We start from the raw sequence: 60,948 nt of genomic DNA, 5'->3' as shown, positions 1-60,948 counted from the left end.
TATGTAGTGTTGTAGTACCTGTTACTATACCCCTCAGCTGGAGTTCTTGCTCCTGCTTCACTAACATCTGCTTACACCCGTTAGGAGACAGCTTTTCCTCTCCTCAGTCATGTATCTAATCACCCATCTTCTACACTTCGCTTTCCTCCTTCAGCATTTTTCAGGTCATTAAGCACAAAGGAGACAAATTTAATTATTAACATTTTACAGCCTAGAAACCAGAGTTCAGTGCATTTTGGTACAGACGGATTACATATCGCTATTGTCTCCTTGACTTAAGGAGTGAGACTCCCAGTCCCCTTAACCTTTCACAGTCAAACTTTCAAGGTATTATGATATTTTTCACCTGCACTTCAAAAGTGATTAAGTAGAAAGGAGATCAAAATTGTTAATTCTGAAAATTGTATTGCTTGCACATTTAGCAAGAACAATACTGGTAACGATTGTGCAAGCTCCACAGTGGTGTCTCACCAACACGTTAAAACTCTGACCTTTCCGGACTATTTCCCAGAGGACACCTGCACTTTTCTTCCTGCAATCATCATATTTACCTTCTGGAATCACCGAGTATATGGCCAACGTGGGTCCCATTTTGTGCTTGCTGTGATCCCAGCTTCTTTGCTCATATTGGATATTTACTCATTTCACATGAGCTGCCCATTGATAAAGTCTCTACCAAGCTGGACTGTAATCAAAAGAGAAACAGAGGCAGAGTTCCCAATAACTGATCACCACTCTCAAAGCTTACAAACTGATTATTTCTAGAAATTACATGTGAACATATTTCATCATTTCATTCTAATAGCCAAAACCTCATTAATTTCTTGTAAGTATCAATGTCACATCAGTATTTTCTAACAGTTGTGCCATCAACCAGCTACTCTCTCCAAACCAGACTAGCTTTACTATTAACTCCTGTATAGTGCAGATTATGTGTTCCCAAGCATACAGCCTCTTTAGACATCTTTGAGATGTGCTCCCATATAATGGAAAAGTGCATATTCCATATAACTGACAAATTCTTGCAAAGATTAGATTGTGCACAATCAGCAAAGCAGGGAAAGTCATTGTGAGCACAACCCTCCTCCCCCCCCCCCCCATTTTTTTTTGATCACCTATAGGACCATAGCTAGAAGAGCTTACATTTCCCATAGAGTCCACCATAGTAAGGCTCTTAATCACATGCTTCCAGATATTCCCAGAACTGAAAAGGTTAAAATAATGTATACAATAGCAATTTGTCTAGCTGAGCATCACTCTCATGGTATCTCTGCCATGAAAAGAGGTATTTCTTTAACTGGGAACCAGGCCTTCAGTGCTGAAAAAAGGGCATCCACAGCTACTTCAAAAAATAGCAAGAAAATCACAGAACATATAATCAGTAAGATTTTACAAGGTACAAATCAGGTCCAAGGTCAATGAAGGAAAACCACACAGCAGGGAGCAGGGTTGGAGATAGGCACAGCTCAAGTCGGGCCTGGATGACCAAGGCTGAGTGGCAATGGGGCTCCAGGGCAATGGGCAGGGAGGTGGGGGTACCATGTGGGACCAGCCAGAGCAATTAAGACTTATTAGTGCCTTCCTGGTCTTACCACCCACATCCATATGCATTTTTAGTCCTACAAATACAGAAATGAAGCATGCAGTGAACAATAACACGAGTGGCTAATTGAAACAGAAGCCAAAATAGCTAAATCCTTTACATTAACTGCGCAGGGCTTTTAAAAGGACAAGCACAATCAATTTTGTTGCTACAAAAGGTCTATTTCTGAAAAGTTCAACACATTTCTCTTATACAAGCGCTCCTGATCAAACACAGAAACCCTCTCCCTCCAACAAGACCAGCAGGGATCCATACCGTTCCTTGTAGGGTAACTAGCTAGGAACAGGGCGATTCAGTGCCTAGACACTGCCAGCACAAGAGAAAACAAGCCCACACTCTCTGCAACAAAGATGACTTATTACAGCTTATGGTCTGAAATGATCCCTGGAGTCATCCTCTGTTTGCACTACAATCCTTCCCTTATTTCTCCATCACTCTGCTTCCAATGCATCCCTGATCCTCCTCCCCCCCTCCACATACACTCACATATTCTTTTATATCTGAAGGTCAGTTCAAGAACACTGAATTCAGAATGTGGTATCAACCTGCACCCGACCACTGCAGTCAGCTCCCATCAGACAAAAAGAAACTTGACACAAAGTTCGGGAAATTTGTATTTTGAAAAGAGCATATATTCATTCAGAAGTCATGGATTCTGTTCAATTTAATTTTAATAGTGCCAAGAGAAAAATAATAGACGATGGTTGTTTTGCTGCTGCTGGTGATAGTGGGTTTTTTTTTTTTCATTTTATATAGCAAAGTTGGCTCCTGATACATGCAATTATTTCCACCTCCAGCATGCCTGGCATAAGGTGATACAGCAAAACACTAAATGGGAGGTCATGATTACTTGCAGATGGTTTCCAAACTAAGCTATGTGGCTAAACTAAGCAAATTCACTAATGTAAATTACTAAAACTATTTGGAGCCCCCTCAGAATGCTGGAGGTTATGACACAGAGCTTTGTAAAAAGGACAAATGCCTCTAAGGAGCTGAGAGCCTCCTCTAAGATGCTGACATCTGATGGATGCTGACTGTCCTGTAAGATGCCAGGAGCCAGAAGAGAGGTTCAGTGTCTCACAGACCTTATAAACATACATGCTATAACTGTGGCCAAGTATTGATTTTTCACCAGGTTGTGTCAGAAATAGCCACATAAGGACATGAAAAGTCTTACATAGAACTTCAACATACACTATAAAAGGGTTTAGAGAAGAATACTCTGTTTGTTGAGGTTCATTTGAAAACACACACACAAACACAGCTGTTGCTTGGATGCTATTAGTCAAGATTCAATGTTCACATTGGGGTTTTCTTCTTGCCAGTATATCAGCTGTTATTTCCAGCAATAAGTCCCTGAAGATTGTTTAAAGGTATTTAGGTATTAGAAGATGGGTGTTGAAGGCATCTCCAAAGCCTGGGGTGTGTGTGCATGTGTGTAATCCAGTCTTTTCTGGTAATAACAGGCCCTTGTGCAGCTGAGAGCTGATCTGGAACCAACCAGCTCTTCAGTTTGGTGATGTAGATAACCCCAACAGACAGCAGAAACTGAATTTAACTACTATGCAAAGTTTGGAAGGGCATCTTTAGACAATAAGGAGCTTTTCTCTAAATTCTTACCTGAGCAGGTTCCTTCAGTCGCAGCCTTTCAATTGAAGAACAACAACCTCAACCTCTGTAGGATCACCTATGGCACGAGGCATCTGTCTGCTAGCAACAGGACAAAAACAAAGCACTGCAAAATCCTGTTGTAGCCATCTCTTAGTGATCCATCTTCCCATCTGTGATAGGGGAGTTTTAGCTATTCTCTGTCTCGTCAGAGCGTTGCAGGGTTATATGCCTTGATTGCAAGAAGCACAGACATTATGGGGCCTAGGAGACCCCAAGGAAGTCTGAATTCATACAATTACAATGCAAATGCACCCAAGCAATTTCCACATCTTCACTGTTGCTATGAACAACATATGGTCCATATATGCTTTTAGGCGAATGTAAATTGTTATTAAATCTAAAAATATTAAGTATAATATTACCTTGGTAATTTTTCCCTTACCTAAATCCCCCATTGTATGTTTTACTGACAATGTTAATTATAATGAGTTTCTTAAAAAGTTTGGTCCTGAGCTACAAACTATTGCTGCTAAAAAGAATAGCCTTGGAATCCAAGGCTGAGCTTTTTAACATTCTCTATAACAACAAATTATAACAAAAAGATTAGTGGACAAGATGTAGTGAAATCTGATATCTTTTCTGTTCCCCTGTATTCTTAAGATCTGACAAAATTCTCTTAAGGTTTGGCAATATTAAAATGCTAGCACATTTCATTACTAAAAAAATAAAAAAGAATGATTTTGTCATTGCTGTTCCTCCCAGGAGGCACATACTTCCTGTTCCTTCAGGGGATACTAGCATACTTCAGTTTTATTCTGCTCATGCAACTAATAGCAAGAGCTGGTAAAGACTATTCCCACACAGCATGCCAAAGGAAAAAGCAGAAGTTGCAGAGAAAAGAAAGACTGACTTTTTAACAACCCAGCATGCACAGGAAATGACTTTGAATTAAGGAGAGAGTTTTGGGGATAGAACCATTATGTCACTCCTTTCTGTCAGAATAATCAGGAGCTAACTAATGAATACTGCTGAAAATTACATTTTTATTGTTAGGTTTCTGAAGAAATACACCACTGAGATGAATGGCAACACTATGCATCCCTGGAGATATTTTCACAGGGTTATGCAGATCTAGGCAGAGAATTTTATCAGCTACATTGTGTTCATAGAGGAAAGCTCTTGTTTACAAATCTAAGAACTAAAATTCTATTCAGCTGCATTTTTTCAAATGATGAAAGATTGGTTTGTGGAATACAATAATACAGCAACAATTGAATTCTGCACCTTATTTCATGTGCCCAGAACATCAGGGTACTGCTTAATTGTTTGCTGAAATGGAAAAAATCAGTATACTTCTAAAACCCAAAGAAAATGAGCCTTCAGTATTGGGGCCCCAGAGGCACCCCCACATTGCCCAGCCCAAGCCCTTCTTTCAGCTGTCCCTGGCCATCAGTCCCTGTCCCACGACGCTGCAGCAGTGGCAGGCTCCAGCCCTGACCAGCCACAGGACCCCCGGTCCCCACCCTGGCTCTATTGATAGACGTTGATACCTCTCGATCTCAGAAGCCATCTGTAGCTTTTCCTCTCTGACCATCGATAACTCTTGATCTCCACTGGCATCTGCAGCTTTCGTTCTTGCACTGATTCTGCTCTTGGGATGCACCGATGACTATCAAACTTGGCAGTTCACAATACTGAGAGGCCACACTGAGTATCAATTACCAGATGTATCACCAGAGAACAACATCTATAGATATCCAGCCCTATCGATACACATTAATACCTCTCAAAACTCCACAGGTGCCCAAGATTTTGCTCTCAGACCAAGTTGGCTCTCAGTAGACATCAACAACTATTGACCTCAATACCTCTCGATATCCATCCCTATCAATCTCCATACCTATTAATAGGGTACCTTTCAATCTCCACAGCCAACTATAGCTTTCTCACCAGGACCGAATTTCCTCTCAATAGGCATTGACAACTGTCAACATCAATACCTCTTGAAATCAATCCCTATCTGTGCATATTGATTTCCATACCTATCTATAAGGAACAAAATTGATCAGTACCGATACCATTCAATATCGATCCCTATCAATATAGGGATAACTATCAATACCTCTTGGTCTCCACAGGCATCTATAACTCTTGGTCTTGGACCAAGTTTGATCTTGGTAGGCATCGACCACTATCAACATCAATACCCCTCAATATCGACCCCTAATGATGACTTTTGATTTCCATACCTATCGATAGGGATTGATATTGTTGGTATCAATACCTCTTGATATAGATCTCTATCGGTAGGCATCAATAGCTCTCGATCTCCACAGCCATCTCTAGCTTTTCCACTCAGACCATCAATAACTTTTCATTTCAATTGGCATCTATAGCATTTGTCCTCACATTGTCCATCTCTCGAGTCTGTTGAGGTCCCTCTGAATGGCAGCACAGCCCTCTGGTCTATTGGCCACTCCTTCCAGTCTTGTATCATCAGCAAACTTGCTGAGGGTGCACTCTGTCCCTTCATCCCGGTCATTGATAAATAAATTGAATGACACTGGACCCAGTACTGACCCCTGGGGGACACCACTGGCCTCCAACTAGACTTTTTGCCACTGATCACAACCCTCTGAGCTCTGCTGTTCAGCCAACTTTCAGTCCACCTCACTGTCTGCTTCTCTAGCCCATAGTTCATCAGCTTGCCTATAAGGATATTATGGGAGACAGTGTCAGAAGCCTTACTGAAGTGCAGGTAGGCCACATCCACTGCTGTCCCCTCATCTACCTAGCCAGTCATCCCATCTGAGAAGGCTATCAGGTTGGTTAAGCATGATTTCCTCTTTGTGAATCCATGCTGACTGTTGTTGATCACCCTCTTATTCTTCACATGCTTGGAAATGGTGTCCAGGATGAGCTGCTTCATGACCTTTCCAGGGATGGAGGTGAGGCTGACTGGTCTGTAGTTGCCTGGGTCCTCCTTCTTGCCCTTTTTGAAGACTGGAGTGACATGTGCTTTCTTCCAGTCCTCAGGCACCTCTCCTGCTCTCCATGACCCTTCAAAGATGATTGAGAGTGGCCTTGCAGTGACATCAGCCAGCTCCCTCAACACTCATGGGTGTATCACATCAGGGCTCATGGACTTGCGGATGTCCAGTTTGCCTAAAAAATCTCTAATCCAATCCTCCTCCATCAAGGAAAAGTCTTCCTTTCTCCAGACATTCACCCAGATCTCCAGGATCTGGGATTCCTCAGGGCCAGTCTTACTGGTAAAGACTGAAGGAAAGAAGGCATTCAGTATCTCTCCTTCACTGTATTCTTTGCCATCAGAGCCTCTGCCCCATTCAGCAGTGGGCCCACATTTTTCCTAGCCTTTCTTTTGTTACTAATGTATTTAAAGAAGACTGTCTTTCTGTCCTTGACATTCCTCACCACATTCAACATCAAATGGGCTGCGGCCTTCCTAGCCCCATCGCTACCTACTCTATATTCCTTCCAGAACCGGGGCTCGTAGGTTCGGGTCCATCTCATGCCTGTAGTTAGGGTTAACATTAGGGTTAAGGTTACGTTTCGGAGAGTGATGAAACGTAGAGCCCCCTGTGGAGTGGGGCTGCAAAGGGCATGCCAAAGGACATGTACGGCTCCACCAAGTGTGCTCCCATGGCAAATTTTGTGTCTGGGCCTTCACTGGGGTTGGTAGGTTGAGGTGCAGGTCCTGCCCCTGCTGAGGATTAGGGTTAAGGTTAGGGTTAGGGTTTGGAGAGTGATGAAGCGTAGAGCCCTCCCCATGGAGTAGGGCTGCAAAGGGCATGCCAAAGGATATGTACCGCTACACCAAGGGTGCTACCATGGCAAGCTTTGTCTCTGGGCCCTCACCGGGGTTGGTAGGTTGAGGAGCAGGTCGTGCCCCTGCTGAGTTTTAAGGTTAGGGTTAGGGTTAGGATTAGGGTTTGGAAAGTGATAAAGTGTAGCGCCCCCTTGCAGTGGGGCTGCAAAGGGCATGCCAAAGGATATGTACTGCTACACCAAGTGTGTTCCCATGGCAACTCCTGCCTCTGCGCCTTGACTGGGGTTGGTAGGTTGAGGTGCAAGTCCTGCCCCTGCTGAGGGTTAGGGTTAGGGTTAGGGTTAGGGTTAGTGTTTGGAGAGTGAAAAAGCGTCAAGCCCCCCCAAGGAGTATGGCTGCAAGGGGCATGGCAAAGGACATGTACCGCTCCACCAAGTGTGCTCCCACGGCAGCTTCTGTGTCTGGGCCCTCACCAGGTTTGGTAGGTTGAGGTGCAGGTCCTGCACCTGATGAGTTTTAGGGTTAGGGTTAAGGTTAGGGTTAGGGTTAGGAGAGTGATGAAGCATAGAGCCCCCCGTGGAGGAGGCTGCAAAGGGCATGCGAAAGGACATGTACCGCTACACCAAGTGTGCTCCCACGGCAACTTTTGTGTCTGGGTCCTCACCGGGGCTGGTAGGTTGAGGTGCAGGTCCCGCTTCTGCTAAGGGTTACGGTTAGGGTTAGGGTTAGGGTTTGGAGAGTGATGAAGCATAGAGCCCCCTGTGGAGTGGGGCTGCAAAGGGCATGCCAAAGGACATGTACTGCTCCACCAAGTGTGCTCCCATGGCAACATTTGTGTCTGGGCCTTCACTGGGGTTGGTAGGTTGAGGTGCAGGTCCCACCCCTGCTGAGGGTTCAAGTTAGGGTTAGGGTTAGGGTTAGGGTTTGGAGAGTGATAAAGTGTAGAGCCCCCCCGTGGAGTGGGGGTGCAAAGGGCATGCCAAAGGACATGTACTGCTCCACCAAGGGTGCTCCCATGACAACTTTTGTCTCTGAGCCTTCAACAAGCTTTCTTGCACTCCTCTTCCTTCTAGGACCCTATCCCATGGGATTCTTCCAAGAAGGTCCCTGAAGAGGCCAGCGTTTGCTCTCCTGAAGTCCAGGGTTGTGATTCTACTTTTTGCCCTGCTTCCTCCTCACAGGATCCTGAACTCCACCATCTCATGCTCACTGCAGCCAAGGCTGCCCCCAACCTTCACGTCTCCAGACAGCCCTTCCTTGTTTGTTAGTACAAGGTCCAGCAGCACACCTCTCCTTGTTGGCTTCTCTATCTCCTGTGTCATAAAGTCCTCTATCTCCTGTGTCACAGTCATCATCAATCCTTTCCAAGAACCTCCTGGATTGTTTGTGCCTAGCTGTGTTGCCTTTCCAGCAGACATCAGGGTGGTTAAAGTTCCCAATGAGAACTAGGGCCTGTGACCATGAGGCTACTTCCAGCTGTCTGTAGAATGCCTCATCTACTTCTTCCTGATCAGATGGCAAATGCCCACAGTGTCACCATGCTATTCTGCCCCTTAAGCCTTACTAACGAGCTCTCAGCCAGCCCATCATCTGCCCCTAGGCAGACCTCCATACATTTCAGCTGCTTTCTCACATAAAAGGCAACTCCCCCTCCTCACCTTCCTAGCCTGTCCTTCCTAAAGAGCCTGTAGCCATCTGTTGCAACATTCCTGTCATGCAAGCTATCCCACCACGTCACAATAATACCAGCAAAATCATAGCCCTGCAACCGCGCACAGACGTCTAACTCTTCCTGTTTCTTCCCCATGCTGGGTGCATTTCTGTACAGGCATTTCAGAGAGGCATCCAAATGTGCTGTTTTCCCAGAAGGGGTGCAAGAGGCTTCTCCATAGTCTTGTCTTGTAGGCATTTCCTTACCTGCATGCAAATGCTTGAGGTATCCCCAGTTGAGCCCTGTTTTGTTGACGCCATGGTCTCTATAACTCTTCCCTTCTCCCATCTTTCCTGGTTTAAAACCCTCCTTACCAGGTTGGCCAGCCTCTTGGCAAAGATATGTGTGCCCCATTTAGTGAGGTGGATCCCATCTCTCCCAAGCAGATATCGATCTTCAAACAGGTCACAGAAACCAAAACCCTGTTGCCAACACCAGCTGTGCAGCCAGTAGTTAACTCACAGAATCTGTCTACTCCTCCTCCCATCCTTCTCCCTCACTGGCAGGATCGAGAAGAAAACCACCTGGACCCCCATGCCCTGACCACTACCTCCAGAGCTCCGTAGTCACATTTGATATATTCCAAGTTCCCCTTGGCAGTATCATTGGTGCCTACATGGAAGAGCAGCAAGAGGTAGTAGTCAGGGGTGTGAGTGAGCTTTGGCAGTCTCTCTATGACATCTTGGATCCAAGCCCCCAGCAAGCAGCAAGTCTCTCTAGACAGGAGCTCAGGTCAGGAGAAGGGTGCCTCTGTCCCCAGCAGCAGGAAGTCGCCCACTACAATCACTTACTGCTTCCTCTGGGTGCTCTTGTGTGGCGCAGGATCTGTCAGCCCAGATGCTCCACATGAAACCATGCCCAGCTCCTCCTCAGCTTGAAGGGTAGTGAACCTGTTCATCAGCTGCAAGCCTTCAGGAGGAGCAGGAGCCTTCCTCCTCATACAAGAAGTGAAGTTTCCAGCCTTCACCTTCTTCAGAGTTGGCACTTACTGTCCCACAAGGCACAGACCCTGACTGTGTCTCTGCTGCAGTTGGGGGTTGAGACTCTTGAAGCTGTAGGGTCTCTGACAATATCCTATCCATCTCTAACTCATCCTCTTGGATGCTACGCAACCTGCTGACTTCCTCCCCTAACTCCTTGATCTCGTGGCACAACTCACCAAAAACAGTACATCTTACACGGAAAAGCTGATTGTCAGCCCCAGCCTCAAGGAAAGGTCCCAGGCACTCCCTGCAGCTTGAGACTTGCAGAGCTGCATGCTCCATCAGAAGGTCTGTCTGGGTGGAAGCCTCTGACACAGCAAGTCCTACAGCTACTGGAAAATGCACTCTGTGGTGTGTCACAGCCATAGCAGAGGAAGCGTATCCTACTCTAAGGAGACAAGGAACCCTTCTGCACCAACTCCTGAATCTGTTGGCTGCCTCTGGGAGCTATACTCTAGGCCTGGCTCTTATATAGGCCTCTCCCTAGCACTGGCTAACAGGGTGCTTGACGCTCCCTAATCAAGGGTCAGCTGGAACAAGGGCCCCAACTCCCTCTGATCAGAGGCAACCAACAGAGCTTCCCAGGGTTGCTTGCAAGATGCCCACTTACCTATGTCCTAGGAGAAGAGGCAGCTCTGTCTTCTTGACTATCTTTGGTATCATTCATCCTAAGAGTGTTGCTGTGTAACAGTACTAAATCGTTTCAATCACAGTTTGACAACTCAACGCTGAGATCTTCTCACAGGGAGGAAAGAACCATAGGATAAGTTGGAAGGGCTTGGAGAGTGCAGGAAAGTCAGCTTTTCCTCTTTGTGGAGTTCTGGTGGTGTTTTCCTGCTAGACAATCTACTTCTTCCACTACTTGTTTGGCCTTTGATTAGTAGTGCATTGTAAAGTGAACCAAGAAGCTGCTATATCAGCCATTTAGGAAAGGATTCATCTCTGGATTCAGTCACTCAAAAGTAGGTGTCTGCATTGTAGGTGACATGTGAGCTGAGTGTCTGAGATCCCATTATAATCACTAGCGATTATGGTCAACATGGACATCTTACCTTAAAATAGACACCCACAATTTTTTTTAGCCAAATAGCTTTCTAGACTCCTTTGAGTAAACTGACTCAATTTCAATTGGCTGCAATGGGAACTAATGTAATGGCATTCCCCTATGTAGGTATCTTAATCTGAAAGTGAATACCACCCTTATGTCTAGTCAGCTAGATTGAGTACTAAGTATCTAATGCTATCTGAGATGCCCTAGTGCATCTGAAACATTTGTGTGGGGCTGGCAGATACGTCACAGAATCTACAGGAGGGTAATATCCTTCCATCCTTTTGGAGCAGCAACAGGAGGCCAAGAGGGACACTTGAGGGTTTACCAAATGGCACTAGATGACTGTTTCTAGGTATTTGTACTTCACTCTTAGTGTCTAACTTACGGCAATCATCAAGGTTGTATCTATTCTCAGAAATTAAATGGGCCCAGGAACATTTGTGATCATTGAGGTCAAGCAGCAAAATCTATCTGGGTCTACAATAATGAATTCTCTAAGCTTCCAAAAAAGGGTGGGTGCACCCAAAGTAGTTATTGAGAGTGGGCAGTTCTAACTCCTGAAATGTCTGTAGGTATTGAGAGCATGCTAGCTGATATGTATGAAAACTGGACCAGGAACCATCCTAAGTTTGCTGATATGGTCAACCAAGTTCAGGAGTCCTTCTGGGCATTGTCTAATTTAACAGTCATACCCTAAATGTCTACGAATCCAGCCTTGTGGGAACACATTCATGCACAATCTCTCAGGACAACCTTTTCGTATCAACCAGAGAGAGGGCTGGAGGGCTCAGGTTGAGGTCTCACCTGAGATCATGGTCCAGGTTAGGGTTGGGGCTGGAGAGAGAGAAAACATAGAGCCCCACATGGAGTGGGGCTGCAAAGGGCATGCCAAAGGAAATGTGGGGCTGCACCAATATTGGTCCCAGCACAACTTTTTCATTTCAGCCAGGAAGGGGGCTGGAGGGCTCCAGTTGAGGCCCCGCCTGAGATCACAGCCTGGGTTAGGGTTAGGTGGGATGGAGCATATAGCCCAGTTGACCATTCACCACATCAGGAGGTGCCCCCCGCCCCCCAAGTATCAATTACCAGGCATATCACTAGGGAATAACATGAATAGATTCCCAGCACTATCAATAAGCATCAATACCTCTTGATCTGCATATGCAACTCTAGCTTTCGTTCTCAGACGACTTTGCTCTTGGTAAGCATCAACAACTATTGACATCAATACCTCTTGACATCCATCTCTATCAATAGAAAGGGATACTTCTCAATCTCCATATCCATCTATAGCTTTTCCCATTGGACCATCGATAACTCTCCATCTCCACTGGCATCTGCAGCCTTCATTCATGCAACAATTCTGCTCTCAAGATGCACTGACAACTATCAAAATTGACGATTCACCATATCAAGAGGCCTTGCTGAGTATCGATTACCAGACGTGTAGCAAGGAAACAACATCTACAGATATCTAGCCCTGTCAAAACGCATCAATACCTCTCGAGCTCCAAAGCCATATATAGCTCTTGCTCTTAGACCGACTTTGCGCTCAGTAGGCGTCAACGACTATCGACATCAACACCTCTCAATATCCATCCCTAGGAATGCCTATCCTTATCAATAGGCATTGACATTGATCCTTATCAATAAGCACAGATACTTCTCCACAGATGGAGAGATGTCTCCATCTCCACAGCCATCCATAGTTTTTCTGCTTGGACCATTGATAACTCTCCATCTCAACTGGCATCTATAGCCTGCATTTTCACACTGATTCTGCTCTCAGTATGCCCTGATGACCAAAGTTGACCGTTCACAATATCAAGAGGCCTTGGCAAGTGTCCATTACCAGACGTGTTGCTAGGGAATGACATCTATCAATACCCAGTCCTACCAATAGGCATCAATATCTCTCCATCTGCACAAGTGCCACAGTTTTCGCTCTTGGACAAAGTTTGCTCTTGGTAGGCATCAACAGCTGCCTCTGGTGCCCTGCTCCCTCACAGGGCCTCCCTGTCAAGCCCTGGCAGTGAGGCCCAGCCCTGCCCCACCAGGAGCCCCTAATTCCTCACTGCTCCTGTCATTCAGTTTGAGAAACTTGAAAAGGAAATGCAGAAAGGAAAGGAAGAAAACCCAACATGTTCAAATAATCAGAGAGGAAAACAGTTCCCATAGCGTACGTTAAGCACTCAAGCAAACACCGCAAGTAATGTTTCTACAGATTGATTTATAAATTTTTTTCCCAGCAGTTGCAATTAGCCTTTTAAAACAGATCTCAACATGAGGTCTTACTTCAGGCACCAAACCTGGCATGAACTCAGGCTCTGCATTCCTTTTCCTACTTTCAGGGCACCATGACAGAGGAGAAGCCCACTCACAAAGCAGCCATAACTGGAACTACAGTTCCAGTGAGTGGAGTGGAAGTCCTACACATTTAGCATGTTTGTTGTGAAGTTTCACTCCACTTATTGTGAAAGTTACTGCACAATACTAGGATTATACTTCACTGGTTCCTTTTGCCCGTGTGTTTATTGCCCGTGTCTCCCTCAGGAGACCAAGGTGTTTTTTTTTTTAATATTCAGTCATAAATTGGCATAAAAAAATAAGTGAACATTAACAACTCACCACCATTGCTACAGTAGGACAAAAGAAACTACATCTTATTCTTTTTTTGGGAGGAACGGTCAATGGGAATTACCACTCCCCCACCAGCTACAGTGAAAACAAGGGAAGGAAAAGGCTGCCTATGCTTCAGGATTTCCTCTACCCTGGGGATTAATTTTTATCCTAACTGGAGAAAAAAAAGCAACCTAGGAGTTTGGTGCATTCAGACAGCTGCAATTTACACTGACACAACCTGCTCTGATTTCAAGCAGGAGTAATGTAATTCATGCAGATGGGCTCCACAAAGGAGTTCCAGCAGTACAGTTACAATCAGCCAGGGATAAAAATTAAGGCAAATCCCCAAAGCAGAGATATTCTGGATGAATCCACTTCACAAGACTTCTTTTAACCCTCCTGATGGAGAAGCAGCTGCAAGAAGATAGGAAAGTTTTGGGCAGCTTGATGCTGAGCCAGCATGGCTTGCAGTCTCCAATGTGAAAGAAATGGAGAAAGCTAAGAATGGAGATTTTGTTTTAAGATAGTCCCTTCTGCTTTGAGAAATAAATTTTGTTCTGTGAGGCATTCTTACTGTGACAGCAAATCAAACGACTTAAAAATTCCCCAAAAGAGGTCTGTGGAAGGAAAGAAAAAAAAAAGTGAACAACTTCCCACCCCTCCCCCTCCAGTGAAAAACAAGACCTCTTTCCTCCCTCCCCCTCAAAAGACCCTTCAAACAAGATTTTGCAACGATTCTTTGTGACCGCATGAGAGTCACTCCAAAAGAAGAAGCATCTTTGACCCACAGACTGAACACTTGGGTTCCTCTTAGCCATCATTAATTTGCTTCTGAACACTTACTGAGGCAGATACCACAGGCCCAAGCCTCCCTGCACTTAGGGACACATAACTGGAAAGCCAATGGGAGCAGCCCAAGCACTGTTTGAAGGCCTGGGGCAACACAGGAGAAGGCAGGTTCCTGCTTCACAGTGGTCTTGTGCCCCCCACAATTGTGGGTTGGACCATGTGCCCATCCAGAGTAATTCAGAATATGATAAAACAGCCAAAGAATCACTGGCCCAAAGTAGACAAGAGACAGTAACCCCAAATAAGGGTATGACAAGAAGAAAAAAATTTCAGTCGGAGTTCTTTTCTCAGCAGAATGAGAGCTGTTAATACTGACTCTCTGCTCACAAAATATTCTCCCAGCATAGCAGGAGAACTCTCTCATGGCTAACACATAAGCTTAGGGCTATTTACCTTTAACACAGTAATAAGGTTACATCTTAGCACATTATTCACAACTCACATGCATTTGTAATTGTGCATACTTTCTGTTTTTCTTCACATTTCTACTGTTAGCTCTTGATCACACTGTATTTATTGAAGGATATCTTTGCTCTTTGGCACTGGCTTAACCAACTACACTTATAACCATAAGCTTTACACATAGGCCTTTTTCTACCTTCATGGCAAAACATTCTCTTCTGACACTGGAGGACATCACTAGTGTGTAACTAGAGATGGTTACATTTCAGCTGAAGATCACCATCCAGCTGACCTGCTGGTTTTGAAAAAATGTTAGTTAAACGATTCTGCTGTTTCTGAGAGGAGGAGACTCTCCTATAAGGGAGAACTACAGAGAAACTGGACCAATCCTGCTGTAGAAACAGAATCCTACAGAAATGAAAAAAACTCTAAAAAACTCTATCATAATGCACACAAACAAGAAAGCTCCATGGGAAACTAACATTCAATTTCATAACTTTCTAGTGCTTGACTTGAGGAATATCTCAGTCATCCTTTAACAAAACCTCTTGCATACATAATCTGCATCTTGGATTGTAAGGGCAAGTTTCCTTTTTTTTTCCTGAAAGACAAGCTTGGTCCTACTTCATCACTGATCCGTTCTGAACATATAAATTGACAATATGCAAAAATCATACTTTGAACCTCTTCCAGTTGTAGAGACCTGGTCCACACGAGAAAGTTGCAGTGATTTAACCAAATAAGGGGTTTTTTTTCTAATTGGTTCTATGCACAAAGTAATATACATGGTCATTTGCATTCCTTTGACTTATCAGATAAATGGATTTCAGCTAAGTGAAATAGATCACATGACATCACCTCTGGAACATATTTGATAAAAATGGCTCTTTAAAAACCCAGATGAGACTGGTGCAGCTTCTGTTTGTAGATTAGTTCTGTTGCATTAGACTCCTCCTTCCCTGAAGGCTTCACTGTGCATGCAGCTTAGCTAGTGCACATATGAGGAATGTGGTTGTGCATTTTAAAAATCAGCAACACTTCTCTATTTATTTTTTTAAACAATAGATTTGGAAGTGCTTTAAATGAAAAAACAAGTAGCTATCAGGGGGTTTAAAAACTCACAGGAACATTCAAACGAACTAGGGGATGATATTGCATGAAAAGCCAAAGAGACTGAGGTGCTCTTGTAAACACTACTCAAAGAAAAGCTCAGGCATGGGAAGATGAACTAGAGTTACCCCAAAGCAGCATGGTAGGCTGACAACAGCCAGGAATTGAGATCAAATATTCCAATTCCCAGTCCAACACATTTGTTTACTAGATACTGTTTCTACCCCACCACAGTTCAATGAAAGCACAGACAGTTAAGAGTTAAAACTGATGCGATTAAAAAAAACAAACAAAACCCCATACAGCTCCAATTCAAGAGGCTGCTCAGAAAGTCTCTGCGTGAGTAACAAGGACATTTCCCATTCTATTCTGCAAGTTTAATATATTAAGAATATGCTTTATTCTCCAAAAGCCTAAGTGCCAGGTTTAATTTCACTCACAGTTGTGAAAATTAAGGATTCCTCTATGAAACTTAGTGGTATTAAACCATATAGACCTAGACACAAGATCAGCAGTCATGCCAAGAGGTTTCACACAAGTATACACCATATCTGTAGTATGGGCAGCACACAGAGCCCAGAAAGAACTGCGAAAACTCAAATATGTTTCCAAAACTACTGAAGAAAGAAAGAGGATATGGCATGGTTGGGGAAGGGTCCTCAAAGAAAAATAAATAGAAGTCACTGTTTCAAGCTGCAGAGAATATACTGAAGGTGAGTAATATTTTATTTCATTAAAATATATTTTAAAAACATACTGTGTAAAAGAATTAGGATTCTCAATAATTTATTATTTACATTAGCAAATCCTGTTTGTTATTCTACAGATAGGAATGAAAGTCTGCAGAAGGAAGGGAACTGTACCAACTGCTTCAGGCCCAAGCAAAGCCCGTGTACAAAGAAATAAGTCCAAAATCCCTTCCCATTTCAATCCTTTCAAATTCATTTTTGCAATTAGATCACAAAAAGCTCAATGAAAGGTCATGATGTTGAGTGCTGAGCACTTGCAATCTGAGCTGGGAGTTCAGAGCACTCAGCAAGAGACCCCCCCAGAAGAGATGTTAATGTTGCACTACTCAGTAGTAAAGAGACTGCAGGGTCCAATCCCGCTCTTGCTCCTGCTGGCCTAACTCCACTGAAATCAATGGAATTACATGACCATGAAGCACGCATCCAGCCTGACAGGCATTTCTCAGAAAGCTAGACACACGCCTTGAGCCAGGTTAGCAAGGCAGAGAGTGTTTTTCCTACCATTGTAGACACACTGTAGCTTATCATTCATTTTCAGTCCAAACACATTATAAATCTCATTGGCTTCCTCCCCATCCTCTGGGGAGGAATACACACAGGGAATTCTCTCTCTGATGTAAACAACTGTAAGCATCTTTCCCATTTTCTTATCCACATGACAAAATTCATATCCAAGTGCCTGTTATAGCCTGCACTGTTCTTAGTAGGGCAGTTCAGCTTTCCCATCAGCTTCTCCAGAACTCTGAAATCATTTGGGTACCCAAATATTATGCACAGTCCATTGCAATGCCAGCTGCTGTCTGCTTTACTATTTCAGGAAAAGGTGGTCATCTCTCCAGTGATTATACAAGAGCCCATGACTAAAAGAAGTAAAGCAGTCAGTTCATGTGTTCCGTTTCCTGGAGGCACTCAATGGTATTTCTGACATCTCATGTAAGGCACCAGTCATCTGGTAGCTGAGCAAAAAGTGACCTGCCAGACCTGTGTTAAGAAATTGCAGAGGGAACTGACAAAATTCAGCTGTTTTGTTCCATCTTCTCACTTACACAGCATAAAAAGTGTGGTCACTACATCCTGGGAAGTTTCTGGTGGCGTCCTAAAAGATGAAGCCTCAACTTGCACTGCAAGTCAAGAAGCATGGCCAACAGCAAACTACAGTACAAGTTTTGACAGCTGTTTCTGAGTGGCAGTTGCCATGGACATTTTATAGATTTTCTTGAGCCCCAGAGGCCACTGCTGCCTTGCTTTCAAGGAAAGGGAGTTTGTTGTCAGCAGTGAAGCAGTTACCTCCTTATATGATGTCTCCTTAAAACACAGTGAAAGCCAGACCACAAAACCGCCTTTGTGGCATCCTTGATGCAACTTCTCCACTGTTGGTCTTGCCTGTGCAACCTTATTCACAGAGCTGCAACACTGGAGACAGCAGGGCCTATGGACAAAGAGGTTAGCTGGATGCTAGTGGAGGGGGTTCCCAAGAAGCCTCAGTCCAGAATATCAGTTTCAAATGGGACCAGGTGGTAGTAGGTCAGATTGGTGACATAAGCTGTTGGATCATCACTGTCTTCTAGCTCTGAGGTAAAGTCACTAACACTTTCGAACCTAAGGAGAAAACAACAGAAAAAAGGCATTATGTTCATTTTCAAAATCTGAGTCAAAGAAATAGGAAGACAAGAACTGGGGAGAGGGAAAAGGCTAGAATATCTGAAGACTGATCCTTGGAAACTTTGAGAATAGATACTTGTGAGGGGACCATTTAGAAAAAGGGCTGCAGGCAAGGATGCTTCTGTTAGAATCCCAAGTTAAAGTTTGAGTAAACATAACATATGGACTTGATTCACACCACAGCAGTGTTGCAGTAGAAGTATTTCTAATGCTGATTTGTAGCTTCAACTTTGTGAAGCTGAGTTTGCAAGACAAAGATAGTCTCAACTCTTTTTGCAAAGCTTCAGTGTCTCTCTCATCCCCTCTCTTGGCAGCTTGGAACACAAACGCATACCACAAGTTATCAGAAAGGTCCATGCAGATCAACTCTGAATCACAAAGCTATAGTGCATCTAACATCAGCCTACATTATGCTAAGGTAATCCACTGCAGACATCAGCAATGGCATCTACTGCCACTTTTGTAAAACAGGACATGATACTTATGAGAAGGTAGAGAAATAAATGGAAATGATTGCTCTCCATGCCCTTAAATAAACAGCAAACCATCTAACTCAGAAATGAATAAGCCAAACAGTTTGTTTTCAGTAAAACATGATGGCTATTCCTTTTTAAACCTGTGCTAAAACATAGCTGCATGGCAGACCAGGAGGGTAAGTTCTCCATCTCTTTCATTAGTAGTCTCTAGTAAAAGGGACTTCTGTGGCACTTTTCTAGTATGACAGTGACTGTTCACAGCACTTGTCATTATAATGCCTGAACTTCATATCTCATGACACCTGGTTACCACATTGATTTGAAGATGACCTGGATCAAGAACATTATCAATTCATTTTCATTCCCTAAGGCTCTCCTCCTACTAATAAAAGAATGATTTCCTAGGACACAGCTTCTCTTGTCAGGCAATTCTGGATACCTCTAAAAGATTTTTTATGAATCTAGAGGAGCTTTCACTGTGGTATCTGGACAACTTCACAGAAAGTATTCAGAGCTGATTCCATCCAGCTCCACACCACACACACATGTATATAAACAAACCATAGGACTATGAGAACCATGGTTTATACCAGTATAACATCTTCTCCTGTCTTCAGAGTTACTAGTGATGAAGGAAGCAAGCAGTAAGTGAGCTATGGAAAAGTGAGTCACGCAACTGAGGTCCACATTCTTCCATTTCGTTCTCACAGTATTTGGCAGCAGCACAAAATGCCTCTGTTCCCAGACAAAAGCAGAACGGAAACTGCCTTTGTCTTGAGTTTGAACTCAGAACTCTCACCCTTTCACTTTATAGATACTGTCTCTGCATTTGGCTTTTGTACAAGGCCAAATGTTTAACACAAATGGGAAACAATGACTACAGTATCCTTCCTACAGATCCTTGTTGTCCTCCCCATGGCATGAGATTTAGCTTTTGACAACCAGAGACCATCCAAATATAAAAAACACTTCCAAATTTAGTTTCACTTGTTTGAGTGTTTTCCTCTTCATTTCCTAACTCTTGTGTTATAACCAGAATTTTTGCAAGGATTTCCCCACTGTCTCACTCCCACTCACAACCAGAAGGCATCAACTCATTGAAACATACACTTTCTTCAGTAATACATAATCCAGTTTCAAGGAGGCTAGAATTTCTAGTATAAGAAAACATCTTTCTTTGTCCCAGAGAGCCTAGCAGTTAAAGGCAATCATTTCAGGCCAACGTTTAAATCTCTGTTCCGCTCAATCAGGTAATGGACTTGAAGAACTGTCCAATTTTTTTCTCTCACATTCTGTAATATTTTGAAAGATCTTGGATTCATTCTCATATAGATTGAGAAAAAAAACTGAAACTGAAAAACAGCACAAGATGGAAAAATAATTTCTAACCTGACTCTGACTATAGGACATGTCCTTTTAGGGATGTATTTTCTAATATCTTTTTAGGCTGACATACTTCAATTTTCAGAATAGCAGGCAGACAGATGAAGATTTAAAATTTTGTTTAAAATTGCATCTCATCTTCACATGAAATAGTCAGACTCCTGCAGTAAGGAAACTGCAGACATCCTCCTACCTCCACCCCAGACAACCCTAAAAATCAGGTAGAAGTATTGCAAGTTACTGGATAGCATGGTCTATACATTCTGCAATGTATAGACACAGCTCTGTCTCTTTTCCACAGTCCTTCCTGGTCCTTCTCAGCTCAACTATGAGGACCACAGCACATTTTGAACAGCACATTTTGAACAGAAATCTAAGGATTTTCTCCTGCAATGCCCTGGCCTCGCTATTTACTCCCAAAGTACCTTGACGAATACACTGTCGTTAATGAGGTCCTACTTACTGTGCTGCAGGATAACTGTTCTTCCTCAGTTTCACTCCAATACATTAGAGTTACTGTTCACATTTGCCAGGAAGAAGAGAAAAACAAGGTACACAGACACTAATGCTCCTCAGGAGCACAACTCACAGGAATAACCCCAGTGTAAACACAGTGTGAAACAACAGGGCAGTTCCTCTCATCAGCCTATGTAAGAGCAGTATCTGAGAACTCCTTCCATCTACAGCTAAGACTGTGGTGGCCCCACAGCAGCATCTTCTTTTCCTGTCAAGACTAGGACTTTGTTTTCCTGGAAACATTCTGTAGCTAACTGCACCATCTCCCTTCTGCTCTTTGGCATCTCCATCCACTCAAATCTCTCCTACGGAATGCAAGATGCTTGCAACAACAGCAGCACTGACCTGAAAACACACATTTAGTACTGGAGTGAATTTGGAAAAAAAAAAAAAAAAAAAAAAAAAAAAAAGCGCAGTGTGTCCAGCTCCACAGCCTTTGCTGCCTATTGCTGGCCTAGAAGACAGAAGTGAAAACAGTCCTGAGATGGGAAGGCACCTGCCTGTAACAAAACCAAAGCATAAGTTAGAGTGCTTTTTTTTTTTTTTTTAAATCTTTCCTTTTAAAAGGACTGCAGAACTCTAGAACCATATATAAAGGACCATTTCTGCCAGATTGAGGTTGAGCACACTGGTTTTACCATATTTTGCAACAGTACAGTGTACTTTAGGACACGATGCAACAAGTACTACCAGATAAAATGAGAGAGAAAATGAAGGGAACAGAAAGCAACCCCTTCAGAATAAGCAACCCCAATTTGCAAAAAATGCTACACCTTCTTTTGTAACAAGTATCAGACTTTCCATCTCACAGACAGTTCAATATATAGCACTGCCGGCAATCCAACAGCTAGTCAGTGCAGCAAGGCTTTAGGGAAACGAATGCTACCTCCTGAAGTTCCAGGTGATTCTCTCCAAAAAAATACAGGTTTGCTTTGCAAAACATCTGACTCTAGTACATGTGCAGCCAAAACCTACAAGTCATACAGAGCTTAATGTTGCTGAAAGGAAAAAGTTCCCAACTGAGGATATACAAGTCCACAAGGAATTAACTCTATTTTCAGAACAGAAAACACCAATCCAGTAAATCCAATTTTACAGAGACCAAAAAAGAACTGCATAGGATTTTGAAAGATTTAAAACTTCCTTTCTCAGTTGCTAACCTACGTTTTAAAGCAACAATATAGAAAATTTTTGCTTTTGAAAAAAGTTCAATCTTTACAAAACAGCTGCTCTACACCACTGCCATTACTTGCCAGCTATGAAATACACCTACAGGAAGGGCAAATAAAGGGCACCATGTACAACAGACATTTGAAATTTATTCATTTCTTGATTGTCCCCTGAAGTTACAATACACACGCATGAAGCCAGGCTGTTATCCCAGATTTATTTCTTCCACTGCAGTTTCTGGGAAATCATGCCTACCATACAGATTTTCATGGATTTACTTTATGATATCCACACCTTCTGGCCTTAATATACTCTGACTCCCAGTATAGAACAGATAGTGGAACAACAATTAGATGACAGCAGTTTCTAATCCCCAACCAGTGAGTTTTGCTTGGGCTGGAGCAGATTTTTAAAATCAAGGCTGTTGTTGGTTTGGGTTTTTTGTTGTTTTGTTTGTTTTAATCAAAACTTTCTGAAATAATCAAAAGGAGACAGAGAAAAAACAGACCCCTTTCCTTGGTAATCTGCTCCAATGGCTTATTACTCTCAGCACTAACACATGATCCGCTATGAACTATGTCAACTTTCCAGAAACCGGCCTTGTAGAATTTCTTCCAGCGTATCACTACAGTCTTGTGTTAAACCCCTGTTAGCAAGATCTAGGTTCACAACAGTAAGTGATAAAACCCTGGTTCTTTTAAAAGTTAATAGAAAGACTTCACACAATTACAGTGGGGCCAAAGCTGCACTCCAGCCTCTGACAAAATCCTGTTAAATTCTAAACCTTTCTGCAAACTGGCAATGATCATATTTCAAGTATGGCAAGACAGAGTTTTATGTTGAAAGATCAAACTCCAGACAGCTTTTATTGCCATTTCCATCATTCTAACTGCCCTAATGACAGAGTAGGTCAATGTTTCTCATTAAAATTATGTAAATGTTTAGTTACCTGAAACACATTGACACTATTAAAGCAAAATATCAATCACTTGCCATGACAGATATCTGTAGGAGCCGATTTCTGTGAATAACCATTTGTCAACATACTCACTGACTTAAGACCTACATAAAAGCCTTACTGGTTACAGGTCTCTGACCCCAGAGTACTTATGTATATAAGGAGGTAGAATTTACAATAAGACTAGCCTAACTTCTCTCTCCTTAATGCAATACACATGCTTCACCATGTCACAGCACGTTGAAGCATCAGAGCAGCTGTCTAGCTTCCTTTGATTAAGTTCAGGCCTGTGTTCCCCCTCTGAGGATGGTGTTTTGCTTCCCAAACAAATTATTTCCATTTAAGTAAGATATTCCATTTGAAAGGTTGTTTTGGGTTTCCACACTTGGGCTCAAGGGAGCTCTCATCACAATCATGAGAGAAAGAAAAAAATTCCTGCAGTGTAACTCTCACCTGACAGGATCCGTACGACAGCCACAGCGTTTTCCATACAGACAGGACCATGTTCCTCAGGGTCACTAATTTTCACTGCAGCGATTTTATCCATTTTAATAGAGAGAGTATTGAAGCCTTAGCTAGCAGGCCCTTTAACCAGTCAGAATGACCACTGCACCAATCTTGCTCTTATACAGAGATTAACATTTTGCTAGGGAAAAAGAAAGCTATAGTATATTTTAAGCTGAGCAAATCAGTCATGAACAAACTATACTTACAAGTGTTCTGCTGAATCTATGTCCAGGTGCTTTTCTTTTCCATTGGGTATACTGTCGTCAATGACTATTGTTTCAGTGTTTGCTAAACAAAATCCATTCGATCGCATGATTTCTGTGGGGAAAAGAAAGGAAAAAAAAAGATTTAAATGCTGGAAGTCCAAAAGGTTCTGTAAAAAAAGCTGGACAATAAGTGTATATCGTATGTAAATGACATGGTTATGAACAGGGATGTGCACATGACATTGGAAATCTGTACAGGATTGCTGAAATGAAGAGTTGGGCCCACACCCTGGTTTCATAGCTTTTTACATTTGCAATCTGCCAGATCTTAAACAATTTTATTTGCATCATCAATTCATGATGTAGAGACCACATTGTGGAATATATCTTGCCATTGAAGCAAAGTCCCATTAATGGCAGTGGCAAAATTCCTATCACCTTTAGCAGAATGGCAGCCGGTCCATAAAGTTGCAGTCCTTCACTTCTCTTAATTGTGTTTTTCCTAGATGGATATCCCAGGCTTAAGCCAATTAAGCAAAAACCAAAAAGACAGAAAAAATGAAATACAAACTTACCTTCCAAGTTATTTCAATCACCATCTTTAAAAAAAGGTAAAACAATGTCTTCTTCTACATCGCTTTCAACTTGATCTACTTCTTTCTCACAGTGTAAAATGCCATCAGTCCAGCATAGCTAAATTTTACAGCTATTTTTACTGACTTACTACCAAGGGGAGATTTTTTGCCTAAAAATAGTACTTGATGTGAATAAGAAGTTAATCCCAGTCTGTATGACAAGGGAAGGCAAACAAGGCAAACAGTAAAAATTTCTTCTGGTCACACAACCTCCCATGAATGCTAGGGCCAACACAAAGTTAACATATTTCTCAATTTAAACCAGCCCTGACTTAAGTAGGATGATTCATGATTTTGCCTCAAAGTAAGAGGACCCTGTGTTATATCCGTGCATTATCAGCACAAACAAAAGGAAACTATTCTGTGACAGAAAATCTAGTAGGCACAAAAGGTAAGTATGGGTAATCCCTAAGACCTTGTCCCAGACAGACAAATTTCAACAATACAGTTCAAATAACATGGGAGTAAGGATGGAGGAGAAAGAAGGGAGGCAATTTTTAAGTGCACATTTACATATTCCTATATAAAGGTAAAACCAGAACTCACTTCCATGTTTCTGTTGAAAAAGTGATCTTTGACTTTCAGTCTGTATTTTATTGCAGCCCACTTTAACAGAGTATGTGTGGGGATGGTAAAAACATTGAATCACAGGAGAATCACACTTCACTCATGACTCATCCTGAACCAACATCATACAACAGAACAAGATTTACACCATAAATTCAAACTCAGCTTTCATCTAAGAGAGGGGTCCCTTTCTCCCTTCCCCATCACCCATCACTCTGGGCAGGACCGTGTGGGGGACAATTTGTTGTTTTAGAGAACACAAAACAGTTTTACTGTTATTCTGATTCTGCAGGTCACCTAGAAAGCTGCACCATGACCAACATAAATGCCACAATGCTTTCCTAGTGTCCTTGATACAACCTAAGAACAGCATTTCAGTGCAGTGTGAACTGCTTCAGGAGTTAACATTTACTGCCATCTACTGACACCACTGCCAGACACTGAAGCTATTTCCAGTGTGCAACATTCAGGTGAGCCAAATATCAATTGCCATCAGATTTCAGTCTATGTTTTCAAATTCTTTATGGTAACCACTTAAATGATAAAGCTAATTATCACAAGATGCTTTTGGATTGCTGTACAGGTAGGAAAGAAATCTTCCCCCAATTAATTAGGTATGACACATCTATTAAAATCAATTTAGGATTAAAACAAAACATGTTATTGCTTGGCTAGGATGGTTTCCACAGCTTCTCTACATACAGGCTAACATGAGGGTTCTCTTTGCTACTAGCCTCTGCCTACCAGTCCGACACCCTCACACTGTATTTACAGATTTATCGTGGTCATCTTCTATCTGCCATAACCACCACACCGTATACTCAGTCATGCACCACAGAGTATGTGTAACTGAGGGGGGGGGTACATCTCTTCACAAAAATTAAATGAAACCCTTCAAAACAGCAAAAAAAGTCAAACCAGACCAATGTTGCAATTTCTAACCAACACAACTCCAAAGATATCTTTCTTGATATTTGCCTGCTTTCAAAAGGAGCAATGTATCAGATGATAGTAGCCAGGCTTTTAAACACTTTTTATAGCATATAGTTTGAGGGCACTTCATTTCATAACTGGCAGCCCCTGTTATCAGAGTAGCAACACATTTCACATGGAAACCACTGAATACATCCTTGAGGTTTGGTGCTGAGAACACATTCAGGCATTTAGAAGCACAGTGAGTAAACCACGTTCAGCCTTTGCCTTCGGAAGAATGACGCTAAGAACCTGCATGTGAGAAATTTTACTTGTAATTTCTACATTAACTCGGACATCATCCAAACCTCTCTAGTCACAGATGGGGCAAGACCTTTGCAGTAGGGCACTGGGGGCTCTTCTTTACAGACACTGTGCTCGTGGCAGCCTGCACTCACACGGAGCCCTACAAGAAGGCACACAGCCCATGGGCTGGCTAGACCGCTCTTCTCACTAACACTCTGTATTAAAAAGTACATTTCCAAATAGTTACTAGTGGGCTAGCATGCCCTTTACAATCTAATTTAAAAAATAGCTGTTTAACACTACTAAAGATGACTAGCTTGCTTAGAATTAGAGCTCAGGATCGGCTACAAAAATCTACCCCGTGGGTAAGATCGATCCTTAAGACACAACAGTTATATCTTTAGTATGTAAGCATACTGGCTGGCCATTAACCAATATACCATTAGTATCTATGAAAAATGACCTGTATTTCTTGCTAAACACTTTATGCGCCTCTGAGGACAATGTTGCATTTCACTCTCTGAAATAACTCTCTTCTGTTGACACCACTCTCTTCTGTTACAGCCACACCATGGGATAACTCAGAGACTGCAAGCTCTTAAGAAGTCTGAAGTTCCTTTTAAGCCCAAAGGAAACTTTTCAATATAGAAATACAAAACTAGGCACATCAGAAGTCCACACACCCGCTAGCAATGGTCAGTAGTGGATTCAGAGGGGAAGGACTAAAATAGTGCAAGTATAGTATAAAACTGCTCTCCAGTATACCCGCCAGCAATCTGTGGCTTAGAAACTTCCAGAGTCTCTGCCTGTGACAGCCCTCAATGCACATTTCTTCCATTTACTTGTCTAATTCCATTTTGAAGTCATTTATACTTTTGATTCCACAATATACTGTTCTGTTACTTAACTGCTCTGTATGACAACAAAACAAAACTGTAACTTTTCTTTTGTTTAATGGCCGTTGTCTGACAACGTTAATGGATAACCTATAGTTCTTGTGTTTTGAGGTGTACGGGGCAATGGACTCTTGCCATTCAGTTTTACATACTTCCATCATACCCCCCAACTCTGTCATCTCTTCTCAAAGCTGAAGTGTCCTTCTCTATTTAACCTTTTTCATAGAGAAGCTGTTCTTCAGCTCGAAACCTTGTCCTTTATTTGTATTTTTTTTTAATTCTATTATATCCTTTCTGAGATGGAGACACCAGAAGAGCACACTGTATTCAAGATGGGGAAGGCTGTGCTCCTTTCATCTTTTGTTCTCCTCTCCTTTCCTAATAATGTCTAATATCCTAACTGCTGTTTATGATCTCTGCTTGGCATTGAGCTTACATTTACATAAACCTGTATCAATAACCTCAAAATCTGTTTCCTGAGTGGTAATAGCACTATCGTGTGTGACTATAGTGAGGATTGCATTTTCCCCATGTCCACTTGTTTGCATTTATCAGCCTTGAATTTCATCTGCCATTTTATTGCCTGAATGTGTGCTGAATAGTTTGTCATGGCTAACTGTACATTCTCTACTATAAAGCAGACCATCTTTTGAATTGCTGGTAGAGAAGGAATGCGGAAAACAAAAAATAAAGCAATTTCCATCACTTAATTCTTGTGTCCATTGTACAAAGCTAACCACTCTTACCTGATATTTTAACCGGGCTTTGAAAGCTTGGCTGAATTTTATGGACATTGTCATTCTTTAGGACTTGATCCAATGGAGATCTCTCAAAGAACGTGAGGACAACTTCAGATCTTGAATACTTAAAAAGAGACAAAGAAACAGACATCTGTTTTTAACCAACAGTTTTCTTTGTTCATTTCCTCCTTTCCAACTCTTCTTACTAGGATAGAAAGACTTATCACAAGCAACTGCCTGGACCTATGATTACACAGACCTGGCACTCAGCACTTCAAGTTATTCAGTAAACTGCTGCTTCTTTCAGAGTCTGGTGAAGCCCATCACTTTCTAATCTTCATGAGAGTGCATTTCACCATCAAGGAGGAGTCAGAAGCTGGGCTGAACATGGAGCTGGGCATACTCACCTTCCATGGCATGTTTATTATGGTCTTCAGAAGCTTTTCCACTTCATTAAGCCTAGCTTCTATATCGTGCGCTTCTTTTATTGTGATGAGTCCTAGACACAAAGTAAACAGATCGTGAGCAAAGACAAAAACACACTTTCATGTGCACATACACATCAGCAGCCAGAAGCAGCTGCTCAAGAAGACATGGAACAACCTGAAACATCACACCTCCCAGAAATAAATCTTTTAACCCATACTGATGATAAACCATGTACCCCAAACTAAGGCGGGCATATTTATAAGCATGGATGCAGGCCTGGCACAAATTCATCTGTTTGTGATCATATCTAGGAGCTGCAAGACAAGCAGAAGCAGAGCCACCTACTCCCTCACCCACAGCTGTACTACACAGCATTCCCAGCAATGATAATCCCACAGCAATGATAATCAAACTGTTTTCTGCTTCCAAAAGCCATGATTCATCCCTTTTCTGTCAGTAAAAAGCAAAAAAACCCACCAAAAAACACAACCCACAGATAAGAGGAAAAGACTAAACACAAGCTAAACAAAAGACTTCAAGAACAGTCTTGTATTTCTCTGAATGTAAACTCCAGTGGGCAAAGGATGATTTCTCAGTACCATGTTCTTCAAGTGCAAAACAAAGTTTTGGGGTTTGTTTGTCTTTAAAAAAAAAAAAATCACAGAATTATCACAGAGCTGCAGAAGGGATTATAATGCAAATTTTACAGGACAATGCAGTACAATGCTTCTAGTTTTGAAGAGCTCAATATGGGGAACTGCTACTGTAATACTGTATTTCATATGTATAATTTGCAAGAAATCTGTAACTTCACTCTCCTCTAAGAGATTTACGGAGATGTAACACAGGCTATATGCATATACAGGTAATACGAGGAGAACCTAGCCTCAAAGCCTCCTATCCCTCTAATGCCCTTCTAAATAGATGCCCCTCTAAATAATGCCCCTCTGCATTTGTGTGGCTTTTCCAAGCAACAGCACACATGCATGAACATTTAACAAGCTTCATTATTGGAAAAAAAAAAATCCAAACAGCTGGAGAAGACGACAACCAATAAATCAAAACGGTCTAAATAAAAATCAAAACTAAAAATCTGTAAAAGAGCCTCTGAGAAACCATTTCAATATACTAAAACTGTAAGTGCTGAACTCTTCTCAGAGCACTGCTTTAAGTGCATCGGCACCTCCCTGCGTAAAAGGTGAATGTACAGCTGTGAAACACACAAAATGTGGGGGGAAAAAATGACAAAATGTTTCAGTCTCCACAAATTCTTACTGTTTGTTACTTCTGTGACACAAGCACATACAAACTTTCCAGACAAAGGTGTGACTTTTAAGCTGTCAGCTTTCCTCCCATTACAGCTTTAAATAAAAGCAGAGATTGTCTCCAAAGCAACCAGGTTTATTTGACTGCTGTCCCACACAAAAATAGTCTTGCTGTGCAGGCTTTTCTACAAGTCCCTCATTTTGCCTTCTTTTGCCAGCTTCATTACCACTTCTTCCTCTCATACACCTCTTCTGGCAGGAGACCAGAGCACACCAACAAGCATATAAGCAAGGTAGCAGGGTGTCCTTCTTTTGCCTGGTGCATACCACAGTTGAGTAGCTTTGCATGGAAATTCTCTGAAATAATGGGCCAACTGATACAGACTGCATTAGCTGGGGTTTGCCTTGGCATTATAGACCTGAATCATAGTCTGGTGCCCTTCATCTTCCTAACTATTGGGCATGAGCAGGCTTGGGTGTGACTGCTTCACCCCTCCACAAATACATTCCCATCCCACATCAGAACGAGCTTCAAACCTTTCAAAGTGTTTTCATCTTCCCAGAAAAAGCTGCCAAACTCCTCACAGCTCAGGCACCCACCTACGATGTCAAAAACATGCTGTCGCTCTGCCATAGCCCACATCAGAGACACCCAAGCTAACCACTGCGGTGCCAGCTACTGCAGAGTGCCTCTGCTTCTCCTGCTGGTCTTGCTCCAGTTTGTTCAAATACTGAAATATTCAGTGAAGAAGCTTCTGGACTGCGGCTCCCATGTTCCAGACAAACACCCTCACCACTGACCCACCAGGCAGGGATTTGGCACTAAACTGCTTTCTCTCAAATCCACCCTGGACCTCAGACCTTTTCCCAAATTAACATGTGTTGTTGAAACTAGTATTTTACAAGGAAGAAGGGTACTTTCAACCAAACAAATATATTCAGAGCAGCAAAGAAAAAGACCAAGAAAAAGCCCCCACCTCACCAACAACACTGAGCTCTCGTACTATGGAAAAACTGCCAGGCAGTTAAGGTTTTCTCTCACTAGTAATCAGGGAAAGCATCCGCAGCTCCACATGGCCTTTTTATATTTTAGCAAGAGAAAGTCAGACAAGACCATCAGTCTGTGGCATTTTCACAGATCACCCAGTAGGAGGTTTTATAGCTTCTTGTATTCACGAGGAATTTCCACCCCTTGATACTGCTCTTTCTAGCTCTTGGAAAGCAACCAGTCATGCAAACCCTCACTCCTACTTGGAAGCTGTCACAGAAAACATGTAACATCTGACACAATAAAAACTGTTTCTTACTGAAACTTTTAGTAATATCAGAAACAAAAGGCAGACAGCGTAGGAAGAAGAGTAAGTGATACATCTGCCTGGACAAATTCCCATGTACACGCATAATGATTACAGAAGCACAGCTTTGGGGTGTAAAGCTGATGACCTTACACAATTAGTCACCGGGAATTCAGTTTGGTTGGGTTAAAGCCTTCCTCTTTATACTTCTAACAATCCACATACATGGAAACCGCTTGACTATTTATTATATTAATATTATATATTATAAACATATTTATACATATATATGTAAGCCCTGCAATTTCTTCCACAATAGCTACAAAGTTTGTAAGGCCCTTATTTATCATCATTTAAGAGTCTGTAACAGTTAACAGATGCCCTCGTGGTTACCAGTTAGTCATAGGCTATGATCCAACAACTCATGAGACTGCTAACAACCCAGCCTCTGCCCTAACCCATGCAAGACACTGCCTGCCTACCCAGCAAGGAGCATCGGAGGCCCTCGGCCCCTCGTTTTGCTCTCTTTCAGCACTTGCTAACTGGTTGCTGTTATCAACCACAACAACATATATGTGCACAAGTAACACTGCAGTTTCACAAGGTGAAGTCTCCAGTGGCAATACTGGTTTCAGGCGCTCTCAGCCTTCCCTGCTGCTCATTTCCTCTCTTGCACCACAACACTCCACTCCCTCTGCTTTGCCAGCATAATTAGTTTAGCAGCAGGGAATACCTCAAACTGGTATTGTCAAAGATTTTACCTCAGAAAACCCCAGCCTTAGCAGGGGAAGCAAGACTGCAGGCTAGGATGCCTGCTTTGAACCCCTTTCTCACCCAGGCACTACAATTGCACCCAGGCTTTCCATCTCTACTACCCATACTTTCCAACAGCTGGCTCATACGCAGGGGCTACTCTTCATGGGGTTTTCTCCACCACCTGTCATCTTTTTTCTGTACAGGATCTTTGATGAGGTGAGGAAAAAGAAAAAGGAAAAAAAAAAAGCCAGAGACTTGCGTAGGATCTCCTGACACTGCAACGCCTGGATAAATAGCCGTGACACACATGCCAGCTGACTCTGTAGACAAACAGTCCATCACTTCCACAATTCGTTAATCCTGACATGCCAGCACGACAGGCTGGATGCATCCAGAGTGTACTGGATTTACTGCACATGCACTGGCCACATGCATAGCATTTGTTTGGCAGGTATGATGGGTCCTGAAGCCTTTGTCTCCCCGCGCATGGGCCATAAATACGTGCCTATCTTTCCACTGGGGCTTGTAGACCCCAGAAACTCTTATTCAGACAGTTAGCCCTAAAAGTAAAGATGCTAATAAAACAACTAGTAGCCAGGAACCAGTTGTGCTTTCTTCCACATGTTCAGTCATGCAATAGAGCTGAGTGCAGAGCTGGGAAATCTCTTAGTGAGGTCATGGTGAAATGCTGTTCTCATGCCTTTTTCTCTGCCCTGGCTGCTGTCTGACTGCTAATTGAAAACATGTGCAAACTCCTCCCAGGCAAACTTTGCTGTCCGTCTTGTTACACGTACTGTGCTTGGACAATTAACTATCATTTCAAGTAATTTAAATGCTATAAACACCTATGTTTATAGGGCTTGAGGTAAACTGGAGCCCCTCTGGCTCCTTCTTTACCACAAGACCTTTTGCCAAATACCACAGACTTCTAAGATTTCTTCACTCTGAGCACAAGGGAGCCTACATGCTGGGTCACGGGAGGGACACCATAGGAGCACTGTGTAAACGGGGGTGGTGCTTGCTTATATCTGGGATATTTGCTTTTAGCAGGCTTCTGCTGTGCACACAACTCCCATAGCCAATGAGCTAATTTTAAGAAAGAAGGAGAAAATCCCTTTGACATCTCTGGCTTTTCCTGACTGAGAGCCCCGAGTAGATTCCTTCAGGCTGGATGAATAGGATTTGCCCACAGTTTGAGACCAGGCATACATAGCAACTTCACACATAGCAACGCATCTCTGGAAAAACACAGCACAAACAGCAACACAGGTCTGCAGAGTCCTTCCTGCTCTGGGACCCCTGTGCCAGAGACAGCTGCAGGAGAATCGGAGATCAGGCAACCAGCTGTGTACCTGGCAGGCTGGGTCATGGCATGGGAGAGAGGCCCCGAGCTGAAAATGAGCAAGAAATGAGCTCAGAGGAGGAGAATAAACTAGGAGCCAACTATTGATGTCAACGCACAAGCCTTGATAGGTCTGCAATATTACTACCATGTGAGCCACCAAATCTGCAACTAATGACAATTTGGCAATCACATGCTTTGACACTGTATGCTTTTACTAAATGAAGGGAGACAGGAATTGGAGCGCATGCCCCATGGCTTGTAATGAAATCAGTGCAATCTTGATGACCGATGTCCATGACGAGCAAATTGTTTCAATAATCCTCTAGTGTCTTCCAAGGAAGAGTAAGTTCATGCCTAAGTCAAGTATGTCTCACACACCATCTCTTGATGATGACACAAAGGAGTCTGTTTTTCTAGTGCTATGTTGCTATTTGTAAGTTGCTAGGTATACACAACCTCAAACTGTGGGCAAACCCTGTTCCTCCAGTCTGAAGGACTCTGATTGAGACTCTCAGTTGGAAGAGGAACAAAAAATGCGAAGAGATCTCTTACTTTCTCAAAATTAATTCAATAACTATGTGCTGAGGCTAAGGTGTCCTTTCTGGAGATAGGTGCAAGATGGAGTGGAGTTACTATTAAATGCAATGTACTGTAATATGTATATGAAGATTAAAATATTGAATTGAGCGCTCCTCACCTAATCCTGTCTTCATGCCCTAAGAGGAAGCCCACAGAATAGATACCAAAGTGAAAAAAGGAACAGCTGATAAATCCAGGAAGAAATCTTACCACATTTTGCTAATTCCATACTACAAGAAGGATTTAAGGCCTATAGATTCGTATCTTGAGGCCATCCTCACCCCTTTGCACAAGTCCATGAGAGGCAATTAGGGATTTCAGATCTTCAGGAAGACACATAAGCTGTCTTGCACAGATGACTGCTACTCTACTCTCTCTCTTGACCATACGCCATATGACTTCAGTAGGTGATATGTCCCTTTTCCCCAGTTCCATTATTCATTAACACAGCCATGCTCAACCTTTTTTTTTTTTCCCCTCTAAACCTTGTACCCTCATCCCTCCTTCTTCCCCTCAGCTATGTTCTAACACATGTGCACACATGCACGGCTCAGGATGAGGATGCAACAATAGTGGGAAGATTCCAGCCATAAGAAGGGATACACAAAATCACAGAATAATGAATACTGGAAGGGAGGTCAGGTTGTCATCTAGTTCAGTCCCTCCCTCAGAGGAGGGCCAACATCAAAATCAGGCTGCTTGGGGCCTTGTCCAGTCAAATTCTGAATATCCCAAGGATGGAGATTCCACAATATAATGCAGAAACTGAAGCTACTGAGCTGGGACATGGATGATGGCTGAAAGGTGGCAGCTTACCTCAATCATTCCTCCTATTTTACTCCTCTGCATTGCTTCCCATTTCCTCCCCTCTGCTGAACTGAGCTCTTTTCAATACCATTTCAGCTACCATCTGTCCCTGCTTCATGGCCACGTTGCCCCTCTCCTCCCAGCAGGTGCCCTAGTAACATCCCTTCCTTCCCACAGACATACGTTCCCTGAACCTTGCTGTCTGCAAACTACTGCATTAGCAATCTTAGACTGGACTCTTAGGAGGACAAAACAGCTCCCACCTATTACTGCTTTGCCTCTGCATGGACAAGAGGAGGATCTAAAAGGTTGTTACAAGGACAAAGGACATCTAAAGGTAGGAAATCCAAAAAACAGCAGTTGAGAAAACTTGTTTTCTTCAATAATTCTGCAACACCACAGGAACTCCTTAAGTCCAAAAACTGAAAAGATCCAGAGAAGGACAGATAATTACAGACAATAAGGGATATCAGATCTCTAACTACTAGAGATCACATCATCACTTTTCTGTTCTCTGCCAGTTATTTACGCTGTCTTCTGGAACATCTGGTTCTCATCACTAGAGATAGGATCCTAGAGCTAGCTATGGCACTAGTTTGGTGACTCTGGCTCCAGCAAATCCCCTTTGATGTCTCTTATTCTATGATATTAGGATGTCTCCTAATTCTGTGACACCCCTCTCTTGGGGCAGATATACTTGCCCTTTCCCCTCATGGGGAAATCCATCCATCCATCTCTTGTGCCCCTACAGTCCCTTAGCCATTACAAATGGTTTATTATTCATGCAATATCACTAACAGGACCTGTCTTGGTGGCATTCCCTAGGAAAAAGCTACAAGAGTATGACAGCTGAAAAGACAGGTAGAGGGTATGGATTTTTGAAGTTTGTTGTATGTTGTGCTGGCCTTCTTAAACTTGATTGTTGAGGGAGATATTAGGGACAGAAGTAAAAATAAGATGAAAGAAGGTACTATTTGTACAACTGTCCAACTGAAATCCCCCAGAGCAGGGATTACAAAGCAGAGTAACCACAGAGTGAAAGGAAGTGACTGTGACTACTTGAACAGTGGCATGCCCAAGTAACCTTACAAAGCACAGGAGGCAAGTTAAAAGCAAACAAGTCCAGGCCTTCAGCTGATGGACATGCATTATTAGTTATGGGACCTCCTAGGAGCTCTCCAGGGCAATGGCACTTCCCAGTGACAGCATTTGACAGACTTTCCCAGCACAGATCCCTGTTTTGATGTCTGATGAGCCACAAGAAACAGAAATATGTCAAAGAAGCACAAGATAAAAGTGAACAAAACAGTCAGAGCCTGACGAAAAATGAAAGCTCCTAAAACCATTTTTAGTGATGGTTTGTTAACAGCTGAGAACTATCAGGAAAGAAATAATCTCACTTCCTTTCCTCTCCACCAAAATCCTCCCAGACATGTTGCCTCAGTCCATCACAGAAAGACAGTTTGTGCCAATCATTATAATGACAGAGAGAGCTTCATTTATCTTCAGCGTTATAGATGAACCATGAAACTCAACCAATAGAAAAAAAAATCCAGAAACCCCAAACTTAATTTCAGTTATACAGTACTGCTAGAGTCTGATAACTAAGAGCTGCATCCTTTGTCCGTCAGACAGCAGCTCTGAGCAAGCTCCACTAATGAACTGTTGACAACAGCAACAATGAAAAGAGCACAATAGATGTAGTGTATTTATCTTATTGTCACAGCACTGAAACAGCTGCTGTCTGTGGAAAACACTATGTTGCTTCTGTGGAGCTCCCTCTTCTCATAAATCCAACTCCCACATGGTCTTGTAAACAACAACAACAACGGTATAATGCAGCATATATAATAAGTTATGAATACAACATTCACAGCAAACCGTGCAAAAAACACAGTGTTCCTGGGCTGAATCTTTTCTTTAGGAACTGCCTTCTGCTTCATGCAAGTCCTCCAAGCTGCAGCCCAGGAGGAGCTGCCCATGTGCTTCCTGGTGCACAGCAACTCTGACACAGAAAACAGCTGATCATCTGCTTCCCACATGAGGCAACCAAGCTGGAGGGCAGACACAATCCACAGAGCTACAGTTTAGCATTAGTCATCTGTGAAAGACTGCTTAGGGTTTGCTACAGGTGAAGAGTAAATTCCTCTATGCCATGAGACAAGCTACAGATGCAAAGTTTCTACAGAAAAACTCCACTGCCACTGACTAACTTTTATGGGCTGAAAGAGGTTGAGAGCCAGCACAGCAGAAGATAATAGAAAAGTTCTCATGAGCCATGGGTAATCGGGGGTGCCAGCAGGCTGGGGAGAGAAACCTGAAGGCAAGAAAAGGGAACAGAAAGCAGTTCAGGGAAAGCAAATGGAGAAACAGCCAGAGATTAAAAATAACAAAAAGGAGAAAGAGGAAAGAAAACAACACAAAACAAAACTCAGAACAGAATGAGTCATGGGAGGGAGAGAAAGAAGGAAACGGGAGGGAAAGAGCAGTTTGGAAAAAGAGGTCTCATCTAGTAAAATAACCCTGTAGGACTGAAGCGAATTTCTGATTTGATAGCTCAGGGTATCTGAGCAGGATCAGGCGCTACATGGAGGCACAACACAAACAGCCATACTGGAAGAGCATCTGAGCTTCCAAAAGGCAATATAACCTTAGTATCAGACAGTGAAATCCTAGCAGACTAGTATTGTCAGAAAACACCCTACCAACTCTAAGGGCAAAATTTTGAGAGGTTTCTAATGAGCTCTTCTGGCTTCATTGTTAAGCATTCAAGGATCTGATCCTGCCTACACTGAAGTAAGAGGCAGGCATTTGACTGCATGGCTTGGATCAAGTTCTAGGATAAATCTTAACCAAGAACTCCTTAGAAGTAATATTTAACAGGAGAAATAAAAATGAGAACTTTTCCAGGTTTATATTTCATTTCCAGTATCTACTGGGCCTATTGCAACTATTTCCAAATCACCAAATTTAAGTCAGCCCTAGGTCCATACTGCTGCCTTTCTCATGAAGAGTTATTTAAATACAAAAGTAATTCATTTCGAAGATACAGGCAAATAGACAGATGAGTAACAGGCTGCATTCTAGCTCTGTTAATAGTGAACTAGCCTGTGTTTTTCTGTGATCCTCTTTTGTGCATTTGCCTAGGCCAAGGGATGGGCACATTTCAGATACAAATAAAATACTAGCAAGTTACTGTAACATCACAGTGAATCATACTTAATCACCCTGCAGGTATGCACATATCTAACCTTGTTTACCAACTTAGTATTAAGATGCTTTGTGTTGTTGAATGTCCTTGGCCTTTAGCATCATAATACATTCCAGATGCACATATGAAGTGCACTTTGCCATGTGCTGTTATCACTTATCCAAGACAAGAGCTGACATGAACATGTCACAAGACATGTGAAAGCCATACTCTGCTGAAACCAACAATAATGGCAACAACCAATTATTACTAATATTGCTGGCATATTAAAAAAAGTTCATCTTAAGAAGTTAATAACATCAAATAGCTCAAGCTTTCACTCCTCAAACATATCCCTTAAATGTTACATACTGTAGTTTGACTAAACTGTAGGAAATTCTAGTTGCTTTAATGCTACTTAAGCAAATCTGCAGGAACTTTGGATTCCTTCAATGCAATGCAAATTTGGTTTGCAATGTTTTACCACTTCCTCCAGATAAAAGGCACAACTAATATTCAGCTACTGTCAGAAAGCCTAAGATAAACATGCACACACATACGTATATACATATATATGTATAAGAATATTCACACACAGAAGTATATGACTGAATGCTAAGACACACAAGAGTGTGAGTTTGTCAGGTGTTTTTGTTGGGCTAAATACACTGAGCTTTAGTGTGGGCAGCAGGACCTCTGCTGTAAAAGAGAACATGAAGAAATCATATTCACCCCAAAAGTTTTCTAAAGATAGGACATGCTCCATGCAATCCTTACTTATAGCCAAAGCCTTGCTTAGATGTCATTTGGTTAAATGAGATTTTTATGTATCCACTATAAGGCTGCAGCCAGTCATCTCAAAATGCTGGTATGATGAAATATTCTCTACGCAGAGAAGCACATTCATGTCCCACTCCTGCAAAATAAACTTTCTTTAGAGCAGCTTAATTCTAAACAGAGTACTATTGACACTGTGAATTGCACTGTAATTACTTAGAAACTACTCCTGACTTTTATTCCATCTCTGTTGTAAGGTTAACCCCCACCTCCTAACTATCTCCTTATATTAGGTTTCAATTTCTCAAATCCTGGACTGATGCTTTGCTCATTCAGATTCTAATGAAGTCAGTATGTCTATTCCTGGAGATAAGGATAAGGGAAGGTTACTGGCTCAAGGTTTTATGCAGGAATTGAGTCTAGCAGGAGGATGCTTAGTGTTTCCAGCTGTACATGCGCAAATAGTGTGTGTTACCTGGGACTGTCAAGTAGAGCTACCAGTATTCCAGTGCAGTGTGCATCCGGCTCCATCTGCACAAACCTCACAGATACACGAAAACAGTTTAATATTTTGCAAAAGCTGCAACACATTCTGAGGCGGGGGAGGAACCGCGCTGACTGGTGACACTGAGGAATGTGAATGGCTTTAGGAAGTGCAGGGCCTCCTCTGCCTTGAGCAATGGCGAGGAAGCAAGCTGGGAGGAGCAGGAGACCAGGGCCAACAAGGACCCAGTTACTGAGCAGAGTCTGTCTCTGGCAAGACTCAGCACACACACCAGCTTTGCTCCCAAACTACTTTTCAAAAGCCCAGAAAGCCAATAAGTGCAAGCACTACTTGTGCTCTGGGAAGTCAAATTTTAGTGATCCTGGCAGTTGTGCCCTGCTGTTCTGGACCCACTGGACACCCTCTAAAGCAAAGGCCCAGGCACCACATACACTTGCTGCTTAGAATTTACTGCCACTCATCATTACTAAAAATCAAGCCCAGGGTACTTTAGTTTGGGTACCCACAACGCATAATAAATTTTCCCTGTATTTTAGACCCCTGCTCAGCAATCTAATTGCTTGAGTCGCAGAGACGTGGCACAAGCACTTATTGACTGGCACGCAACAGAGCTGAGAGGTGGGAGCAGGGGGATCTGCAGAGGAAGACACAGGACTCCTCCAGCTCCGGCCTGCACCCAGGTGGGGGTGACAGTCGCCCTTGGGCACACAGCTCCTCAAACTTGCCCAACACTCCACCCCAGACGAGCAGCAGATCCTGGGCTGCCATTCCCCTGAAGCAGTGTATTCCTGCTGTCTGCAGAGGGCACTCAGGGCTTGCAAGTGTTAGCAGAATTCACCGAGCATCAGCTGAGAGGAGATGCCACATCCAAGGAATGAGAATGAGCAAGAGCAACACAAATGAGGCATTTTCCATTACCAGCGGGTGAAAGGACGGTGACTCCTATGACCACAGAGCACAGTGGAAAGCAGACAAAAAAAGAGACCCCAGGAGAGGTTAACAATTTGATAGGACAAAAGAAAAAAGCAGTTGCAAGTGACAGAGCCCACAAGACACGTCTCACTTTAAATACCTGTCCAGAACCACACTTGGCAAGTTAAGCTGGGAGACACCCTCTCAACGCTACCTTTCATCTCAAGGCACAGAGTCTGCTTCCACAAAAGTAAGACTCAGAAATAAATCCAGTGGATTTACATCAGTATGAAGGGCAGAGAATCAACCCCTAGAATTTCAAAACCCAGTCCCTTTGTGAAGGGGTTCACATTTGCAAGGTTTAAAGAGAAACTGAGAGCAGCAGAGAACTTCCCATTCTCTCAGAGAAAAATGTACACAACATATTGGCTTCCCCCACTCCCCTTTAATCAACTTATTTATGTGGTTACTCAGACAAGTGGGGAGACTGGAAATGATAAGCACACATCAGTAAGCAGATGCTCCACACCACCTCACATGCTTGAAATATTTTAGAACAAAACACATAAAATGAACCTAAAATAAAATCCCCCAAACGCCAAACAAATTAAAACCAAAAATCCCAGAAAGATTAACAGGTACATTCTGCTTCTGCACAGATGAGCCTGAGTATGGGTGACATCCCTTAAATTTGGTTAATCCACTTCAGAAGCTAAAAAAGGAGTATGGCTTTAACTGCTGGTGCAATGCCCCTGTTTTCAAGAAAGTTATGCAAGGAATTATTTCAGTTCCCTGAGTTGCTCCATCCACTAGCAAGCGCCGCAGCTTTTTTTTTTTCCTCCTTGTGGCAAACAACATACCAACATGCAGAGATTTTTCAGCAACAGCACTTCTCCCCCCATCAAAATCCGCCCTTCACACATCCCTGGTGAAGCGTCAGGGGGAGGCCACAGCAAGGGGGGCACTGACAACAAGAAGCCTTCTGACCCCCAAAACGCAGCCTGCACCACAACATCCCCACACAGACGGGGACACCCGGAGGGGGGGGGGGGGTCTGGGCCACTTTCCTGGGGGAACCCCGACTTCACCGCTTCTATGGCGGCTCAGCCCCCCAGACTGCGGGGCAGCCTTTCACCTCCGCTTTGCATTTATCTAAATTAAATAAATAAATAAATAAATAAAAGGCCCCGGGAAGGGCTTCCAAGCCCAAAATGCCTCTGCAGCTTTTCCTGCCTCCCAGCCCGGTGCGGTCCCGCTGGCTCCAGCTGCTCACGGCCCGCTCTCCCCGCGCGGGGCAGGGGGCAGCGCCCCGGCCGCCCCCACCGCGGGGAAAGGCAGCACGCCAGCAAAGCACGCAGAAAACAGAAGAAGAAAAGAAAAAAGCGGGGGCTCGGCCCCCGGGGGCTGCTCAAACCTTGGAGCAAGGGGGACCGGGACAGCTCGGGACGGTCCTCGGGGAAGGAGTCCAGGAGCCGCTTGAAGAGGCGGCCCAGGTCAGAGTAGCTGCGGTGCAGGTAGAGGACGTTGCGGTCCGACCACTCCGTGCGGATCTCGTAAAACTCCTCCTCGTCGCCCCGCCGGCTGATGATGAGCCGCCGGATCCCGTTCACCCAGCAGCCCCGCACGTACATGTTCACCAGCGAGGTGCCCTCAAACACGGCCGAGGCCATCCCGCCGCCGCCGCCGGCGGAGGGCGAAGCGCACCGCCCCGCGCTGCCGCGGCCCCCGCGCCGCTCCCAAGTTAAGAGGAGGAGGAGGAGGAGGAGGAGGAGGAAGGCGGGACGGGGGTGCCACCCGGCCCTGGCCTGCCCGCCGGGGCCGAGCCGCCTCCCGGCGCTGGAGGGAGGGCCCGACGGCGGCGGCCCGCAGACGGCGGCGGCCCGCAGACAGCGGCGGCCCGCGGCCGCTGCTGCCCCTCCCGACGGGCCTCGGGGCCCGGGGCCCCCCCGGGAAGGCGGAGCCTCGGCGGCGCGGGGGGCTGGAGCGGAGCCGAGGGGCGGCTCCGCGGCGCTGCGCCCCCCCGCCCCCACCCCGCCGGCGCCGCCGAGGGGCGGTGGGACCTTGCTCTTCCTTCTCGGGACGATTTCGCCGACGCCACGCACATGACGAAGATTTCCCCACTTCCCCCCCGCCCGTGACTCTAGAAGTTGTTTCTTTCCTTGTCCTTTTTCTTTTTTTTTTAAACTTCCAGCTCGTCCAGCTGAGGAAGGAAGGGAGGGAGAAAAAAAGACAGTTTATCCGCCTCTAGCTGCTTCATGTGAGGCTGTCAGCCCCCAGCACCCTACGCAGCTTAAGGGCAGCGCTCTGTGCCATGAGACAACTACAGGGAGACCCCAGCAGCAGTGTTGACACCTCTGGAGAGAGGTGGCTTGGGCGGGGGGTTGTCCCTCAGAGCAGGGCTGTTCTGCACTTGGAAGCACATCCATTACCAACAGGAAAAGCAGGCGGAAGAGCAGAAGTTGCTGCAGGCTTGGATATGCTTGGCCTTTCCTTAACAGGCCTGTGGGACAACATCCCCGAGGAAGACTGCAGCTGTGTCGCATTCGAGCAGGAGGCCTGCGCTTGCAGACACTTGCCCTCCTTCCGACACAGACCCCAAGCGGTGTCTTAACAGATACAGAGCGGGGCGTGCAGAGAGCTTACCAGGGCTGCCACCAGCCAGCAGCGCCTCAAGCAGTCAAACCCAGTCATCTGTCAAAGCTAGAGAGAGAAGCATTTTACAGCAAGGAAGTGTGGAGGAGACACCTGAATGTGCCCCAGGACTGGCCTCCACTTGCGGGTTGTGGCCTCTGACACTGAGCTTTCTGCTTCACTGGGGCTCGGCTGTGCTGAGAGAATAGGTGGGCGACTTTCCTGGCTCATACAGTGGCTGAGGATGGAAGAGATCCTTCCTGTTTGGGTATTTTTGGGAGGCTGGAATTCACACAGTAACAATTTAGTTACTGTTAACTCAGAAAAATCAGCAGAGGCCAGAGACAAGAGCTCTGTTAGGGATACCAACCAAGTGGTACTGGGAAAACACCCCAGCTCAATCAGCTTGGAGCAGTACAAATAAACACAAGCTGGATGAGGTGGGGGATACACAGAGGCGAAATATCTTTAACAGCTTTTGCAAAGTGCGTGGAATAACTGAATCACACTCTTTTCAATGTATGAGATATTGCTGATGATTGGCTAAGTCATTCTGATGCCTCATGGCACTATGATAAACCAGTTCCAAATCAACAAATAGTATTATGCCCCAATCTCCTTATTCAAATACTTAATTGCATTTTAGTTCACTTTGAAATGCAGTTATACAGTAAGAAAACAAACAACCGAGCCATGTTACTCCAAACAGAAATGCACGTCTGTTTACTGTAGTCCCACTCTACAACACCGGCAGACTTCTCATTAGAGAGATCTCAGTTTTTAAAAACGGGATCATTGATACTGAAGATGTTGAACTGGGACCTGAAGCGTGCAGAACCAATTCCCACCAAACTGACTTTACTGCAAACAGGATTGGGCCTGTAGCTACTATATAGAAGTAAACTAAATAGGCAACCTAAAGGCACGTGCAGAGCAGAGTAATATACCCCAGCATGGAGTGAAGTGTGTGGTAAAGGCCCGCCCACTTCACCTTGGCTCACCACAAAAGGGTTTTCACAACACTGGCATCTCTTGTGTACCAGACATTAGCTGTGCAGAATATTCAATGTAGTTTCACAGGAAAGGAATTGCTGCAAACCTTTGTAGTGTAGGAAGATCTCAACACAGTTCCTTTTGTTCAGGATAGGCCTTTGTAATCTCTCCTTTTGTTCCAGTACGTGGTGGTCTCCTCGGTTCTCCCATGTAAAAACCAAGAAAATATGCCTTCTCTTCTAACAGTCACTGTGGTAATCCAAAATAGCCACACATCCTAAGGAAGTGAAACTTCTAGGAAGAGAACTGCAAGACTAACCCTTTTTTAAAAAAGATGTCAGCCTTGTGTTGCTTGTAACTGTTTAAGCAGCGAAAGCACTTGACCAATGGGCGTTGTTCCCTCCTGCTGGTATTTTTCTCCGTTGCAACAGAATGATTTTTGCCATTGTCAGCCTGCCCAACAAACCATGTGTAACCCAGCAGACTTCCAAGGCTCTCAGCAGCTTGGAAGAGCTCATGCTACAGCCTGATTCTGCAAGATCTCGGGCAGGGGTCCTCAACTTCGGCTGGGTTAAGGGTGGCCTCCACCATCCTATAGGCTTAGGCCTGCTTGAGTATTAAATGTTTTATTCTGTTTTTCTCTTTCAATACCAGTGCCACCCTTCCAACTGAATTAAAATCACACAAATCCTATGTGTCTGTCACTGCCTGCTCCTGGAAAATGAGCCTACACCAAAAATTTTGCATTTAAATTGCTTGATGCTGACAAACTGATGCCAGATCCTGATTTTTAGAAGTACAAAAGGTAGAAGTACTTGCATGCCTAATGCCTCACAGGTATACAAGCATTTGCAGGATGAGTTCCTTATTCCCCAGTGACTGGTATTGCTGCAGAAAAAGGAATCTTAATCCAGTAAGTGCATGAAGTACAAGATGCCCTTTTCAAAGTGCAAGGATAAACTGGCAGAGCTTTAAAACCCGCCACAGACCACTTCCGCCATGGCCATCTTGTTGCCTGTTGCCTGGTCGATAACACACTGGAATTTAATCTCGTTCTCAGCTCAAGCATCCTTCTACCTACCAGGTACACTCTTGAGCTTCTCTGTCACAGTGGGGTGGTCCAGGGCAGCCATTAAATCTAGGTGAAACTGCTATACGTGAAGGCTGGGTTAGTAATAACTGTCTGTTACTGATTGGCTCCACAAGAGTTTTGCTGGAAAAAGTTCACACACAGAAAATAAATGTTTGGAGTAGAACAGTGGTGTTCCAAGGAGCAAGGCAGGTCTTGCAAGATTATCTGCACCATGGGACGGAAAATGGATGATCGTAAGGATGGATAATCACAAGGGACATAAACATCTTGCAAGTTAAAATATCTCTTACTATTAGTACTTTTCTATTGTTGCTATCCAAATTGTATTTGTTGGGCACTTTAAAAAGTAGATAGAGGGTGGTCATTTGTATCTGACTAGTTTTTCATGTATATGGAGCATGGGCAGAGACACTGCAGCAGCATCTGCTCTTCATCAGAAAATGGGAAACATATTTGTCTTTTCTTAAAGACATTCATATTCCTTTGTGTGTGACATGTAGGGTTACTATTTTCCATATTTAACTATCGAGACAAAAATAATTAATGGCAATTGCACCTTAGAGAATAAAGATGCCAGCTGAGTATGTATTTTATCCCCCTGCATTGTTGCGATCTTATTGTCATGTTACAGTAAAAAAATACAATCATAATGCATGTATTTTCTTGGCCAGTTATTATTTTGATTTCTACCTAAGAATTTTACAGTTTTGCATTTTACTTTCACATACTAGTAATCAGTTTCATGCATTTAAAATACCTGCACCATACCTACCATACATACTATTAATTGGGTTGCTGAAATGACCCAGGCCCTGTGAAGATTACTGTGGCTAAAAATTGACTCTCAAGCCTTCAAATGATGAAAACACAAACAAAGTGGTGCAGCAAAATTGCCTGAATTGGAGAAGAGGCTTGGGCCAAATCTCTGTGTTTGGCTTGGGTTGCAGAGGTGAGAGGTGTTGCAGAGCGTCTCTGGAGTAGGCACACATGTAGGAGATGGTTCTCATGAAGAGCCAAGACTGAGCTCAAGAACAGAGACAGGCTGTGATTTGAAAGCAGCCTGGTTTTGGCAGCATTCTTAGGAGATCCTTCTTCTGCACCCCAGTAACTGCCCCTGCGCAAAGGGCTGCCAGGAGTTCTGGATAAAAAACACAGTATTGTGGCATGAAGCAGGAACAAGGAGCTAGGGGCAGAGAGGTACTCCTTCAGCTGCTACTGCCACCACAGCTGGACTTTTGGGAAAAGCTGACTTGAGGAATGAGTCTGAATAGCTGAGATGCATCACCCTGGGAATAGGCTAGAGGGGCAAGGCAACGATAATGCCTGTCATGGGGAAAAGAGGCTCTCTGGTTGTTTAAGTTTTCCTTTGCTCAAGGAAGCTGACTTTATACATTCTTGAAAATAACCAAAAATTGCATCCAAGGAGTCTGGCTCCATTAGTAATTTCTCATTCTAAGCAGAATGGGTATCCAAGATTCAAACATTTTAGCAAGCACTTAAGTCAAAAAGCAGTAACAGCTCCTAAGCCTGGAGTCACCAAAGATCTCTTGCCTGGGGATTTTGGAAGATCATTCCTGCTGCAAAAAAATGCACCACCTAGACTCCACAGTGAAGATTAAAGTCACATTTCCAGGCCTCCCTCCCCTAGCAGATTTGTAAACACAGGAGACCAGAGCCTTTGCCAAGAGAGTCAGTTAATCTCATTCTGCTCTGCTGCCAGTGCAGTACTGAAATAACTAAAAAAATATTCACCTATTCCTCATGTTCAACAGTACCAAAAAATCATTTGGAAACGACAGGGACTGAAGCTTTATCCACTTACACAAACACTGAAAAGAAGATAATGAGCTTTAAAAAGTAATCCATACCTCTGTAATACCTGCAAACAATATGGAGTGGGTGCTCATATTCAGGTCTCCCATGATGGGAACCCTTCTATTAAAAGTTTGTTTGTTTGTTTGTTTGTTTGTTATATGCAATTCCAAGGCAAAGCAGCTCCTCTTTTAGTCTTAAGTTCACATGACAAGATCTTCCCTTCTGAATGCCTCTGGTGAAAGGGAGCTCTGGATTAAATGAGCTAGTGACTGAAAAAATCCTTTCATTTTCCTACGGGGTGGTTTGACTGCGAAAGATTTGAGTGCACAGCCAGAGCACTGCCGGGACTGTGTATTCTCACTTTGTTCTCCTCCTCACTCCTCCAGGCTGATTCTACGAAGTACTGAGCCCTCCAGGAGCCAATGGGAATTTAAAAAGTGCTCAATATCCTTCCAGCTTTGGCTACCTCATAATGTAGCCATTAATGTATGCACAACTTATTTTTAGAATCCATAACATGTTTTCTGAGAAAAAAAAAATGCTTGAAAGACCCTGTCCTCTCCCTCAGAGTTGACATTGAATTTGATTTTATAGAAGAGCCTGAAATTCTTTCCATTAGAAAGTGTTATTATAAATGCTCAAGGAGCTGTAACCGCATTTGAAAGCTAGGTATATTCCTGCCAAAGGGGTAAACTAGCTTCATCTAACAGGAGAATATTTCTAGTTGAACAATTTACCCTTTATGAACCTTTTTCCTGGAGACAACACAGAAAGTATATCTGCACTATGTTTCTGGCAGAGCAAAATAAATTAAATCTACCTGCAGATTACTACAAATCAGTGGCATAAAAACTATCTACATTTTCAGACTCTTAGCCTAATACAATCTACCAGCTGGGTGCTGAAAGGTCCACAGTACTGGCTTTCAATATGGTTTGAGAAGATCCCTCGTATGGCTTAACACTGCCAGTTTGTACTGCACATCAAACTAGGAAGCCCTGAAGTGTTCCACAGAGACAAGCATCATTATTCAGAGTCTACAGAAGGGGAGGCAGAGCCACAGAGCAGAGAAAGCAACTTGCCTAAGACTGCAGAAAGAGGTTGTCCTAAAGATTGAAATATTCTCAGCACTTGGCACATGGACTTGTATACAACCTTTAGAAAGCATGCTTTTTCACAGGGAAAAAATTCACATTGCCTGTGTTCCCTAGCTCCTTAAATGTGCAACAAAGCACTATACACACGCTGTGTTTTGAAAATCATGGTGCTGCTCTAATGTTCTTCCAATTTCTTTTCTCATTAGTGTGAAGAAAAATCACTCAGTTTAAAAATGGTAGGTTGAGAATAACAACTTCAGACAGGGGTTTTGGTGCTACTGTTGTTAGTACCTGGAACAAATGCTTCCTGTTCTCTTCATACATGACCCCAGGATAAGCGACTGGCCTCCTTTTAGACCTTCAGAAAACTCTGGCTCTATCCTAATCGATGATCATCTCACTTAAACTATATGAGCAGTCCAGCTGAACTGCAGTAGGCTACTCTTGCACATCAAATTAAGGGCACGTGTTAAGTACTTTATTGTGTGAATATGGAGCCCTTCAACGTCTGCTCATGGTGAGGAAAAGGTATCAGTGAAAGAAATACATAAGGAAGCCACAGCAACAGGAATGCGGAGTATGAAAGAAATGCATGATTGGACCCTGAGCCTGAAGAACAAGTATTACTGAGTTGCATTCATTCACATAGCTGCATCTGTAAGCTACAGCTCATCAATATTTGCTGCTTCAAATGCTTCAAGTCAAAACAAGCGTGAGTGATTTGATGTGTCTACATGGCATAATTACAGATGTAAACAATGACTGCCATAGCAGAAACTGGAGCAATATGCTAAGTAATTACCTGAGTTATTTCAGTCTAGCTATATTCTGCATCACTAGCATAATTACAGGAATTAAATTCAAGCCCAGCATACCTTTCATAGTTCAGCTTGTGCATCACAACCTCAGTTTTTATGATGTTTCCTCCATCACCAGGGTGGCCCTTGCTCTCCCCCATTTTTACTTATCTGAGTCACAAAGGAAAGACCCATTAACCAAAACATCGCAGAAAGGTTTCAGAAAGGATTTGTTCTGAAAAACAGCAGAGTGGGGAGTCCATTCATTCTATCCCTTTTCCCCCTGAAAAATAAAACAAAACCACACACTGAATGTCTCTATTTACATTGCAGAGTCCTTTTCATGCCTGGTATGTCTCTGTGAATGTATCAGATATGAATGAAGCATGAATAATATGCAACTGTTTTTCCTTTTTCTTCCTATATTGCTCAGCGCTCCATTTTTCTAACTCTTCCCAAGAGCAAAAAGGAGACCATTTCCCTGCCCCCTTCTTCTTTGTTTCTTTTCCTTCTTATTCAGGAAGGACCTTGTAGTGAATCTGTTAGAATTATTGTGCTGTATTCATCAGTTCTACTTAGCGCAGCTCATGTGTGAATCAAGGCTCTTTTCTCTATCAGAAAAGATACTTCCCTCTATACTGTTCTAAGTCAATTACTTTGTTGGCCTTATGTGCTTTTTCTTCAAGCCAGACGTATGATAAGTATTTTCCCTAAAGCCCTTTTTATTACTTGTCATATTATAAAGACTGGAGTACCTAAAACATACATATGGTTTGGTTCATGTATATATTACACGAATTGAGTGAGAAAGGTCATAAAAGGTAACATAGCACCTTCTTCTTATGAATGAAGATCAAGATCTGGTGGAAAAGTCTTACTGCACTCACTGTAAGGAAGTTAATAAAACATCTACAAATTTTTTGTGTTTGCATGGGACAGTGATGATTTTTGCCTTAACAAAGTCAGTTACTTCAACCAACAGCTGAATCTTAACTGAACACACTGTGAAGCCTCAGAGAAACATGAACAATGAAGCGAGACATGTGATGGTTTCAGTACAGATGAATGTTGGAAAGACAACCTCTTAGCATGGTAAAAGCCTTTGGGCTTGATGGTGTAGCTGCTCCAAACACAAAAATATATAGGATTTCAACATTAATGATTTCTTGTTGGTTTCTTTTGGGAGAAAGTGGGACACAAAGTCAGTGGGAACTGTCTGATTTTCATTTCTGTATGATTCAGGTATAAAGCTCATTGTATGCTTCTGATAATCGCACTATCCACCAGCTTAAATTTCAAGCACAGTCAGGCCCATGTTAGACCAATTAAAAGAATCTACAGAAGCTACCTGGTTTCAGCAAACTGTTTTCACATCCCCTGGGGCACAGCCAACAAATACTGTAACACAGTGCACTAATCCAACTCGTTTTGTGGGAGAGCAAGGGTCTTTACAGTCAATGTCAAAAACGCAAGCCCTCAAAATCTGCTGCAGGCAGAGGCAAAAGCATAAAATAATGCAATCTTATCTTAATCTAAGTATGGTAAAAATTATATCTACTGGCTAGTTCATTGATCAAGCTGGTTGTCTCAGTTGTTGCCTGGAAAAAACTATGGCTTGTTTTTCTCTCCTGATGCTTAGGTTTCTTGGTCATCTAATTTCCCATTAGCCTAACTCAAGCTAAGGTGACAAAAATTGCCTAGAATAGTTACTTGTAGCTAGAACTCTATTTTTTTCACTTCCTATCGCTGGTGAACATCATATCCTAGTTCTTATGTTATCTCATGGTAACTGCTACACCTAGGTATAAAATGTTAAGATTAAATGAGAGTCATAGGCAATGAGCTGGATGTTTCTTCTCTGAACAAGAGGTGTGAATTCCACTGCTATGTGCAAGTCTCCTTAAGTTGTATTTATTTTTGGAAAGCTGATGAACAGTGTAGATTCCCAGTGCACGCTCTGATTCAAAAAATTATAGTACTGGTTTCACAAGAGTATGTTCTCATTGGGTTTCAGTTGCTTTCATGCAGCATTTATGAACCAAAAAGCACAAGACTGTGCTTGTGTAGCAAAGCTCCCCAGGAAAACGGACCTGGAAATATAAGCACCATTAATATTAGTTTACTCACAGGGTCCCAAATGCAAAGCAAGATTCATTAGTTGCTGCAAGAATTTTCTTATCACTCAGCTTGCAGGAGTGGGCACAGAATCAGAGCTTTATACTAAAATGCTTCAGTGGGGCCAGGATTTGAAATTTCTTTTCCTTCCTACAGAGGGGGAACCAAGAAGGATCTAGGGAAGACAGAGGCATCTGCATAGATGAAAAAGAAATGAGAGACCTAGGGAAGACCTACAGGGAGTAAGAAGACTGTCAGTCTAAAGCTTCAAAAGCACAGCAGCATTTTTGTCTTTTTAGCTGCACAGAAAAATCAATACTAGGGCCCTGTAGCCTCCTATCCTGAAAGGAAGCAAGAAACACAAAGGCAAAATGGCATAAATATCAGCCATCTGCTTGGGGTGAGCTGTCAGTTGCATGGTTTCCAATCAGTGATGGACTGAAGCAAGCCCTTCCTTCTGGCAAGTGGGGTAGGCACTAGCTTTTGTTCTTGCCTTGGCTTAATTCAAAGTGCTATGTTCTCTCGAACAAGTTCAGCAACTTCTCTCTTTAGAGTTGCTGGATTCCCACCACATGCCATAAAAAACCCTGTCTTCAAAGTTGTGAAGAGCTAAGTTTTTTTATATAGTCAGCCTCTTGCGCAGCAGCTCAGTAAAACAAGGGAAACTCTTTTGACTTCCTCTCCTCCACAGTTTTAATTTTAAAAGGTGTGTGTCAAGAGGAGATTCAGCTGACTCCTAATTGTTCCCCAGCTTCCTGTCAAAAAGACCTAAATCCCAGGAAACTTCTCATTCCCTGTCTGAGGCCGAACTCAGGAGAACAATGGAATAGCTGGCTACAATCAATAGCACTGCAGCAGAGGCTTGTTGAAATATACATTTGCATTGCTATGTGCTACTGAGAAGTATCAATATATAACAGCAGCACACAACAGTTACAGCACAAATGTATTAATAATTCTAAGTGCTGAAAACCACCAACTAATTTATCTTTTAGCTTCTCTGATGACTCTTAACAAGAATGATCTCCCTTTAAAAAGAAAACCAGATGGATGAAATAAAAGGGTCTACAAAGAAATTTGCTGTAGTGCAAAGCAAAACCATGGCACAATCTTGTTTAAAATATAAGAGCCCATTTTCCCCAACAGCATTATTTTTCATCTTGATGTCAGTTCCCAGGCTTGATGATGCCATAATGCCTGAGATGGTGAAATAGGGTGGCCCTAAAGTCATTATTTTTCAGATCCTTCTTGATACTGTATCGCAACTTCCTAAATTGATTAGCAGTTTCTTTTGGTGCAAGCCCAAAATTTTTTATCTCAAGGCCCTAAAAGTACTTTCCCAAAGCCACAACTGATACCAAAATAAACTGGCCTGAATTTCCCAGCAAAAGCAACACTTCTTTCCCTTCTCAAGTAATGCCACAGCTGTCTAGCATGGAAGACAGGGCATGTGCTGCTAACCCCTTCACATGGTTGCTAGTATCAGACAAGAGACCCCAGCATGTGACTGAGGGAAAAAAGCATTAGGATACATAACAAGCTCTGTCTTTCTATAAAGTCTCAGTCTTATTATCTACCATTCTCAGCATAAAACTAGTAAAAATTACATAATTCATTCCAGGTTGCTTCAGTAAACCTGAAAAGATTTCCCCTCTAAATGTCTCCCTCTTCAAATCCTGCTAAGGTTTCCTCTAATAGCAGGGGACATAAAAAGAGAAGCAGATTTGAGGCTGACTTCTTTGAAAAGAAGGTGAAGTGTCACCTCTTATTTTTCTCTCACATTGCTGACACTCATTTGAGTCTCCTATTCAACACTGGGAACATCCAAGATATCAGCTCTTCCAATTGATTTAGAAGCTTGAAAAATCAATTCTGAAAACAGTGAACTGGACTGGAGGCCCAAATCCTGCTTGTCTGGCATTATGAGAGAATACACAGTGAATCAGTCCTTCCAGTCCTACAATCTACAAAAAAAATGAAGCGCAGATGCGATTGTATAATTAGTGGCTTGCTTAGGGAGATCCAGTCAGACCACAGCACATCAGTAAATTAAGAGGCCAAGCAGAACACAACTTTTTCTGTCCCTTTGAGGACTGGGAAGATAAATGATCAAACTCACTGAAAATCAGACTACTTACTAAGCGCATCTCTGCAGATGAGTGTCTGTTGCCTACCCATAGGCAATCAAGTTTGACCAACTCATACAGCCTAAAAATGTCAAGATCACCAAGGAATTCTGTGAAAAAACAGGAATAAAACCCTTATTGTCCTATCACTACAAGGCTTTCTTTCTTCCTTTGTTAGAGTAGTGCATTTTGTACAGATTTAACAAGCTAAATCATAAAGTCCTTCCTAAAACAGATTTGAATCCAAGCTATACTGTATGTTAAGTAGTGTAACTGAAATGAGAATCTGGACTTCCATTCTTCTTCATCCCTTACTAGATAGCTTCCCATCTCCCTCTAAATAAAGTGTATTTCTCAATTACAGAATTAACAGTTTGTCTGTACATGAGTAATTAAGAAGGTATTTTTGCAATACTTTTTGCTTTATTAATAGCACCATGGTATGTCTGAAAAGTAGTGGTGGCTGTTACAACTAATGACCATTTTAGTAATAGAAGTATCATTTCATTTTGCTTTTCCTATTAGAATTCTGAATATGCAGTTGATACCCCGAGTGCATCTCAGTCTCCTGTGGAGATCATTACCAGCGTGCACATTTTTAATAGAAGCGTTATCACCGCCTTACTACTTCAATGGACAGGAAAGACCTCTGTAATGAATTCATAACAATTACTAAGCCACAGGTTTTGTGTGTTGAGAAAGGATCATTGAGCTCTTACCTCCTTAAAGAAATGATCATCAGAAAGCTCAAGGGACTGCTTCTGATCTGGAGAGGATAAGCCTTCATCACAGTACAGGCTGGGGGCTGCCAGCCAGGGTACAGTGCTGCTGGGAAGGCGCTGGGGTGGTGGTGGGTAGCAAGCTAGCTGGGCATGAGCCCACAGTGCGCCCTGGCAGCCAGGCAGGGCAACAGCATCCCAGGCTGTAGCGACAGCAGCACAGCCAGCAGGTCAAGGGGAGAGATTATCCCCTTCTGCACAGCATTCCTTAGGCTGCATCTGGAATACCACCTTCAGCTTTTGCCCCCCAGTTTGAGAAAGAGGTCGATCAACTAGAGCAAGCACCATGGAGGCTCAGGGGGCTGGAGCACGTGCTCCTGAGGAGAGTCTGGGGGACCAGGGCTTGTTCAGCCTGGAGGCTTCAGAGGGATTTAATAGCAGCTGTCCAACACCTCTGGGAAGATTACAGAGAAGGCAGAGCACCTGCAGGTGCACAGCAGGAGCACAAGAGACAATCGGTGCAAATCGAAACAGTGGAGGTTCCGACCGGATATAAGGAGGAAAAAGGAAAAGCATGAGGACAGTCAAGCAATTAAGCAAGTTGCCCAGAGGCTGTGCAGTCTCTGTCCTTGGAGGTTTTCAAGACCTGACTGGACAAAGCCCTGAGCAACCTGGTCCGATCTCAGTACTAATCCTGCTTTGAGCAGAATGTCAGGACTAGAGACTTACTGAAGCCCCTTCTGACCTGAATGAGTTTATAAAAAACTCTGAAGCAGTAAAAGATGCAAGATACCTACACAAACAAAAAATATCCACCCCTTTTCCCAGTAGATATGCAAAATTTTATGAAGCCGGATTCTTCAGATATGATGTAAAAAACAAAAACAATAACCCTCTTCTTCCTCAAAAACATGTAATATTGAGCCATATACTACAATCTATTCCAGGTATCATTCTCTGACACCTAAACTTTGTTCTGATCAGTCACTTTGGAGATTAATGAGTATGGGATTCAGAAGAACAAAATCCCTTCCTTTCTTCTGGCAGGTATTCAATAGCAAAGCAAAGAAGGGAGTGTATTATTAAAGCTTAACTGCTGTTTAAGCTTTTGAAATAGGACTTTTGTCTGGCTCTTCCAAGAAAATCCCTGCTTGCCTGCTTTACAAACATAAAACCAAACTAAATCCACTAGTGTCATCCAGGGAGATTCTTACCCTGTTTACAGTGGGCCAAGTCTGAACAACTCCCCAAGAAAGAAATTCCACTTAATATACACCACAGGGACTGAGAAATACATGCTCTACTAAATCTCATCATAAATGGATGTACAAGAAAAAAACAATCAAGCTAGGTATTGTTTAGGAAGAATGAGAAGACATCAAAAGAAAGTAGTTATCGCATATCACTGTGTTGGCACAGCACATAAGTAGGAAGCTGCATAACACTCCAACCTCCTAAATTTATGTGCCACAAAAATTTGCCAAAGGAGCCTACAGGACCCAAGCAGGGGAAGTCTGTTACCCATCATCTGCACAAGGACTTCTAAAGTCCTCTCAGATGTAAGGGGTAGGCATGAAAGGTCCCACGTCCTTACTGCAGACACCGTCAAAGGGCCAGACATGGCACTGGCTTCTTGCAGAAATGGAAGAAGTCAGAAACTACTTGCAAGTCATACTGCTGTGTTAATTCTTTTAATGTTGAAAACCATGGGCCTGATTTAGCTCTTCACAATGATCTAGATCAAAAATGACCAAGTTGAAAAAAATGTAGAGGATCAAGTTGCACCTAAAGAAGAGTTTTTAACTAGATCTTAGGTGTAATTTTGGTTTCTGATCTAGAAACACCATACATATGGCAACTTCTAGGGGGAAGAGTAAGCTCCATGCTGAAAACCTGCCTCATGTCATGCTTGGAAATGCTACATTCTGTTTTCAAATTAACTTCCATTCCTGCTTTGGTAATGTAATTTTAAATACTCATTCATATACCTCTGTATTTTAAAAAGCATTCCTGAATGAACTGCTCCCCCTGCAAGAAAAATGCTTAGGGGAATTTATAGGAGTATTAGAGCTTTAGCAACAGTATGCAAAATAAAATATTAAAATCATATAATGCCTTTTCAAAAACCAGCCCTTAAAAAAGTGACATTTTCATCTGTTCAGCTGGTAGAAAGCCCTGTCCATGAATTTTCCCTGCTTTGAAGTCACAGCATTTCTGCAAAATAGGAAAAATTGAATCTGGAACATAGGGACTGTAATTATACTCCATCATTCAAAGGAAGGGGGAATAAAAAGCACACACTTCCTTGAATCCTAAAGCTGTAATGGCCATGATCATGAAGGAGATAGTAGAGTCTCAGGATAAAATTCCAGCTTTACTGAAGTTGACAAGGGCTCTCCCACAAGATTTCACTCTGAGAGCTTGAACCTGTCCTTGTGCTGGTGCAGCTCTGCTAGTTTTAATGACAGTATGCAATGACGCATGACTCCCACATTTCAGAAGGAAAAAGTCTGAACCCAAAACTCTTTCTCTGCCTCACACACAGATGAAGAAGCATTCAAGTCTTTAGTTCAGTAAATGATATATGGAATTTTCAATAAGCAGAGAAGGCTTTTTTGTGTTCAGGAAGACCAAATTTCAGTTCTAGGTCATATTTAGCAGCCTGTAATTACAAGAAATTTATGAAACTTTTCTTCAAAAACATGAGGGATAATTAAACTTTTTCCTTCAGAGAAAACGTGGTATCATTCAGACCAAACCAAATTTATAAATGTGGCTAATGAAGAATTTTATTACAGGTATGGACATACACATTCTTTTCAGGAAGGTGCTGTGTATCTTAGCATGCCCCTGTACATATGGAAATACCACCTTCCAGGAAGAGGCATAGTGTTTTTAATGGGGTAAGGTCAACGATCACAAAAGATTGCCTAAAACAAAGATTAAAAATAGGTATTTTTAACATGGCATAATATCAGAGAAAATGCAAGAAGGAACTATTAGAACTCAGAGGGTTAAGTTCTTCTCTTTGTAATGTTCCTAGTGAGAATTTTTGGAGTTCCTACTAATAATCAGTGTCAGAAAGAAGAATAAAGAGTAACATTTTAAAAGGAAAACCTATTCCTCAATTTTGCTTGTCTACAGAGGAATCTTACTGCATACAAAGGAAGACAAAGCAGGTCAAAAGAGAAAGAGACTGCTTCTTAACAAAGAAAACTTGCAAGGTACTTGCTGGCAATCCCCTGGGTGCAGTCCCGGAGTATGTATCAGCAGTTCTAAGCTGGCTTTCTTTATTAGGGACAATTTCACCTTCACTATACTGATTCAGAGTAAGTGAAACCTTTAATGAACTGTGCTTCATTACAACATGCTGTCATGCCCAAGCAGCATCATGTGTGATAATATACTAAATATCAGTGATCCAGATCAGACATGATGAATACTTACCACTCAGTGCACACCTGTCATCGTCATCCAGTAACTAAAGGAAGCACATTTTAACACTCCTGCTATGTAGTCTTATTATATACTTTTTGTTAACCATTCAAACCTTGCTTGCAAATTATGTTTTGCATCATATTTGTAACCCTATAATTCTGGTTGGAGTAGATCATCTGCCATGGATTGTTACCAAGACCTGCTCAGAAGTTGTATAGTTTTGGAAAAGCTTTCTTAGAAGTTTCTCAAATTATTCCTAGTTACCTCTCCTCAGTTCTGTTACAGGACTGTAACTACAACCCAAAAGCATCTATTGGCAAACGGCATGTCATATAATACAGTACGTTCCCTCTGGCATATAATTCACTTACTGCTTTGCAACAGGTAATAGTAGTTCTGTTATGCCTTGGGTAAACTTTGGCAAGATATTGCAAATATTTCAATGTTAGATTTATCCTTAAAGACATTCTCTTTGGGAAGTTCCCATGCCCCATAATTTACCTTCATTTTAATCTATTTCCAAGGATTAAATCCCAGATGTCTTCATTGTACCCAGAGAGAATTAAATATACCGGAAATGCTAAAGCCTGTAGTATCACCATCTTCTCTTTTGCCATGTTTATGGTCATTCCCTGTCCTTTGATACATGAAGCAGTCATTCCCCTTAAAGCCTAGTTGGGAGAGTATAGAATGAAACAGACTTTCTTAAACCATTGTTTTGCCTTAAATGATGCAAAACACTTATGGTCATTGACTATGAGTAACCAAGTAGTCATTTAAGTGGCAATAAGCCCTATTTTTAGACTAGGTTAACTCCTCTGTGGTCATTTAGACTAATAAATAAAGATCTTTCCCTGGTATCTATTCCCAATAAGAAGAGATCAAGTTATTTTAGACAGGTACAATTTAATATTATTACAGAATGTTGCACTAGAGTCTCTACTGCTTCCAAATTCATGTTGACCTCTCCCTTTTTTACTCCAGTCCCCTTAGAGGAGCCATCTAAGCCAAAAGCTTTGGTGTAAAATCTTCTACTATATAAAATACATCCACTTAGTCTTATAAAGAGTCTCACAAAGTCTGACAATGAGTCAAAACTCAAGAACTTCAAAAATTTACTGTAGTTTGAAATTAAATAGACCTTGTACCAGGTAATCCTGCTACTGTGCTGGCAAAACAAATGTAGTCCAAAAGAAATCAGGGGAGGACAGTATCTACTGAATGCTCCATGTTGTTCTTTTCATTAAGATCATGAGGATTTATTATTTCTCTCACTGTAGGGCTTAGACATTCCAGGAGAAAAAAAAAAGATCAGGGTCTCAAGAAAGACAGAAAAGGACAGTTCTTATTCAGTGTGCCTATTAGAAGATAAACAAACAAAAAACCCACTTAAGCATGCTCTTTCCTCATCTTTCTGACATAACTGGATTTTGGTTCATGTTTCTGCCTGAAGAAAAACACTCTCCTGACTGGGGTCTAAACTTTTCAGAAGGCAACACTGAGGGCTTAACAATAATAGAATTATCACTATTATGTAACTAAGAAAATGAAAACAGCAAGGCTGAAGATGCTATGGAACCCCAAGGCCACCTTGGTGTCACCTTGGACCTCCACTGTTGTGTGCTCCGGGCAAATACCACTAGAAACACTCTCTGCCCCAAAGAGCTTACTAGTACAGTACTGTGCTATTTAAGATTTTATGTTATTGCTATTCATCTGTTTCCAGAGTGTAAACTCTCTAATGCAGTGATATTGTTCCTTACGTGGTACATTGCTTATTGCATACACTTAGGACATAAATCATGCCCCTATTTTCTGCTTAGGGTTTATAGTTTTCCTCAGATTTCTCCACGATAATTTCACATGGTTCAGTCGTACTCTGTCCAAGAACACAATCTCAGCAATATTTTTAGATCATGGGAGTAGGAACAGTCTGCTTTTCTTCACCCTAAGTATAGAGTCTAATTAGCCTGTTTCTCCAGCTTAATTTAGTCAGTCATAACTACTGGAGAGGAAGATGATATCTGACTCACTTCCACAGTAATTAATTGTGATTTCATAAAAGCATCATTATGTTACTGATTCAGACAGAAGGAAGTCAAAATAGATAAATAATAGTTAACAATTACAGATGTACTAACTATAATCATGCAGTGTACTTGTAAAACCCTTCAACCAAGGAATTCAGTTACACAACCTCTGATTAAATATAACAGAAGAAGATACATGGAAAGCATACACAACAATGCATTGGAGCAGTGACAAGTGTTCATACTTGCTAGGTAGTATAACACAGACAGGCTGTCAAAAAGCTTCATTCAGAATGAAACACTGAACTAGGATCAAGGAGATCCACCTCTAACTCACCACCAAACTTCTGAAACTTTGAACAAGTCTCTTCTAATTAGCGTTCAGTGGGAAATTGTTTTCTCTGGTCGAAGAAACTCTGGTATTTCAGCAATTTTCCTTATTTTGTGTCACCACCCAAGGCTTTTTTCTGAGTTAGCAGAGACCAAGCCTGAAGTCCTTGGTACAGGTGAAGAACTTGAATCTCATCTTGGTGGGTTTACCCACAACACCATGATGTACACATTTGGCTTTACTGAGTCAAAGCCCTCCATACACCAGTATGTTCAGGATCCCAAGAATACAGCTCCATCTATGCTGTCTCCAGAACAAAGTCAAGTTTAGTATGCTATGGTCCTTTCTTGCCCACACAAAGCAATTTATCACCCTGTAAGTTGTCCTGATGAAACTGTTGTGAGACCAGTCCAGATTGTAAACTGGACCAGGTAAAAGAAGAAGGCCTCTTGTTTGTAAAAAGGTGGTTTCATCTGTCTGGTTTTATAGCATGGCCCCACAAGCAATTGCTTTGACAAAAATAGGAAGGCAGTAGAAAGAAACCACACTCTAATTTAGTGGCTTCGTTGCTGAGACTGTTTCCGTATTCTAGTTCTATTTTAGACAGCAGCAAATCTTGTACAGTATTTACTTTATATTAGGTCTATACATGTTTGCTTCTATTTGTCACTTGAAAAGCTCATTTTGTCATAGCAGGTTCTTACCCTGAGTTTCCCCTAAAGCATTTTGAATGCTGTCTGTCTAGACACTACTTCTATATATTAAGTCAAAACTATTCTCTCAGTTGTGCTCAGCTCTGGGCAATAACTCCCTCCTGTGTGGTAAATGCTACAAAGACCATCCCCTTCAAAATCTGAAGGGAGGATAAAGGGGGTATTTTACTCCCATAGAAGTAGGCCACCTCTTATTAAGCCCAGAGAAGTGTGTTTAAAAATGAATTTTCATTGGAACTTTTCCCACTTTCATTTACCTACATTTTCATGTTGAGATGTCTTACAAAAAGAAGCAGAAAAGCAAGTTTCTGTACTTGGGTGTTTGTTTTGAAATCCACCTTTTTTTTTTCCTCCTCAATTTCACATCCAAACAGATTTTCCAGGAAAATAGCATAAAAAGTAACAGACAGAAACCAATGCTAGCTTCTCTCCCTTCCACCATGTGGGGGAAAAAAAACCTAAGAGGAAATTATGGGCTCTCTACACACATGTATACACTAACTCTTTCATCTTTTCCATTAGAAATCTAGCACATTTAAGATCATTTTACTACCTGAAGTACCTTTCCCTTCATTATTGTATTAATGTTTGCAGAAAATGGAGTCTATTTTCAGTCAGCATTCCATAAGAGCATAAACATCTTAAGGGCTAGCTTGGTAGAACACCTTATCAGAAGTTGTTCCTGTTCCATAGGAGTCAAACACAAAATTCCCAGGCACAGAACTAGCTTGTCCCGTAAACAGCCATGTAAAGAAAGTGAGTTTCAACTTTGTCCATTAGTTCTTTTTTAAATATAATTAACTGAAGGGTTGAAATTTCAAGAGCTGATATATGTTTAGCGAAGATTAGTGGGTTATGTTCTGCCTTAGGCAGCAATGAGGTAACTCCACCCTAGCTGAGCATGATAGTTATCGACAATATAAAGAAGCCTGGAACACCTTCAAAGTCAGACTCAGCCCTTGGCTCACTGATGCAAATACAGAGGAATTCCTCCTATCTATAGAATTACACCAACGTCCCATGGTAGAGGACCAGATTTGGCCCGCATATTTCAGTGAAATTATTCTCAAGTTCAATCTTTGTTAGTGGGGACTGTAAAGCTGTTTGGGTATACCAGGAGGCCAGCACAGAACCAGCCTGTGCATGACTGAGACGTAATGAATGCCTCTGTGAGGGGGAGAGGAAAAGTAAATTCTTTGCCCATATACAAATGGAATTTTTATCATTTGAAAAGGGTTCTTTTAAGGACACTCAGTGAGGACAAGTTTGGCTTTTTTTGATAGCTGCTATGTCACTTCCTTCTTTTCTAGCAAAGATGAATTGATGCTTTTTGACAAACTCATACTCACAGCTCAGATAATTCCTAGCCAGCCATCACATACCATACCATTTAAAACAGCACAAAATAAAGTAATGCCAAAGGTTTGTGAGGTTTAAGAACAACCTTTTAGAATTTCAGCTAAAATTTGCTGCCACCAAAGATGGCTGGTGCTCTGGGGCTTGCAACAGTGACACACTTAGCTTACAGCTCTGGACACTTGATCCAAAAAGAGCTAATATGCAGGTCAGGTCTTTGAAAGTCTAAGAGGAATAGTAGAGGACTCTACTAGCTGTACCATCTTGTAAAGACAATTTGCAATTATAAGCTATTTTTTGCCAGGAAATACTGGAAAATATCCCCACTGGGCTTGCTTGGGGTATGCATTTGAAAAGCTGAACAAGGAAGAAAGATAAAAAAAAGATCTCTTTGTACTACTGTACATTGCCCTGCTGCT

General features: G+C 42.5%; 1 protein-coding gene across 1 annotated transcript; it reads right to left on the bottom strand.

Annotated features, from left to right (window-relative positions):
* Positions 1 to 16,440: 16,440 nt before the first annotated feature.
* PXDC1 (PX domain containing 1) lies at positions 16,441 to 41,237 on the bottom strand. Its single transcript, XM_026114913.2, has 5 exons — positions 40,690 to 41,237; positions 27,823 to 27,914; positions 27,422 to 27,539; positions 23,360 to 23,471; positions 16,441 to 18,080 (listed from the first exon to the last, which is right to left on the bottom strand). The coding sequence occupies exons 1-5, from the start codon at positions 40,943 to 40,945 to the stop codon at positions 17,963 to 17,965; spliced, it is 696 nt and encodes a 231-aa protein (XP_025970698.2). The 5' UTR covers positions 40,946 to 41,237; the 3' UTR covers positions 16,441 to 17,962.
* Positions 41,238 to 60,948: the final 19,711 nt, after the last annotated feature.

The sequence above is a fragment of the Dromaius novaehollandiae genome, chromosome 2, assembly GCF_036370855.1.
Source record: "Dromaius novaehollandiae isolate bDroNov1 chromosome 2, bDroNov1.hap1, whole genome shotgun sequence".
Classification (NCBI taxonomy): Eukaryota; Metazoa; Chordata; class Aves; order Casuariiformes; family Dromaiidae; genus Dromaius; species Dromaius novaehollandiae.
The sequence above is the reverse complement of the archived record's forward strand: the minus strand, read 5'-3'. Positions and strand labels throughout refer to the sequence as shown.

Coding starts and splice junctions, on each gene's coding strand:
- PXDC1 (XM_026114913.2), bottom strand. CDS start 40,945: ATGGCCTCGGCCGTGTTTGAGGGCACCTCGCTGGTGAACATGTACGTG. Junction 27,915..40,689: donor CCGGTCCCCCTTGCTCCAAG/GTTTGAGCAGCC, acceptor CTTTGTGTCTAG/GACTCATCACAATAAAAGAA. Junction 23,472..27,421: donor AAGCCCGGTTAAAATATCAG/GTAAGAGTGGTT, acceptor TTTTCCCCACAG/AAATCATGCGATCGAATGGA.